The sequence below is a fragment of the Anomalospiza imberbis genome, chromosome 3 (genome assembly GCF_031753505.1).
Source record: "Anomalospiza imberbis isolate Cuckoo-Finch-1a 21T00152 chromosome 3, ASM3175350v1, whole genome shotgun sequence".
NCBI classification, from domain to species: Eukaryota; Metazoa; Chordata; class Aves; order Passeriformes; family Viduidae; genus Anomalospiza; species Anomalospiza imberbis.
Window position 1 is genome coordinate 53,425,533 of NC_089683.1, and position 60,948 is coordinate 53,486,480.

At 41.7% G+C, this 60,948-nt stretch overlaps 1 protein-coding gene across 1 annotated transcript; it reads left to right on the top strand.

The window, feature by feature from the left end:
- Positions 1 to 1,806: 1,806 nt before the first annotated feature.
- On the top strand, positions 1,807 to 60,585 carry RSPO3 (R-spondin 3). The gene is made up of 5 exons (XM_068184396.1): positions 1,807 to 2,551; positions 33,460 to 33,651; positions 35,176 to 35,322; positions 37,716 to 37,913; positions 59,543 to 60,585. Exons 1-5 carry the CDS (start codon positions 2,455 to 2,457, stop codon positions 59,734 to 59,736), a joined length of 828 nt encoding a protein of 275 aa, XP_068040497.1. The 5' UTR covers positions 1,807 to 2,454; the 3' UTR covers positions 59,737 to 60,585.
- The last annotated feature ends 363 nt before the right edge of the window (positions 60,586 to 60,948 follow it).

Sequence of the window (60,948 nt, forward strand, 5' to 3'; positions counted from 1 at the left end):
TGGCGTCTTCTCACACTGCCGCTTTTTGGATCCTGTCTTGAGTCAAGGCACAGCTTTTGTTTTCTCCTCGGTCTGTGTCTCTGCCCCTCTTCCACAGCAAATAAACCACCTCTCCCCCCCACTGCTGGTCACTCATGCATACCCTGCCCTACTGCTTGGCCCTCGGTTGGTGCACGCTCCACAAGTCGGTTTTGCTGAGGCTCTTGGGTGATCCATGCAGTACCCAGGGCTGTCTCCCAACACATCTGTGCCATGCATCTCTGCTGGGGCAGGGACACAGCGAAGGGAAGAGGCCAGAGAGACACTGAGCAGCGTTTCTCAGTTGTGCTTTGTCAGAGCAAGGAGAGGGAGTGCACTCCCCATTTGTTTAATGTTTTCCTTATGTTTCTCGTAGAGCGTTTATTTTTTGACATGCTTTCTCTGCCCACTGGTGCTAACGCTGCTCGAGTGAGTTGGCTGGCAAGCTGCAGGTTGGCTCGCATACATGTCCCATCCTTTCTCCACTGCCTTGTCTATTTATGCCACTCGCCTGGCTTGCTCAGCTATTTATACACACTAGCACACAAGAAGTTTCAATCTCCAACGAAACAAAACATCGAGACAAATGCACTTTCTACATGTCGGGGTAGCCCCTAGTTTTGTCTGCTGAATGATTTTTATTTTATGCCTCTCTGGCAATCCCACCCCATCCGGCTCAAGTATCCTGGATTAGAAAGACTTTCCCCAGAGTCCTTTTCAAAGGGAGCCTCCCACAGACCTTTAAATCCCCCACATTTTATGGTGCCGATATTTAACAGCTCTGAGGGGGACAGCGGGGGGAGTGGGGAAAACAGTTACAAATAAGAGTGGCCGCTCCTCACACCATTGAGGTTCTTGATGTGATCATAGCCGGTTTACGCGGCTCACTCGCTCATCCCAGCGATAGGCACTGAGATAAGAAAGCAAGCGAGAGAGGGCTCAGTGAAGTCACCAGTTTTACCTTGAATCAACCTCACCACCCCCTTTGTAGCCTTCCCCTTCGCCCCAAAAGGAAGCCTTTGCCAGAGAAAAGAAACGCGATACCCTTCTGTCAAACAGGCGGCCTCGCTTCGCCGAGGTGCAGCTGAGCTGCGCCTTTGCTGCCGGCGCTCTGCTGAGGGTCCCGGCGGCACGGGCGAGAGGCTGCTGTGTTCACCGCCGGCTCACGGCTCCGCTCCACCCCAGCCCGGGGCCAGCCCCGTGTGTCGCCTGCCGCCAGCCGGCCGTGGGGACGGTCCCCGGCCCCGGCAGGACATGCGGGTTTGCTCTGTTCCTTCCCACCGAAGAAGCCACCCCGGAAAACCCCTGCCCAGTGGGGAAAGGCCACAACGGAGAAAATCTCGAGAGGCTGGAGACCCCTCAGCGCCTCACTCCCATCTCCCCACCTCCATTGCTAGCCGGGATGTAAGGGGCAAATTCGGGGAAGAGAGGGTGCCGCGCCGTGTCCCCCTCCGCAGGGAAGGGGCTGAGCACCCCGCCCCGTCCCCCCGGCGAGTAGGGGCGCGCCTCCCCACGGAGGGGCCGGGGCGCGGGGGGCAGCGGCATCTCCGCGGTGACCCCGACAAGGCCGGCGGCGGAGGGGAGGCGAGCGGAGACCTGCGGGACGGGGCTGCCAGCGAGGCTGCAGAACCCTACCGCCCGCGGGCCCCGCTGCCGGAGGATGCGCGGGCGCCGTTTCCCCGAGGGGGCTCGGTCGGGAGAGGGGAGCCTCCTCCCGCCGTGCCGGGGAGCTGGGGCTCCCCTCCTCCCGGTGCGCCCCGCCCCGGGGCCTCTCCCCCGGGGCCCCGCTCCGGAGCAGCTCCCGCATGAAGCCCGGGGGCTCCTGGTCGGCGGGCGGGAGAGCCGGGGGGGCCCGGCCCACCTGCGCCCGGCGGCTGGCGGTGCCCGCGGCGCAGAGCGCGGCTGCTCCGGATCGGCGGCGGCGGGGCTGGGTCCTCCCTCTGCCCCCCCGCCGCTCCCGCCCTCGCACACTCCTCTCCCACCGCCATCCATCCATCCGTCCTGTCGGCACCTCGCCCGCCCGGCGCACACACGGGCGCGCACAGCCGCACGCACCCCGGCACCCTCACAACATGCTGCCGGCCACCGGCCCGGCATGGACCCCGGCGGCGGCTGCTCGGCTCCTCTCCGCTGCTGACTGCCCTCTGAGGTTTGCGGCAGGTAGCGGGGCAGACTGCTGGAAAGTGCAATAGGAAAAGCGAAGGGGAAAAAAAAAAAAAAAAAAAAAAAAAAAAAAAAAAAAAGGGAAGAAAAAAAAAAAAGAGAAAAAAACCCGGCAAAATACATCAAGCCGGCCAAGCCCAGCTTTGGATCTCAGTGCAGGTATTTCTGCTGCTGTGTTCATCCCTTGCCGCCTACGACCCCGGTTTATTATTTCTTTTTTTAAGGAAAGAAAAAAAGGACGAAAAGGAGAAGTCGAACTCTCAAAGGGTTACTATGCAATTGCGACTGATTTCTTGGTTTTTTATCACTTTGAACTTTATGGAATACATTGGCAGCCAGCACGCCTCCAGGGTACGGCGACAGGGAAGAAGTAAGTGCGAAGAGATTTATACTTTGATAACTTCTGGTTCCTCTCGTTGTGCTGTTCACCTGTCCGGGGGGTTCCGTGCCCCCGGTGCCCGGGCGAGTGCGCTGGGACCTAAATCCCGCGTCAGCGGCGCGGCCGAGCGGATTTGCAGGCAGTTTCATTCAACTGGAGGGATGAAAGCGATTTTTGACCTCTCTCTGCTCTTCTTTCTCACCTCACCGGGATGAGCAGCGCGGGCTCTAGGAAGACCTGCGTCTGATGCTTTACATTTTAATGTCTGGTGAAAGGGAACGTCCTTTCTTAGGTCTTCCCTCTTTCTGAAGGGAAAGGGCGATGACACGACAGGTAACTTTTTGCCAGTATGCCCTAAGCGCCTTTCTCCATCCCAGTCAAGAAGCCCCCTTGCCAAGAACGGGCAGTACAGATAATCGCTATACATAGAACCTGGCGCCTAGCAATGCGGAGGGGGGCTGGGGGTGTCGTGCCTCTGTCCGGCCCGTTGGCTTTCATCCTCCGCTGGTCACTAGTCATCCATTGCCACCGTCCTGGGACTGTGGCCCCTGAATTTTTAAATATTTTAATTTTAAAATTTTAATCCCATGGGATGAGGCGAGTCCATCCCTTCTGATTTAACCGGCCCTGGTCATTCTCCGCCCGGGTCCGGGGCAGAGGCAGGAGGCAGGCGGGGGACCGGGGGAAGAGGTGCAGTACCCAGGGTGCTGGCAGAAGCTCCCTGCCCCCCGTGAGGGTTAGAGAGGAGAGCCCCCCGTCATCGGGGAAAGGAGAAAGAACAAGGAGGCAGCAGCGAGTCGCCCCCTTGGGAAGTCGCTGTCCAGGTCGCGGGGCGCTGCCACGGTCAGGCAGTCTCTGGCTCCGGCGTGGGGGTGAGGCGTGGGCTCGAATCCGCGGTGACACGTCCGGCAGTGCCGCGGGTCGGAGCTCTGCCGTGACCCTGCCGCAAGGAGCCGTGGATGAGGCGGGATGCGGCAGCAGAGGCCACCGGGACGAGCCCCCGACCCGGCCTGGCCACCCCGCCTGAATCGGACCCGCCGCTGTTTCAGGGGAGGAGGCATTTTCTGCGCACCTACCGCAGAGGGGCTGCTCATGCCTGCCCGCTCTCCCTGACAGCTGCAGACACCGAGGAAATGTCATAAAACACAGCATCCTGCATTTCATCAGCAAGAAGTAACTGAGTTACTTCCTCAGGGAGGGGAGGTACTGTTATTTTAATTTTCTCCTGCTCAGCCTTCGCTCCCTTGCCCTGCTTGGCACGGCTGGCCCTTGAAAGCCTCCTTTGTATGGTTTGCCTCCTGTAAACAAGTTTTGATTCACCTAAAGTGCCCCTAAAGCGGAGCTGAGGACGAGAGAGACCGGGGCTCCAGTCCTCCGATCCCCACGGCCTCACAGCGAGGGAGCACTAAGGGCTAAGTAAAACATGTCAGGGCATCCGGTTTATTATCCTTGGCAAGGGAGGGCTCCGCAGCCTCCATCACCTCCCACCCACTCTTTTAACCCCTGGCAACCTCGGGCCTGCAGGCTGTTGCTGCCCCCCACCCCCAGCAGTAGGGGTACCCCGACGGGCGCGGCAGGGGTTCAGCCCCGGGCTGGGGGCACGGCAGGGCTCGGGGGTAGGACGCCCCCGCGGGGCGAGGGTCGCGGAGCGGGGCCCCCTCCTCCCGGACTCGCTCCGGCACCTGGTGCGCGGCGCGCCGGGCCAGCGCCGGGCCGGCGGCGACCTCTGCTGTCCCCTGCCGCGGCGGGCAGCCCGCGGCCGCAGGTGCTCGGCTCCCGCCGCACGGCACGGCTCGGCACGGCCCGGGAGCTGCCCCGCTTTCGGCAGCAGAAGGCAGGTCTGCCTCCCGCCCCCGGCCGCTCGCAGTGCCGGGCGCAGGGCAGCCGCCGCTTCCGAGCGGCGGGGCAGATGCGCTGTACTCTTCCAGGAGAGCGCCGTCCCACCTCGCTCGTCCTCAGACAACCTGCATAGCGGGGTAACTTTCGGGAAAGAGAGGTGGAAGTGTTGGGCGCGAATAATTAGGTGGTTGGTACACGGTGGAGAAGGTACCGAGCACTTGCTCAAAGTTTTATGGTTAAAATGGAAGAGTTGAGATAAATTCAGAGCAGAACAAGTGGCTGGAAAACCACGGTTAGAAGGTCAGAATGGGAATCTGGCTCGTTATTTTGGCAGTGAAGGCAAAAAGCCTTTCAGAGCACCTCACCTGCACATGCTATATATACATCGTCTACTGGCCGAGGTCTTCAAATCCAGCTGGTTGTAAAACATGATTTGGTATAAATAGTGGTTACTTAGCTTGAATGGAAAAAAATAGAGAGTGAGTGTTTATGAAAGTTATTATAAGAGTGGTTATGATCACTTGCACTAATCACTTTGGTTTTAAAAAGCTATGAATCGCTGTTAGTGAATAATGCAACTTTATTTTGATTATAGTGCGCAGATAAAGATGACACCTGTCAAATTACTCTACTATGTGGAAGACTTTTCCTAGATTTCTGTTTCTTTTGCTCAGATAGTCTCCTTTAATCACAAATCACAAGCACATTTCTAGAGAAATGCTTTTAAATTTCTCTTTAACCTACTTATTTTTAAAAATAGTACAAATAACTTCCCATCAAGCAGTCAGTGAACACATGTTACTTTGTTTTGGTTATTATCAGACTCCTCCATTCCATGTATTATATTGTAGACCTACATATTTTAACGTAAAGAAATTATAAAATCTTAACTGGCTAATTCAGAATATGCTATGCCAGAGTACCAGCTGCTATAAATTGAAGTTTCTTTGTTAAATTACCCCATCAGAAGGATCTGCTCCTGGAGCATTACTTATTTTGTACCTATTGCCAAAGTAATCCTTCCTATGAGAAATGTCTAGTTTGTAATCCTTTTGCTCTCCAAACTCCCACTGAATTTTCTAGTTAGGGAATCTTGAATTTCTGTCCCATGATCAGTAGTAAAGATATATTTGGCTGTGGAGAGATAAAACTCCTCTGAAGTCAGCAACAAAGTGCAGACAGATGATTGGGTCCAGAATTAGACATAGACCAAAATCAATAAAAGTTTAAAAGCAAACATACCACTAGCAGAAAAATTTGTGGTTTTATTCTGATAAGAGCAATCAAGATTAACAAAGTTGCTTGTTTTAGTCTTACAAGACAGAGTAATATGCAGCTAGACTAGCGTACCAATATAGACTAGCGTACCAATAAATAAGAATTTCTGTGTACTGGCCAGTGATTGCAGTTTGCTTAGAAATAAAAAAAAGAGGATCAAGTCTATAGTTCAAAAAATATTTTGTCTCTGCAGGCTACTACCAACTCCCAAAACTTAGTACTGATAGTTATGCACATCTCTCACTGACCTTCTAGTAGACAGAAATGAAGTATTATTTGCTACGGGTCTGTGAGTGACCGACAGACCATTTGCCATGACCCTGTGGACTAGAAGTGAGCCATGGACTAAATTTGGAAATCTAGAATAAGCAAAGTGATAGAAAATTCTGTATTTCTACTATACTCCTACATTTGTGAGTAAAATAATCTGTATGACTTTATGGAAATGTAACTTGGATGTAGAGCTCCCATGATTATTGGTAGCCCATCAAATTGCCTCCTGCCTTTCACTACAACAGCATGTCCAGGATACCCAGTGCTCGCTCTATTCCTTCCTTCCTTCCTTCCTTCCTTCCTGCCTGCCTGCCTTCCTGCCTTCCATTGCAGCTCTGTCCATTCCTCTGCTGATGCGGGACTGCAGGTCTTCCAGCATCTGCCTCTGGTCACAATTACTAGTGGAGGGCTCCAGTCTGCAAACACTCTGCATCTCTGGCTTGATTTGCATTCAACTACTTACAGACTCAAAATTAAGGAGATGTTTAACAGCCCATTTGTATAGATAGCTATATAAATTTAAAAAAAAAAAAACAAAAAAAAAAAAAAAAAAAACGGAAAATATTGACAAAACACCAACTGGTAAAAATATTTCTTCAGTCTTGAGCAGGGTGTAATTCACATGGAGGTAGAATGTCAGCACGAAAAAAGGAATTACATTATTGGTTAAAATAACACTTAATTGTAGAAGCAATTCTTTTAATAGTTCACCACCTATATATATATTATTGATATCTACATGTATATTCAGGGTTGGCATATCACAGATGGCAGTACTACAGAGTTGGTATGTACTATAAATGTTGTGACCAATTTTTAAAAAGAGAAATAATTTTGTATCTCAGTGCAGCAGTTTTAAGCAGAAGTTAGCCAGGCAAGCAGCCATCAAACAGCCCCCCTTGGGCAGGATTGAATTACTGTTAGTTCTCTTTCAAAGTGTTTGTATGCTGCTGATAATTTTTTCTGTGATGTCTTCATATTAGCACTGTGAGGGTAAATACTTTTCTGGTGACAAGTGCATCCTTTTTTTTTTTTTTTTTAATGAAACTATATTTCTCATTTTTTGGGTGAGAATCTGTCCATTTAAAAGTAGAGAGTAAAATTCCTATTGCAGTCATTGGAAGCAGAAGCTGTTCCATCGTGTTGTAAACTGTGAACATATCTCACTGTAGTGATATCTTAAAAAATTAAATATCAGGAAATCACTACCAGTCGCTGAAAGCTTTAGAAGTGTGATAGGGATAGACTGCTAGTGTTGTTATTTAAAAAAAAAATAACTCTGTATGTATGTAAAATCTGTTCCTGATCATACCAGCATATGTAGAATGATAAGTGTTGTTATCCCAGGAGACTAGAGGACATTACTGACCAGTTCCCATCTCATACCTGACATCTGAAAGAGTGATAATTTCAATTTTTTTCCTATGACCTGCTGAAGACATTTCTTATACTGTATAAAATTCACGTTAGTCTTTAAATAAACGTTACCACAACTTCTCAAAGACATTGATGTAGGATGGTATACCTGAAAATACATGAAAAGTCCTATTTGTCTCTGCAGATAGAATAAAATATTGCTCTTATTAGCAAGAAGGTTTTAGAGCTTGAACCTGCCTCCTTTATTTTCAGTGGAGAAAGTCCTATGGACTATGCTGGAGCTGGAGTGAGCTTTTTTCTGCAAGACCTCAGGATACCTTTTGAGTTTGGAAGAAATCCCATACTAAAATACTTGCAAAATTGCATGATTCAAATATAGACAGCCCCTAAAGAGGATAAAATAATGCCTCTTACCTTTCAAAACTATGATACTTAAGCTGCTTGGGAGGCAGTCTCTTTCTTAATCATATGAAAAGTACAACTATTTTACTACTTCCACCTATTGAGTCAACTGAATCCAAATTAGTTAACTGAGACTAATTTCTTCTTTTGACTTTGCCCTTAATGTACCAAGCCTTTGCCAATCCCCATTCTACTGTTTCTTCTTGCTATAAATTTTTCACTGGAGACTATGGAAGTTACACCTGATAAAATCTGAGCTAGAACTCAAAAATCAGACTTACTCATTTTCTCTTGCTTAGCATGCTCGTTTTGCTCTCTGGTTTGCTAAGCAAGTGTGCTGGCTGAACCACTGCACTTTATCGCTAACATTAACAAGGTGTTTGTCATTTCATACTCAATCATTTGTAGACAGTGACTACTAGCAATACTCCTCCTTTAAAAATATGGATGTTCTTAAGAACGATTTTCTCCCTAGAGTGAATTGTCCCTTTTGCTCGAAATTAAATTAGAATTGTGAAAACTTGGTGGAGAAGATATAAAAGCTAATAAGAAAATATTTTTGCCTCACTTCTAATTTTGGAGTCTGAACTACTCAAAATCACTTTGCCAATTTTTTTACCGAAATAATTCTGAACAAAGCAATCTTATCAGATGACAAAAGGAAGCTGAAACTATGTACGTTTTTACACAAAAGTCTGTCTGTCTGCTATTGCCACAAACAATGCTTCAGAAAATAGTAGTCAGAGAACATTTATTCATGCAAAACGTGCTATGGCTCTCAAAAAAAAAAAAAGATGAGAGCTCCAACTCTTTTATAAATAATTGAATAACTGAGTATTTGGTGACAGCAGAATCATTAAAATTAGATGTTTTGTCATAATAAAATCTCACAGATTTTATTAATGAGTACTTTAACATTTTTTTGTTGCTAGTACCGAGCAGTGTGATGAGCAATGCTACTTAAGGAATGATTGTACTACGTCTGTACGACAGCTGACTAATAAGCATTTCTGTGTGTTTCAGTTTCTAGATTATGAGCTATCGACCTTGCATTTTAAAATGTTAGTGTTACTAACTCCTGTAAACAAACATAACAGCCACTGAAGTAAAGGAGCCACAAAACACATCTTGCTCCAGTGCTCCTAGGCAAGAACTCACCTATGGGAACCAGAATTGAACTGGGAGAGCCTTTGGCTGTGGCAGCGGCACTGAGCTCCTGCCAGCTTGAAGCAGCACCCCAACCTTGCACTGGTATTTTGGCTCCACACAACAGAATAACTGGGAGGAAGAACATAAAGGAATGCTTATAGTAGTACTTTTAAATAAAAGTAAAACTCCAAACCACAGGTTTAAACCAAGTTCTTGTAGTGCTGATATAAACTTTATCCTTTCAAGCTTCTTAATGTGTGTCAGTATTACATCCTTACAGGCTTAGTGTTTAAAATTACAAGATCCTAGATGGGATTTCAGGCATTTAATATTTTCTGCAGGGTAAAGAAGATTTTGGGGCACTGTAAAATGAAACAGGAGGTCATTGATAGATGTTGGGATAGTAACGATCTGTGATTCCTGTGGCTTCCTGTAAAGGGCCAGGGCAAACACAGAAAAGCTTACATACAAGAACTGGACATAAGGTGCCTAAGGACAGGATTTAAATATGAGTCCCTCACCTTCAAATAATGCTTAATTTCTACCTTACCCTTGACACATGGACATTTCTCAGATGCTCTGTCATTTCTAATGTGATGTTTCATCTTACTGACATTGAGCATCTGTCTGAGCTCAGGTCCTTTCATGCAGAGACTTTGAGATTTTCTCTTAAACAAACCCTTATTAAAAAAATGCAATGAATAAATAGCGACAAATAATAAATATATAAATGCAAAATTCCTCTACGCGGAGCACACAATATTGTAGATGATTGCTTACTGACATTGGAATAAAGATACATGCATTCCTGCTCCATACCCAGACCTCAAGCCCTTGTCTTGCCTGTGCAAACTAAAATTGGTGCAAGCAGCAACCTGAGATTACATGCAAATCCAGGTGAAAAAACATCATTTCATTAGAGCATTTCAATACAGATAGGCTAGAGTCATGCTATATGAAATAATTAATTTAGCTTAGGTTTTCAGTTCCTGGCCAAATGTTTTAGCAGGTAAGCTTTTGGATACATTAAGGGGCAGCAAGGATGCTGCTCCTTTCTTGGTATGTTTCAGAGGAAAAGAGTGAATTCTCCTTTCTTTTGTTAAAGAATGTACTGGTTTGCAGTGTGGTGTAGTAGTGCCAGGGCACCTAAATTCCCTGGACATTCAGGATTAGATACAGTTTCTGACCTCATATTTTCAGACCAGGTTAAGGCTCCTTTGTTCAGCGTGCTGGATTTTTTCCCTTTTGTAGGCACCCGGCTCTTCTCTCCTATTAGAAGGCAACTGAAATACCTTGCTCAGAGCTGCCAGCTGTACTTTGATGGAAGTGTCAATGGAGTCCAGCACGACACAAAGCAGGGATGTTTCAAACAGCATAAATTCTCTACCAGGCACCAGTTTATCCACCCCACTTCTCCCTAAATAACTCGCTGGGTATATAGCTTCACTGGTGATAGCATTTTCATGGGAAGTCACAGCAGAGGTAGGGCTTGAAATAGTTTAACTCAATTTCCCTACAGGGTGAGGCTGTGTTTCAAGAGGAAGGAAGACAAGGTTCTCATGTAAACCAGAATCGTAGGAGCAACCAGCTGGTGGTACAAGATTTCCATTGCATTCCTTGAAAAAACTTTTACAAACATCCACATGAACCAGAGCTACTAAAACCCGACACTTCAATATGTTTACAAAGTTTATGTATGTTATCAGCACATGCAATACTCCCATTAGGATTTATTACAGGTTTCTTTAGCAACAACATTTTTTATCATAACAGCTCAACTGGTCAGAGAGAGGAAAACAGCCAGTTTCTCCAGAGTGAGCCTCCCACACACACTTGCCCAGCATTATTGAGTTGCTTATTCATGAAGATTACACAAACCAGTGTCGGCAAGTGTTTCATAACCTTGTTTCCTTTTCCTAGAATGTTCATTATTAATTTCACTTTTTCTATGCCATTGAATAATGAGTTGCTGGTGTTATATTACTTGATGTGACTGCTGAGGGAAGAGCTAGCCCCCTCAAATAGAAAAGTGGGAGCAAAGGCTATTTATTCAACATGGGAGTCAGAAGATGTGAAGTGCAAGTATTTCGCAAACACACAGGGATGGATGAAGATTCCAGAAAGTTTTAGTATAACACAGAACCAAAAATAATCAGCTGAAATGAGACCTTCTTGTGCTGGGCATGCAGGCCACAGATGTTTAATAGCAAGATCCTGAAGGCCTGGAAGGCAAATAAATGACACGATTTTGTGTTTTGCAAAAGAAAAAAAAACAAAACCCACAACAGTTTCTGTTTTGCTGTCCAAAATGAAATCACACATTTGTCTCTTGTGTTTATGTTTTATGAAGAGTTGGGCAATTGACAAGTTTCAGAGTTGAGGGCGTATTAAAAGGGAAAGTAGAATTCTTTATGAGAGTCGAATTTATAACTTGTGCTATGTCCGAGACAAGTATTTTTAATATCAAGGCCCCAACTTTAGGAATGAAAATATTTAAATGTGATTTTTAAGCTACCAACTGAGAAGAAGTTTCAGATGTATAAAAAATCTGTCAGTAGGATTCAACGTCAGGTGAATGTCAGCAAAAGGACATCCTCATTGCTGCTTAGGTCATACATTATTTCTGAAGGATAGACCAAAGTCATTTTGAGGAACAGATAAACATAAAAAATAAGTTCCCCCAGACAGACTGTGGACATACATATTGTACCTGCTAATACTCTGCTAAACACAAGTCTTCCCAAGCTTTATGAAGGCTAGAAGCACTGAGTGGGGAGTGATCAGAGGGGGGGCATCTTACTACTCTTTGCCAGGATCTGGCTGGCCACAAAGGAAACTGTGAACTGTACCAGTTCAAGATTAGGACAGGCGGCTATTCACCTCTTTCTGAAATTACATCATTTCCAGCTACCCAGTGAGCAGAGAAGTTCATTTCTCCTCCAGGATAAATCACACCTGAGTCCGGATAAAATAGATTAATTGAAAGAGTAGCCTTCACCTGCATTTCCATACTTTCTTGATTATGTGAGAGAGGAGGATTCTAACCATAGCTACCACTAAAAGACAACCAAGCGTTATGAAGTCAATCCATAATCCTTTTTGAAGCCTTGAATAATTTCTTGAAAAATAAGTTATTCATCTATGAACTTGTTGGTTGAGCCTTCTAGTCTGGTTCCTTGACTGGCTGTGGTTACTTCTGGGAACAGGAAAAAGGGCCTGTGTTTTTCATCTGGAAGCATGCAGAGACCTTGGACACATCTTGTTCAAAAGAGATCAGTCACAGAAATTGCAGTACTGCATATAAGAGAGTTTATTCAGAAGTAGAATCTTCCATCTCATCTTCCTTAACTCCTACAGAAACATTCTCTGGCTTATATAGTTATTTCCCTGGAAAACCCTGACCCCACAGCTGTTGTCCTAGAATTGGAAAAATTCATCTTTATGCATTGTCATCTCTCCCTTCTCCCTTACACATTAATATCTAGGTCTGTATATATGCATTCCTGTACATACACAAAAGTTCACATCAACACAAGCAAGAATTAAAGTATTTTCACTTTGAGATTGTATTAAAATATAGGTGAAATTCATGCTGATAACCTCAGATAGAAGTTTTTGACTCCATGTGAAGTCATTTGGTTTGTCTGAAAACTCCATCTCTTCTCCCACTGTTCTTATAATTTGTTTGGTCATGGAAAACAAAATAATTAGTTTTATGTGGGTTAAACCAAATGCTAAATTAAAGAACAACAAAAAAATTGCCTGGGAAGCTTGGTAGGGGACCCTCTTTTTTTTTTTTTTTTTTTCTGATGAGCTCATCATGTTTAAAACTGTACCGGAAAGTTATATGGACCCTTCCCTTTTTGGTTATGAAATATTTCTTACTTTTCAAATTACCTGTATCACTAGGCTGGGAATTTTACTTAGCCACTTGGAAGGAAGACGATGCACCAGAAGGAAGACGATGCTCCAGAGGTTATGCTGTGGGCAGGGAAAATTGGTGGTTCCAGTGAAAAGGGTCTTTCCTTGCCACTGTGACAATGCAGCAGAACTGCTGCTAATGTTCCTGGGGTTGGCCATGCATATGGGTGCACTTCTGCAACTGCATTTGTGCACGTGCATGGAAAGACAATATTCCTGTCTTTTATCAGCAAACAGATGTCACAATCATAAGGCACATGCCATACTAACCCAAGGTTTTCAATTAGAGCCTCTGCATTGTTTTTAATGGGAGATGATTTAGGCAGAATAAACATGTCACAAAGGTTAAGGGACTGATTCTGCTTCTAATTACAACTCATGTCAGGTAGCAAGTATCTCACAGAGCCCTGCCAGCATAAAATTTGTATGTGCACTGAATCCAGCCTAAATGTTTATACAGGCTACAAAATAAACATGATAAATGGGAGGTTTTTGTTGCCAGTCACCAAGAAAAGGAGTAGAAATGCAGTCTGTAATTAATTTTGTGAGTTGCTGGTACAGAACATGCGGGTATTCTGTCTTTTGTCAGAGAATCAATGCAATTTGCCACTTAAAAATGTAGGAGAAATATTTTATGGCTTTCTCCATGCTGTACCTATTCACCCTGCCCAACACTGTGTATTCCTGAGCATTTTCCTTTTTTGCCTTCCCTCTCTTCCTACAGATATTGAACCTGAGCACTATCTTTTGAAGTAGTTCCTGAAGAAATTCACAAAATGAGAACATGCACTGGAACAGACTAGCTAAATAAGTGAGCACAGTAATAGACACAAAATGTTGCATTTTCTGAAGTGGCAAGTGGTAGAGGAAGTAATAAGTCTAGATCAGCTCCATTAGCCTGCCAGATTTAATACATGTATGATCCATGTCTTTCTCATAGTCCATTCAACGCATGAACTCAGCCCAAGCCTACTGGAAATGAGAACTAGCAGGTGAATGCATGGAGCCAGAACAGACATCAGAATTTACATGCAATGATGCATACAACATACAGAATGTACAATAATGTGCCTTTTGTCAAATCAATTTTTAAAATATTTATTTTCTCATAGTCTTAGAAATTTCTATTTTTCCTGAGTGTCACCCCAAAGAAACATGTTTTTAGTGTTCTCTTGTCCTCATTCCCTTGTTTTTCTCTACAACCAAGTTTCTTCCTCGACGTAGCTTTTCCCTTTAGATTATAAATTTTTGCAACTTGCATTGCTGAGACCAGGGTTTTGGGGAGAAATGGTGGAAAGTGAAAGGATGCCCTTTAGCTGTGGTGTGATGACTTGATGATAGCAGTGGGTTTCTTGGTGACAGAAAAGAATCAATGAACAACTTCTTTGATTTACGGTGACAGATTGTAAAAACAAGCCATGAATCTCTGCATATACAGAAAGATGTGAATCCTTGGAGCCTATGTCAGATATAAGGAATGATGGGAAGGTTTGCATAGAGAAAGAATGTAGCCCTGAGGTCTATCAAATGCAAGAATAGGAAGTGTGAAGTTTGTAAAGTGGTGAACTATTCTGAATGTGTCAGCTGACATCAAACATGTCTATGGCTGTTTGACCAAGCACAGATACCAAACTATCCATGCAGTTTGTCTACTGCTCTCCCCTTCAGGCACCAGCAGAAAAAATGCACTGTTTGCAAAAATATTGAAGGTGAGGAAGGCCCCCTCCACAATGCTGTTTTTTTCCCCACCACTCTATCAGGGATGGTCAAGATGTGTGGCAGAGCAATTGGCCTCAACTTAGTACAACTTACAAATAGGAGTTTGTTCAGAAGTAGAATCATCCTCCTCAGCTGCATTGCTGCAGGCAGGATGGGCAACAGAGTTCCTCAGCTGAACTGCAACGTGCAGCTCTGCTCATTGCACTCTATAAGCAATTCCCAGCTCTTGTAAATCACAATGGTCCCAACTTTCCCTACGTCAAGCCCTTTCTCCAACATATTTAATTCCTCAAAGCTCTGCACATCTCTATTCTCTCTTGTGACAGGAGTTAAATAATGTCCACAAATGGAAATATCTACTTCTCCTCTTGGCTTGCTATGGAGCCATAATCCCCCTCCCCCAAAATATTCAGTCTAAGTGGATTTACAGAGTTAGTCTGAAAGTTTCTGAATTAGAAATCCTCTGGTTCACAGCAGAGTGTAAGCATTGCTATCTCTACAGGCAGGCCAGTGCTTCTTGCTTCTCTTTAAGATGGACTCCCTCCGATGATGCAGGAGCAGAGGAGGTACCACACCCTGTCCAGCCATCAGCCTCGTGCTCAGACAGCTCTCTCAGCTGCCAGTTCTTCTTTAAAGTTTTATAATGAAACAGTTTCAAACAAACATCAGATGAAAGTAATTTTGAGTCTAAAGCAAGCATGGCCAGGTTTGCATTGGTGATTTATTGGTGCAAGTCATCAGCTCCTATTACCTTTTTCTTGAGCCATGCAATTCTCTGGCTTCTAGACATTTCTAGGGCCTGATTCTTTGCCTATTGAAGTTAATGGGAGGTTTTGCCACTGATTTCAATAGGAGGCCTCTAACTTTCCAACCTTTCCAACCTGCCTATAGAGTTTTGAAGTGTTTCCAGGTTTCCATCATAGTCTGCGGTTCCCCTCTTTAAGTCAATTGGACATTAACAGATTGCCTGGGTCCACACCTCTGGATAGAGAAAAGCTCCAGATCTGATTCAGCGCTCACTCACACACCAGCTTTATACCCCAGTGGAGTTCCTCCTGATTTATATTGGCAGGAGAGTGAGGTCCAATGTTACTTATGCCTGGGTCATTGCCAGCAGAACACGGAGAGAATTCAAGTCACTTGTTATCCCCTTCCCCACACCTCTCAATCACAGCGTAAATGTATGTACATATATGTAGATATATTAGAATCATCTGGACTCTTTTAAGTTATTTGCCATTGAAACTGACTTCAAATTCAAGTTTTAAAGTTGAAATAACAAAGAAGGAAAAAAGAGTCAGAAGGGAGCCAGCTGCAAGGGTACTCACAATTTTCATCAGTCTACAGGACACTCCTAATAACATATTTTACTACTTTGTAGTGAACTTTCTTTGCTTCTGCCATAAATATATTCCCTATGCTGTAAATGAATAGCTTGCAAGCTCAGTAAAGTTAATATAGAAGAATAAATCTTAACTACCTAATGTCAGGTCAGAAATATAAATCTTATCTTATATGCCAGGTCAGAAGGAAAGAATACTTTTCTCTGAAAATAGCAAATACTTTCCAGTGCAGTCGGAACTTATTTTTCTCTTTAAAAAAATGTGCTGCCCCTAATAAGATGGGTTGAACAGTCTCTTTTTAGAATCTCCAAAAGAAAAATAAACACATAGAGCAGAGTTAATTTATAAAATGCTCCAAAGTTTATCTTGGCAGAACAGTTGTAGGCAGTGAGAGTTCTCTCCCTCTCACACATGCATTCATACACACACACACACACACACACACACACACATACAGACACGCACACATCTCAAAATTAGGACAGGGCTTTACAATAGCAAATGCTACAGAAAACTTATATATCTGGGTAAATTCATAGATTCTTGTTCATGCAAGGCTCTCATTTTCAAGTCAATGGAAATTTTTCCAAAGAAAGACAACAATCCTTGGTGCCTTTTTGTGTAAGTACAGACCTGCTGTGTCACAGTGGGGGATAGCGAGACACACAAGTGCCTCGTGTCTCAGGCCCCTCTCCCATGTACCAGCTTTTCTGCCAGCTGCAAAGCAGTGATGAAGCCATTGTCCCCTCCTTCTGCCTGCCCAAGATCCCACTTGTTAGACACAGCTGGACAGCCTGGTGGGTGATCTGCTAGCCAGCAGCTGCTGGCACATAGGTCCCTCCCAGTAGCCACAGGCTCCTACTGTTGCCTATCCTCTTGTTCCTCCTCCACACCTGCTTCTCACCACGCACCCTGTTCTCACCAGAGCCAAGGTAATTTCAGAGCCTGAGATGAGGCCTGCCAAGGGCTTTCTTTCAGCCTCAGAGTATTAACTTTATTTATTTTAAAGTCCATATCAACCTATATCAGGGAGCCACAACAACAGGGAAATATTGCAGATTCCAGTTCTACCAGCCAAGAGATTGCCCAAGAGAACAGCAGGTGCTGTGCTGACACCCCCAAACAATTTGGAGCTCCTCCACCTCTTGCAGCAGCCACTGGCCTTTCTCACAGCTTATTTACTTCAGTGTCTGCAAAGCAAACAGTCATTTCCCCCACGATAAACAAGAATAGAGGCAGTTTTACATGAACAAACCACCCTACTTGCTACTGGGGGGTGCACGATCCTCTGGACCATTTTGGTCAGTGCCACCAAGCTACTCAATGCAGAACCTGTAAGTCCTCTCCTCTCCTCTCCTCTCCTCTCCTCTCCTCTCCTCTCCTCTCCTCTCCTCTCCTCTCCTCTCCTCTCCTCTCCTCTCCTCTCCTCTCCTCTCCTCTCCTCTCCTCTCCTCTCCTCTCCTCTCCTCTCCTCTCCTCTCCTCTCCTCTCCTCTCCTCTCCTCTCCTCTCCTCTCCTCTCCTCTCCTCTCCTCTCCTCTCCTCTCCTCTCCTCTCCTCTCCTCTCCTCTCCTCTCCTCTCCTCTCTTCTTTTCTTTCCTTTTTGGCTGCTGGGAAGCTGCCAATAATGTCCAGCATTTGGTCTGACAACTGTTCTATTGTAAATATTTAGAAGAATCCATTAGAGATTAAACAAAGTGTAAGTAACTGCTCCTAAATGATAGCTCTTATTAATGTTTGCAGCTATAGACTCTTTACAAATGCATATGAAAGTCCTACTTCTAGGCTGCTTGTAAGAAAGGGCAAGACAGAAGGCAGCAGCCAGAACACAGTGTAATTTGAGCGTCAGTGTGTTATCATTACAAATATCAGCACAGAGACAGCATTCTGTATAGTGTATACCATGCCTGCAAATCTTCCAGACAGCAACAAGCAGAGTGTGCTACCCTGACCAATGTATTTTAAATGATCCGTATAAAGCCACAAGAGTACTCAGAGTCTCTGTTAAGACATGTTTGCTCTTCTCTGGTCTGCCCCAAAAATATAACGTCCCCTCAAAAAAAAAAACCAAAAAACAACCTACAAAACAAAACAAAACCAAATAAACAAACAAAAAACCCCCAAAACTCCCCAAACCACCAAGTCCCCTTCCACCTCAAAGTGTATCAAGAATTGTCATGTGCTACAGGGGAAAAGATAAGCACTGGTCTGGTGGATTTTTTAATCTCTTATTGTATTCCAAAATTATCCTGTTTGTGCAGTATCTTAAATGTTCCCTGTGCAGTAGGATATTAGGGGCTGAGAAAGGATGAACACTCACACTGTTCTGGATCTTATGATGAAATACTTAAGAAGTAATTCTAGCAGAGGTCTCTTTCCAGTGGACATAATTTTGAGAATAAAAAATGCTGCTTTTGCAACCAACTGAGATTAATGAAGAAGTATAAACACATCTACATGTTAGCCCACTTGTTTGCTTAAAGAAATAAATTTTATTCTAGGAACACAGTGAACAGCAGATATATGTCTATGCAAGGGCATACTATAGCAGACTTTTCTATCATACAGATTTTTAAAATTTTAATGACTCTATTTATTGCCAGTGATCAGTGAGTAGAGTGTGCTAGTTCCAATACAGAAGGGGTAAAAATTTGATACAACATTTGACTCCAGTGTCCACCTTGAACAGGTTAAGTCCTGCAGGAAAAAGGCCTGGAGCTTATCCGGAACACTTATGATGCTTTCCCAGGGTGGAAATGTCTGGTACTCACAAATAATGCATGTAAGGCAGACCTCTTAGCATCGCATCTAGTTTTTGAAGCTACTAGCCTCCTTCCCATTTCTTATACCCTTACCTTAAATAAAATGTCTGGATAATGTGTCCGGGTTATCCTAGACATCAATCTGTGCTCATTCTTTCAACTCAGTTTCATAGTCATATCCAGCCTTTCACAATTCCTCATGATTTTCTATAAGTGACTTTAGATCTTAGCTGGAGAAATCAATAAAAGGAACCTGGACAGCTGGGAGGGTTGGGCATGAGCTACTGAGCAGGAATGTGCTTACTTGGTGGCTACTCCTATCTCTGATCATGGTGACTTACAGAGTTGGTGGCTTCTGTGTCACAGCAGGGAAGAAGTTAGCATGTAAGGCAATTTATTTTCTTCTGTACCTCCATGTGTGCATATATAGGAGTTTCAGAAGGCCAAGCAGACCCATGCTCTAGAAAAGCTGAAGGGGGGAAGATTCAGTGGTGTCTTCAAGAAACAGGAACATTCGTAAGCTAGTGGATTAGACAAGTGGCTAAGACAAAACTAGAGAAAATGATATGAAATTAAAAGGATACTTTCTTGATATTCTCCCATTCTCCATCCTGCACAAATACATAATGGTAAAATCAACAAGTCTCCTACCATCTGTTTGCTTACGCTGATGCCTCATTCAGCAGATATGCTACATAGAAACCTTACTAGACATAAAATTCCAATTTTCTTCATAAGGCAACAATGTGGAGTTTGTAATAAGGAAATTAAAGTTTATTTAATTTCTGAAATCTCCTGTGAAAAAACTAGTTCTCAAATCAAAAGGAAAACATTGGATCATCACCTTATATTAGAAACATGGCACTTTTATTTGCTTTTATCTACTATTATTTTGTTGTCTTTTTTAAAAAAATGTTAGAATTAGATTGATAAGCATAACACAACCCACTGTGAGTAAGAAAACTGTGATATTGCTGATACCATCATAATGCAAAATACTAACAAAATGCTATCTTGCCAGCAGGTGCCACTAGACAGGGGCACAACAGCAAGGGATGTAATAAGGTACTCAGCATAAACTGTTGGATCCACTCAATGATTCCTTTCCCAGGCACAATAATTTATGGCTGAGCTACAGCATGCTTTTTAACAGATATCTCACCTCTGATTTGAAACATACATGTGACTGAGATTATACTGCCTCCCTGAGACTGCTGCAATGATTTTACCTACCAAGGCTTTCTGAATTTTGTTTTAATTAATGCAGTCTCACTGATGCCTATTTCCAACCATTGATTGGGTATATCTTTACTTCCAGTGGTAGATATCATTATAGCATAGGTATTTTAGGGGCAATGCTTTGTTTCAGACTGCCTTTTTTTTTTTTTTTACTGCCTAAACAAAGAACTGCTGTTGTGAAGTGTGCACAGACAAGGCTGATTTTGGAGAAAACAGTCCCCTAAGCTAGTTGCAGATTTTAGTCTGCTTTTTTTAATCCCTAAGAGCAGGCTTGACTGAGGCCTTAGCATGTCTGAGCTCAGCCCTGTTCTATGCCAGTGAAAGCCTTTTGGTGACAAATATTCATGTACTTGTTCTTTGCTTACAAAATTGTTATGGGAGAATTGGGGCAGGGTCTAACACAGTGCTGTCCCTATGTTGTGACCAAGAAACTGTTCCTGCTGGAAGTGAAGACATGATGACTTCCCAATTTCCCTCATTGCCGTGCCCTGCCTGCCACCAGCAGCTCTCAAGCCTTATGAAGCAACAAAACCCTTCAAAGCTTAGAGATCTTCATAGGTGGAAAAGTAGCAGTGAGGTGATGCATTGTCCCTTCTTAATCCCTGGTACTGAACTATTGCTTTAGCATGGGCTTTGGGATGGCCGTGCCGCCTCCTTGCAATACAAAGCAGAGTAAGACCAATGGCAACCAATCTGGATTTGTTGGCAAGAGTCACAGCTTCAACACAAGACGTTCCCCAAATGTCTCAGTTCAGACTGGTTATAGCAGCCAACAGACAGGCAGTGAATTTCCCATTCTTCTCCAAACATGTGTTGTTAAAGGTAATATGGCCCCTAAAGCATTTACTTACAGCATGGAGCTGCATCTCATTTGACTGCTGTAAAGTGCTTTGAGGACCACAGGGTGAAAAGTCCTACAGAACTGCACATATATTTGGAGTCTTACTGATGCTGTTGCTATGTGATTATGTAATTTTCTCAGGGGTTTTAAGGATGGTTGAAATCGCAATAGTTTGCATTAATTATACTTATTCCCTTTTTCCCATGTACATGATAAACTTAGTAAATGTTTTCCCTGATCATTTGGCCTCCTTTTTATTTAGCTTGCCTTTGAACACCTCTTTCTAATTTTCTGTGAGAACACCGTTGTGGTACTGGCTTTTTTCCATATGGAGTGTTACATATGATGTTGGTATGGAAAGTATTATAAGGCAAACAGCAGATTTAAGCTGAAAAAGATACTTTAGAGATTAATGAACAGGCTTTGACTCTCTCCATTTATAGGACACTGGTTTGAGTCTTACTGAAATCAAAGCAATCTGTTTGCCTTCCTGTGAGGATATAGCTTAGCAGCCCCTTATAAAACTACTTAGTAATCTAAAAGTTGAACACTTTTATATTAAAAAAGCACTGAAATTATTATCTTTGTTGAATCTCTTGCTGAGACACAAAGGAACACGACTGCTGACTCCAAGCACTGTAGGAATCTTACTCCCAAATATAATGGCAATGATTTAAAATGCATGAACATTAATTTTAAAAAGTTAATAAAGTATTGCTAGAATTCTTTCATAAGTCTTTTGAATTCACATAGCTATGCTTTTCTCTGCAGTATTAGGGAAGAGAATTTTTTTCCAATCTTCTAAAAATAAGGAGAAATGAATAATGGTTTTGCTCTCTGAGGCACCATGAAAACATGGTTGTTATGTTGAAAATTTTAAATTTTTTTTTACCAATACAAAATTACCCAAAACTATTGAGAAGCTAAAAATTAGAAATGTTTAAGTTTGAATTAGTTAATGACTGAGAAGTTCAAGGCATTATTTTCAAAGTTAGTATGTTAGGAGTTAGTCTTTTGCCTACGATAAGTGTCTGCTCCAAGCACAAGAGCCTCCATTCAAGAATGAGTCCTTAATTTTAATCAGGTATTCAAGTCTAACTGAAGTCAAGGGGTCTGTAACATATGCATGTAGGTAAGCATATGCTGATGTACTTTTTTAAATGGGGAGGAATTTAATCATGGGCTTACATGGTAATTGAATGGGGTTCTTTTCCCAATTTGGTCTGGGTAGGCAGAAAGTAGCATAAAAGGGATCAAGAAACATAAAGTTTGTTAACTTAGTGCTCAGTGTAGAGGAGAAAAAGAGCCTTTTATTTCCCTGAAATTTCTGACCTTTTTTGTTATTTTTCTTCTCCCTGTTGCTCTTTGCTCACCAACCACAGCTCTCGTTTGCTGTGGAGAATTCCCAAAGGGAACATTCCTCGCTGGAGTAACTTACCCAGCTCTTTTTCTTAATTTATAGTGAGTACAGCACCCCTTGCAGAATCCGTAGCAGACCCTTTGGCTGCAAGCCAGTGCTAATAGCATGTTTTCCAATAATCTAATCTCGTCAGTCACAGAGCAGAAATCAGAAAGTTAAAAGAATTGGCTTCTCAACTTGTCTCAGTCTGCCTTTGAAATCTGTGCATGGAAATGTTGTGTGAATAACTACAATAAATTGTTACCACACTTGCACCCATGACTCAATACTTGTGCCCATAACAATCTGATGTATATGAGAGAACCCTCTATAAAGCAAGGTTTAATGTGGTGCCAGAAACAGACTCTCGCATGAAGGCTTGCTTGAAGCTTGCAAAGAAGCCAGAAGTTTCAGCCAAAGCTGAGGACATATTGTAAATATCCATGAATTAAACACCTCACAATCCTAAGAGATAAGTATCATTTCTCCTTTGCAGATGAAAAAATTGAAGCTCAAAGATGATAAAGCCAAAATTTCCAAGTTTGGCTCTAGAAGTGTAATAGTAATTCTTTGATTGGACTCCTGAATAAATAGCTTCAATTTCAGACCTCTGACCACTGCATCTTCTGCAGCCATTCTGAAAATGAGGGTATATACACAGGAATGAAGCAGGAGATTAGTTGTCTCACTGGAGGCCCTGGATTTGAAAATGTAGATTCTGGTACTTTACAATGCTAGAAAGGGACCTTAACCAGCCAACTTTATCAACCTTTAAACCTAAGAACCCCTAACTTTCTTCAAAGGCACATAACTCAGCAGTATTCTTAGGGAAAGACAAAGTAACCAGATGCTGAAAGTTAACCTATACCTTTTACCTTTTCCCACATGGGTTCTTTTTCATGTGTGCTGGACTGCGTATATTTTTGCTTTGGAGGTGTAGTACTGACATAATCACAATATTTTTTGCTGATTTCTAGTATCATGCAGAGCTCTGGTGGTCTACTGATTACAAGCTGATAACTAGGTCCATTATTCTACCTCAGACCTGGATCCCTTCATGGATAATTTCGATTGCTGCCACCAGGAGCATATGCTTTTTGGGCACTTGGGGTAGCAGTTTGCTCTGTGAGACAAATGGCTTGACTTTCTTCGTGCAAGTCCAGGAGGTCAAAAAGCCAGTCAAGGGGGATATTTTCCTTCTAGGGCACAGTTCAGTCTTTCGTTTCACTTATTCCAATTTGGCAACCGCTTGTGTAATTTTTTAGCTCAGTTTTTCTGCAGCAGCCCAGCATTATGAGTGGTGTTGTTGCGGTCATCTCACATCCGAGCCCTGTCTCATGACAGCCCAACGTGGTGGCAAGCCACTAGCCACCAGATGAGTTGCCAAATATTCATCATGTTGGATACTTTAAAAATAACCGCTGTGATTTCATGTTTTTCTAATATCATGGGGATGTTGAGTTTTCACTGAAGCCTAACTAATTGTTGGTAAAACTTAAATTAGGCAGTTCTATTTGCAATAATGGGTTCTATTTCTATCATTCATTCTGCATCAGCTTGACTTAATTCAGTTACAGCTTGACAGAACAGAATGGAACAGTCCTCTCTTCCTCATTACTGGAGTTATTAGAAAAATATTCTTCAACAGAGCATGCTGCCAAGTGCTAAGGATATTTTGCAAGCTGGTTAAGGCATCCTGCACCTGAAAAAGCAGCTCTCTTAGGCCACAAAATAGTAAATGGATAATTTTCTTGTGTGAGAGCTTTGTTAGGAAGATGTGTCTTACAAATTTGTACTTGAACGTGCAGAGCAAGATTAAACATGCATCCTCAGGATGCTGCTCTGAGCCAGCCTAAATGATGTGACTCTTACCATTGTTAGCAATGAAATACTTCAAGAAAAGTATATTTTTACGACCACTTCTTCAATTGTGCATAAAATGTGTCAGATGTCACTTTCGATGTACATCAGTGATATTACACAATATATTAGACAAATAAAAAAGTCATCCTTTAAATTTATAGTTCATAGTTTGCCCATTAATCTTTCCAAATGTGAGGGGTTTTTTCCATTTAGGCTAGAGACAAATTTTAAAGATAAATTAGACTTTTTTTCATATCTTTTTGCTATTGTACACAAACATTAAAATGGCTTCAAAACCATTGACTTTTCAGCTCTTACTATAAAATGTTTAATAAGACTCATAACACTAACCCAAAGTTTCCCAGCTATTTAATTGCGATTTTATATATTATTATTGGGCTATCAGGTTTTGTTTTTCTTTACCTATTATTGTCAATAGGTGGCCTCAGTTTATTTTTTTTACTGTAGAATTCCTTTTTGCTTTTAAATTGAAATTCTGTATCTTATAATCTTTTATCACCTTTACAATGTTGCTATTGCTATTTAAAATTAGAGCCACTCAGACAATTATTAATTGAATAAAATTCCATGAGAATATGACACTCTTCAAAAATAGAAATATTTGTCAAATATTTTGACAAGATTTGATGTGTCAGTGTTATATTGTTAATTGGGTTTGGGATAACAGACGTACTATTATAGATGTTACATTAATTTAAAAAATAAACAAACCAAAAACCAAAACAAAAAACTAAACAGAAATTTTAATTAATTTTAATTCATTTTCTCTTCCAATCAACTGACCTGATTGGTGTGCAAGCCCTCAGGGAATTAGTGGTGTACCACCACAAAGAAAATGAACAGTTTCTCTGCTTTAGCACAAAAATGATGATAGCCTTGATTTTGTCACCAGCACCCCAATAATTCAGCTCAAATACTTTGTAGCACAGCTGTAGCTCAACAGTAAACTGCCTGCTGTGTGTCACTGCAGTGATGTCAGATGCATTATGGTTTTGGAGAAGTGAACGATGCTCGGTGTGAGCGCTAAATTTCTTTCATGTGGGTCAGTGTGTGCGGCAGTGAAGCTGGTTGGGAGGGAAAGTCTCAGACTTCAAAGGGAGGGCAGCATGCAGAAGGGGTGATAAAGCAAGCCCTAACTACGTGCCATTCATAGTTACTTCACTAGAAAATCCAGGCACACAGAGCTGTTGAACTGAGTCAGTTTCTCAGGATTCGAATGCCTATTTAAATCTCACTAATCCTATTACTTAATTCCAGTCTAAACAGGCCATCCAATCACACTGCCCTCTAAAAATCAGATAACTATGCTCCAAACCATGGACTATGCTAATGTTGATTAACAAATTATCATCACCCTGTTTTCTTCACAGAAGTTTTACCATTGACTTTAGGGGCCCAGGACGTTTGTCAGTGAGTCCAAGCTGACTGGTGATGATGACTCTTGTCTGTTTTCCACCAGAGTTTAATCTGATTTCACATCATACTGTTCATGTTTTGCAGTCATAAACGTTTGACTTCTTTCTCTTTTAGACTAGCATGAGTCCCAGTGACATAAGGGAAAGGTGAAAACAGTTGGATCACCATTTGCTGAGTGTCACTACACAGCACTATTTTAATCATTAATTTCAACTTGGAATTCTGAACAGTATTTTGTGTCACTGGCAGATGTACGGTCCAGTTATCCTGGAGAAGTTAGCCTTTTTCCTTCATGAAAATGTGAGATCAGAGTTTTTCCTTGTTACAAGTTGTAGAACACAATTTTTAGAGAATTTCTAGCACTGTGATACTCCTTAATACCTATACTATGATGTGAAATCTTGATGTAAGTCTTGAATTTAAAGAGACATGTTCCATTTCAATATTTGCAGGCGTCAGTCCAGAACAGTTCCACTGCAAGCAACATATTTGGGGCTTCCAGTTAGCTTCAGTATGGTATAAATTTAATCATTACACAGAAAGAAATCATTTCATTTGGTACAAACTTTTGATCAGTTCCACTTAGGAAAATACATTAAATCAAGAGGATATTAAGTAATTGACCAAAGGCACATCTGAGCATCGCCAAGGCAGTGGGCTGGCTTGCTGTCTGGCTTATTAATTTTTAATGCTGTAAACATGGTAGTAGAAAATCATAGTTTCGACATGGGATTACAGGCTTTTGCTGTCTAAACCCTTCTCCCTAGTCCCCAGCATGGAAAGTAAAATCTGTTACATCCTGCTGTTCTTTCTGTGGTTTCTGAAACAAAACTTTGAGAGAAAGTATCTGGTCTCAAAAGACTCTGGGAAACGAGAAACTTGCAAATGCTACTGTAGTTGTGTAATGTTGACAGTATGAGCTGAGTGATCCTTATACAGATTGGAAATACACGAACATCTGTGTAATATGCAACAAAGTCTCCAGTATGTTAAGAGAACAAAACAGTAGAAGCAAATGGGGTGTGGTGGTTACAGCCTCTGCTGCCACTGGGATAGCCTAAGCATTCACAGCCTTTGTTAGAAACACAAAAATGGGAGATGGAAAGTTACCATCAAGCAGAAAGACCACACGTTTCAAAGAATGAGCCTTTACATTTTTGCTTCTTTACTCAGTAGAAGCTTGCATCTCTTGTAGGAAAGAGAATGGAGAGTCAGGGAAGTCACAGTGATGTTGACAACTTTGTTTTTAGAGCTCTGTGTCCATATGAACAGTATAAAATCAGCTGGGGATCTTCATGACAGCAACTTGCAGGGCTAGAGTATTAAAATACTGTCTATATGTACATAAAATATAATCTCTTTCCAAAAGTCACACCTTCTTTTTAATCTGAGCACAGATGCTTTATTTACAAGTAGCTGAATCTGACAACTATCAAAACACAGCTGGTTATAGAATTATTAGGTTACTACAATTACTAGGTTACTACTTTTAATAGATCACATACTCACCCTTCTAGAACAGCTTTTTTTTATCTAGACAATAAGACAGAGATTATGTAATTGAGTTTACATTTTAGAAAAAATTCATAACGTATAGTCTTGACTACAGCTGACTCTAAAAGTAATATCTGTAGTTGCTTACAGGATTTAGAACTTGATGTGAGAAAGTATTACCTTCACCATCACCATCACTATCAGGTTGTTTAAGGTAATTTTCTCAGAGATCCTGTTTGGTTCCTACACTAAACTTCCTGGATCCTTGAAGGTTGGTGGTACTCCATAGTATGTGGGAAAAAAAAGTGCCAATTTCCCTTCTCTTTCCATGAAAATAATTTAAGAATTTTTCAGTTTATTTACAAAACTCTCTGGAATGACAAGGAGCCATTTGTGGTTGTTGTGGCTGATTTCTGTTGTGCTGGAGATGCTAGGAGACTGCATAAAACTCTGCACCCCTGGTGAGATTTTTCAGCCTGTTGATGCTCTTTCTAACCGAATTCAGGAGAAATGTGTTCTGGCTGCCAGTATACTTAATTTTCAGGATCACTCTGCCAGACATGTGTTTAATAATGATGAGGCAATCCCCAGTGAGGTCTTGGCCATTTGGGCCAAGGGCCTCCTTGCTCATAGACACCACTACAAAACAGTTATGGATACTCCCTGAGACTGTGGAACAGTCCCATACTCATGTTTCTGTTGCTTTTCAGAACTCTTGACATTTGGTGAGTAAAATAGATTGATTTCTTTCCCTCAGAAGTGAAGTGCCTCTTGAAGAGAAAAATATTGTCAAGCCAGGGGGATGTTTGGCAATTTTTTTTTGTTTCGCATAAGATCTTTTCCCTTCAAAACACTCGGGAAAACACTCGGGAATCCTCTTTGCTACGCGTTTTATATCAGAAGGCAGCAATACTCTGAAGTAGAATAGAAGTCAGGCAAATCTCTGGAGGAGTTACCACCCTCTCAGAAAGAAGTCCTAAAATATTTGTGAAGATCAAATCACAAAGAGAAGCAGAAGACATTAAGCCTTAACAGTTGACTTTTAGACTAATTTTTCCTCTTTGCCTCTTTTGCGGGTGTCTCAGATTCCTGTAGATCCAGAGGAGGCTGAACAGCGAGTCCACATTCCTCAGCTATCACCACCGATTCTGTTGCATCCCAGAAAAATTATTGCCAATCCAGCGTAGTAATTGCCATGTACAGGATTATCTTCCCCAGCTGCTCCCCTATCACTGCACATCCAGTCCCTTGCCTCCCTGCAGGTGATTTAAGGCCCAATGATCAAGTAGAGCTTAGCCTGCAAGACTGAACTCAGGTTTCACCTTGGCCCAGGCTGGCAATCTATTTAGCACTGATAATACAAATTTATCAAGCCCATGCATACTGGCTCTTCCAGGGCTGTCCTACCACTCCTGGGCTTTGTCCTTGCTCAGCACTGCCTGTTGCCTACACGACAGTTCAGCTTTTTTGCCCCACCATTGTGCGTCCCACCTCTAGTGCATTTCCACACAAAGAGACACTGTCCAAGAAAGAGTCTGAGGAAATACGCTGTGGTTTGCAAACTGAATTCCTTAATGACTTTCTCATTAGAAGAGCTGACTGCCAAATGCTGTTTGCGCTTGCCTAAAGGACGGTCTGCATGATTAAGAGTAGCTCTGCTTTACATGAAGTATTGTTTACAGGCCACCACCACAGGCAGCTGCTTCTCACTAGGTAAGGAAAAGAGAAAGGGACGCGAATGAGCACCCAGAGCAATTGAATGACACAAGAACCCATGGGATTTCCCATCCCAAATCCCCACCAACACAAGGGCTAATGTCCTTGTAGGTGCTGCATGGTGGTAAAAGCTGAGGTGGGGTCTGGCTCTCCCAGCAAGGGGCAGCCCAGCTGGGAAGGCTGAATTCCAGAGCAGCTCTGCTGTGAAAATATTTCCTGTGAGAACACGCAAGCCTGAGAAATCAGGAGCAGCAGCAGGGATGGATTACATTTGCCCAGCACATCCATTTCAAGAGCAAAGCTCTAAAGGGATATCTTGTTGTTGGAGAGCGGTGATGAGACCGTGCACCTCAGCTGTCGCAAATGGGCAAAGAATATTCTTCTACCCTGTGCTTTCCCCTGGCTGTCAGAACATATGCCCAGCTGGATTTCTCCTGCATTTTCTTATTTCCATTTTTTTTAATCCCATAAATTTTAACCTATACATGGAGTAAAACTGATTGAAAAATGTCATTGCAAAGGTTTAGAATTTATTTGCTGCACGGTCAAAATCTAGCTTCTTGTCCACAAAAGTTCAAATTCAAACTCAGCTCCTTATCCTTAACTTTCTACTTTTAATAAAGACCACGACTCATTGTTTCCAGAGTAGGTCTTTGGAAAATATTCTGAGATTTCATTTGCTAATGAGACTTAAAATTAATATCTGGACAAATGGCTTGCACAAAAAGAGCCCTCTGGGAAAAAAAGAGCTTAAAGCCAGACAGGAGATGAAAATAGTTCAACATTCATTTAGGGTCTTCTCTAATCTCCAGTATTTAGGTTTTACAAAAAGAAAAAAGAAGGGATAGATTTTGGACCTATAGTCAGTCATGAATGTGCAGTTGAGTAGTTTGTATCATTCTGGCTGATGTTTGTGTAAGAGCTGAGAAAGAACTTGTCTGTGGGTCTCTGTGCTCCCACCATTTGCTTCGCTCACTGCTATGTTGCATTTTCCATCCCTGAGAGTCTATTATTTCACTGTGCTCAAAAAGTGTTTGGATCCAAGAGGGTGGAGCACTCAATGGTTAGTAGGGTCATGCATAGAATATTTCATCCCCATTGAGTCAGTTCTGAAAGTTTTTGAGAATATTTTATATTTCATTTTTTTTTTTGTCTTTGTAATGGAGCAGGCTGCACCAAATACCAAGTAGTTTCAAGCAAGTGTATTTAGCAAGAGCATGTCTTGGACATATTTGCAATGCTACACTCCATACCACCTGGTTCTGCAGCCAGTGTCTAACCCACAAGGCCACAGTGCTCGATGCTCTGCCAAGGCACTGAATCTCTCTTCATCCCTCTTACCACATCTATAATTTGTGGCTAACAGGAGTGGTCTGTGCTCTCCTCATGCTTTATCACCTGCTTTTTCACTTCAAAGTTTTTGTTAAGGTGGATATACATTACTTACCCATTTCTACTCTTTACCTTAGTATAGAAATTCAAAGCAATGCTTACACCTGTTGTACCATGACTGGATTTCACTAGATGGGGTTTATGTTTCCAGCTTCCTGGGGCACATCTCTTAAACTCTGATCTCAGTGTCTGATACAGGGGGAAAAAAGAGATAAAACTTCTGGTTGCTTCCTTGGGGTTATGGTTGCAGTTAGTGAAGCACTTGAGATCTGCAGGTACTAACAATTTGTTGCAATGAGAGAGGAAGAGTAAGGGCCAGTTTTGTACCCAGAAGATAAAATGGATTCTGGAATCCCTCCAATCCCACCCAGCCTTTGTAGCAGGGGAAGGACTGGCCCATACATTGCAAGGATATGGCAAGCATCTGGATCTGAACCAGAAAGGGAGGAGGCTGAGGGGTAACAAGAGCAAGATCTCCAGCTGGAGCTTGGAGATGCCTATTTTCAAGCACATTATCTCATTCTCAAGGCACAAATATTTTTGCTCCACAATTTCTTTTCTTCCATGTTCAATGAAAAAGCCCAGTGCTTTCAAAGAATGCCAGTTTCTGGAGCATGTGGCTTGTCTCTCCCTGCTTTGATTCTTGCCTAGGTCAGAATAAGGGTCTACCCTTATTGCAAGACAAATGAAAAACTATTTTATTACACAGATACAAGACTCAAAAAAAAAAGTCAGATGTAGTAAGAGACAATCAAAAAGTATATATCTTTAATAGTTTTTAAGAGAAAAAACATGTGCTTCATGTAAAATGTTAATTCTGACTTTTCAGTGATATTTTTCTTTAGGAAATTCCAAGAACTGGAGCTTATTTTGCTTCACACATTTAGTTATAACATGACATGAAATCAGTGGAGCTCGACTTTCATATTTTGTCGTATTCCTTGCTCCATAGCACTAGCAATAACATTCTTCATTTGGAACTATGCTTTCCTTTGTTGCTGTGTTATTTGTATGAGATGTTTCTGGAATGCATGCAAAGAGGCAGAAATTGTGAAAATGGCTAGGAGTAAATTTTATTTTATACTTAGTATTTCTGGAGTTAAAGGGGAGATGGAAATTGGCCATGTAATGGATCTTAGCTATAGAGAATTATCATATTTCAATAGTAAAGTATTGCCTGTCTCAGCTCACACACACATCTTGACCTCAGAGCAGTTGCACATAATGTTTTCTCTGTCAAGAGAATCTATTAATAATGATGTGTCACAGGTGCTCACACATAATATGTTTCCCGTCAAAAATGATCATCCATATTTTACACAGCAGCTTTGATGACAAATATTTTGTACTTCAGCTGCTTTTTCATCCAACTGTCAGACTTAATGAAGGAAAGTCACAGATAGTTTTTAAATAATGTCAGCTTCTTAGATCACGTTACTGCATCTGCCTTTTAAAGTAGTTTCATACAAGGACCACAAGACAGAGGAGAGAGAGACAAGGATTTACTTCATTTTCATTTACTTAACTTTAAAAATAAAAAAAATTCCCAGGCTCTTAATTTCAAAATCAATACGCTCTGTGCCTTTGGAAAGTTTTCAGAAAAAAAAAGTGTTACATTTATTAAGTACTCTGTATTTTGAGAGTCTAGTGAAAGCAACAATGATAACTGAATTGGGGTTGCAACTTCTCACTTCTGAATGTCATTTATTCTCATAGTGGTGTCATGTCCTCATTGTAAACACAATTTCCTCTAGGTTATGCTACAAAATGAGTGTCTCAGTGTGCACAGAGAATTGAGTTCTTGTATTCTTACTGAAATTGTGCACAGCAAGGCCAAAGTTTGTACATCTCATGTATGTCCAGCCCTACTGAGAGAAATAACCCTCATTCCTTATTTTATTAATGAAAGAGGAAGAGCGAACTTGAATTCTTCAGATCGCAGGACTTGTCACTGAAACCTCAGAGCACAGCAAAGTGCTTTTCCCATTCATGGGACATGTCATTTCTGCTGAGAGTGTAAGTGAACAAAACACAGAGGTGTTCCTGAACTTCCCTGCCAGGCAGCCCTGCCCTGAGCAGCAGGCAGTGGTGCCTCTCAACATGCAAGCCATAGATTCACATGGAGTCCTGGTCTGCCTCCATGGGCTCCACAGAAAGGAGTTGAAAAAGACAAGTTAATCGTGTGTGCAAGCTATTTAGCAGTATCTGCAGATCAAAATAAAATCAAACACTAAAATAGGCAATCACACCATGCATGTGCATATATATAAAATTATCACCGCCTGAGGAGAAGGCAGAACAGGAAGCCAATAGTATTTAAAAATACAAGGTACACATGTAAATGAGGACTATATTTCTTCTATATAAGAAATATAACTAGATGTGTTAGGCTGAGAGATTAAAGTTTGCACTTTAAAAATGTCCATTTTTTCATTCAAGACAAGGCCAAAAAAAGAGGGGACACAGGGTCTAGTGTTACTTGATGCTCCATTATTTTTTTTAATTTCAGTTTATTTAAGAAAGCAAGCAAGAAGGAATTAAAAGTAGGTAACAACTTCTAAAGTACAGGAGGATGCAAAGCTTTATTCTCTACCACTGAGAAGTAAAACACTTCATTGTATCACACAGCAGATTAATGTCTGCTACTGAAAAGATAATCTGCAACAGCATCCTCTTTCCTGCTATCCCCAAGCCCCTAATGAAGTTAGGCAGTGAGCGTAATAAATTTCGCTTTCCTTGTCTGAAGAATTAGAACAATTCAATTGAAAGGCAAATATAATCCTACCTATGCAACATGCTGAGACTGGAGCAGAGTAAATGCCACAGTTAAGTCTAAACATCAGGTTGCAATTGTTAGAGATTAAAAACATGCCAGAGAGAACATTCCAGGGAAAGAAGGAGGGTGAGAAGGATGGCTCTCCTGTGTCTTTTTTTTAAGGCAAAGTATCATCAGATCTTACGAGAGCATATTCCTGCACAGCAGAACTCAAATAAAATGGCATTTAGTCAATGAAGGAAATTATACACTAGATCAATTTTTAATCATCCAACTAGGAAAAGTAAGAATAAGTGAACATGAATTTATCTGCTGAGCCAAGTGCACACAAGGCAGAAAAAGCCCCTGAAAATAAGGAAAAGAAAAAATGAATGTTCTCTAGAATGCTGCTGTTCCATACAGTTTATTTCAAAGATAATTTACTGCTGGCTATTTCTGCAAGATGTGAAAATGTCAGCTGAGCTTCTCATTTTTATGCAGATGAAATAATGTCTGAAATGACAAGTCAGGTCATAAGAGACACAAGAAAAAATGAAGCAATCTTTAAGAGCTGTCAGAGAGATGGATGGTCCACCTTTCCAAGTGCAGAGGAACCATTATTTCATGGTCTTGTTTAATGTATTGTTTTCTCACAGTTTGTTTTGTTGTTTTTTTTTTTTTTTTAATTATTTTCTTCTCAGTGCATCCTAACGTGAGCCAGGGTTGCCAAGGAGGGTGTGCTACATGCTCTGACTACAACGGATGCCTGTCATGTAAGCCCAGGCTATTCTTTGTTCTGGAGAGGATTGGCATGAAACAGATTGGAGTATGTCTTTCCTCGTGTCCAAGTGGATACTATGGGACACGGTATCCCGACATTAATAAGTGTGCAAGTAAGTGCTGGGGAAAGGGGAAGCACGTGGATTTGTTTGTTCTCTCTTGAATGCTGTGTGTCCTTAGGAGTCAAGTCAACAGAGGAGACTGACAGGCCATGTCCTTATTTGCTCAGTTCTTTGCAGTAGTGCAGTAAATATTAACCCAAGAAAGAAGTTAAAGACCACAAAATGGCCTAAAGCTCAGGGATCCTGGCTCTGCATGAATGACCCGCCTAGAACCCAGGTGATGGCCTCCTCCTCCTCTACATCCCCATGTGAAGGGGAAGCACTGATGGGCACCAGGCACTGCCCTCCAAAAGCAAGAGAATGCCGGCAGCTCTGAAGAGAGAGAGGAGACTTAGGAATGCTGAATCTTGGTGGCTGGAGCTGTTTAACCCACTGCCCTTACTTGCCTGACCCCTGTGACAAGGAAATAAGGTGGCAGGTGGCATTCTTCGGAGATGTGGTTTGCCCTGGTCTCTTTATATTGTCTCATGCTCACTGTAGTCCTCTGAACGCCTGTAGAAGCTGGTCCGGCTTCAGCTGGCCAGGTTTCAGCCTGATTTGGGGGAATTTACCAGTTTGTGTTGTCTCTGGGCTGAGGGACAGAGAAGCCAACTCTATACTACTCAGTATTTTGACCCCACTATGGATTTTTGAACTATAACTGAACTGGAAAAGACCACATTATCCTCCTCACTCTTCTTTTTGTTGTTGAAATCACTATTTTTAATCCCACAGGTTCTATAAAAACATAAGATCGATGGCCAAGAAACTCTCCCAGTTTTTACCTGGTAATAAATGTTATTTAATGAATGGACCCCATAGTAAAGTCTTACAGAGTAACTTGACACTGCAAAGTATTTGCTCACTTTTTAGCAGTGTGTGGCCTTGCATATCAAACATGAGCCGTGTCATACATAAGGTTTTATACATTTCTCTTAAAAATTTCAGAGAACTGGGAAATATATCAGCAATGCCAATTTGGGTAGTCATATAGAGAATGCATTAAATACTACAGAACATCTGATTGAACATCAGGGAACCATTTAAAGAAAAAAAAAAAAAAAAAGATATGTTGATCAAAACCACTCCAAAGCAGATTCTAAATTCTGGCATATTTTTTTTTCTCACAGATGAATTTTTTTTATCTCCTGGAGATAGGAGATAGGAGTGTGGAGCTGACCCAGCACTTGTGTCCCATGGGGTTAATTAGTACCTATGTGGTGCCAGGGTAGGGCAGAAGCAGCAGTGTTATTCTTATGTGCTCTGCTCTGCCTGCCATTTGCATAGGTCTCCAAGAAGATTATCAGTGTGAGGCTATTCAGCATCAGGCCAGTCTTTCTAAATTCTCTCCCATGCCAGGGTCACATGTGGCGGGCCTCACCATGTGTACTGGCCAGGAAGAAGACCTAACATAATGTTCTTCCTTTGAGGATTGTCTGACATTGCTGTAATTGTGTGAGTCTGGTGTATGTGAGAGACCCCATGGCAGTTCATAGCAAAGAGCAACAATGTTGTTGTTTACTGTTTGCATTTCAGAATGTAAAGCTGACTGTGATACCTGCTTCACCAGAAACTTCTGCACAAAGTGTAAAAGTGGGTTTTACTTATACAGTGGAAAGTGCCTTGAAAAGTGCCCTGATGGGCTGGAAGCCAACAATCACACGATGGAGTGCACCAGCATCGGTGAGTCTGCTCCCCATGTCCTGCCTCGTTTTCTCAGAGGGGATGTGGGATCCAAGGAAGGCATAATCAGTTACAACACCAGGGAAATGAAAATGTTCTTCATAACAAGATGCATTCCCCAGCACAAAATACTCAGGTATTTCCCAAGTCTGCCACTTCACAAGAGGCACAAACTTGGTTGTGTCCCACCAACACAACCTTGATGCTGATGGCAATTCTGCCAGAGGATTGCCCTGTTTGGTCTGCTCTGAGCAAGACATACATCTCTTGCTTGGTTATAGTGTTATGCAGTGCCACTAATATCAAAATTTCAAAAACCCTGAGTCAGATCCCACATGTAGTTTAAAAAAGATAAAAATACTAATGGCTTTACTTTAGCTCCCTTTTACCACCTGAGCCTTCAAAGCATGTATGCAACAACATTTTGAAGCTTACCTTTTCAAAGGGGAAGGCTAGAAACTAACACATTAAGGAAACATCCCACCAAAAAACTTCCAATCTCCAAAATGGTATATGTGCACAATCACCTGACTTCAGAAAATGAGGATTAAAATGAAACACTAAATAGGGTGTCAGTGACACTGAAGGAGTGAGATTGATGTCATTGTGACTCACTGGCTGTGGAGAAGAGACCTGCTTTTGTATCTTGAGCCACTGATTCAAAAGCTCCAATTATTCACGCAAGGGCAATTTTGGAGGTCACCACTCCTAACTGTCTGCTCCATCCCTCGCCCATCCCTCCAAATGAAAGAAGAACAAGTGATATGCTTGCCTGTGAACAGCTGCAGTTATCATCCCCCTCCACAGGTACACTCAAGCTGTGGCAGGGTTCAGCTTATTATAGTACACTGGCTGTGAATTGTGGTGACTGAGGGCTGTGAGCTGTAGGGCAAGCTGTAACCTCTTCAGCCACCAGCACCCATGGATCACTTAGGCACAGTCTGGCAGTGATGGAAATCTTCTCCACAGTATCATGCACATAGCTCTCTCTGGCATCAAGTATTTTGGAGGGGAAGTAATGCAGGAATAAAAATAATGTGCAGTAGTTTGGCATTTTCCTTCTCAAATATATATTAGTTCAGGTGGTAGTGTAGGCTTTTATGGTTTCATTTTCAAGCAAAGACTTTCATCTTTGAAAAATTCAAGGGATCATTTTTGTTTCTTGATGGCTGTTTTCAACTGCTGTAGACTCAGCTGCTTTAACAATGAGTCAGCCTCAGAGAGGAAAAGCCATTTAAAGCTATGGAGTAAAAACAGAACCTTTTTGTGCACATGAAAGCCAATTATTTTAGCAGAAGAGCTCCAGTGTAACATGAAAAAAAAATTACACATATGACAATCCACTGGAGGAAGGTTCAGAGATTGCTTAAAGTCTGCTATATTTCTAGGTTTCAGAAAATTTAGAATTAAATTCTGAATCTGGAAAAATGTTGACTTGTTAATTCCTCCTTACCCTCCTTATAGAGGAGCTGGAAGTCTTTCCTTCTTCAGTGGTGACTTATAATCTTAAGCATGGATTTGGACTCAAAGTAAACATATATATATATATATATATATATATACACATATATATATACATATATATATATACACTATCTTTTTTAAAGAGAAAGATAGTGAGATGGCATAAGAGAAGGATAGCTATTAAAAGTATATTTTTAGCCTTCCAAGTTTGCTCCCATTTTTTGTTTACACTCTATGGACAAGTGTGAAATGACACACCTTCTGACTTCCAAACAGTACAGGATGCACATTCACATCACTCTGGTTTAGAAAGGGTAACCTGCACCATTCTGAAAAGCTTGAAGCCTCACACTGACCCAAATTCTCCTCTGCTTTGCCTGTTACTAGCTTGTATATGCTACAGATCATGACTCTTTAGATGGCCAAAGACACTTGATTTCCAATGTAACATCTTTTGATATCAGTTGGTCCTTTATAACATCAATTTCTAAATTTCCACCTTTGAGACAAGCTGCAGCAGCTTGACCCAATGGCTTTCACTCACCTTTGACACAGACATGACCAAAGTTTATTCCACCAAAGCTAAAAGGATTTACATCTCCATCAAACCAAAGCAAAGTCAGAACAAACCCCAGTAACTGATTCCATTGAGACCAGTTGCGTTGCTATTGCCTTGTGTCAGGAATTTGCCTTGTGTGTACAAAACAGTGAGCAGAAAATAGTAACTGTCGTAATTATTTGACATTATTTTGTGCTGTATATTATTAACAGTCCAATTTCTGTCAATTCATTGCTGCAACTCACTACTGATTAATTCCATTAGTTTTTGCCACCTTTTGGCTGATGCAGAATGAAAATAATGTACCATATGTATTCTGTATACAAAAATATATATTGGTCAGGCTAAGTTTGTTCTATGTTTATTGCAGTGCACTGTGAAACTAGTGAGTGGAGTCCATGGAGCCCTTGCATGAAGAAAGGAAAAACTTGTGGTTTCAAAAGAGGAAATGAAGTAAGGGTCAAAGAGATCATACAGCATCCATCAGCAAGGGGAAATCCTTGCCCAGCTATAACTGAGAGCAGAAAATGTATTGTACAAAGAAAGAGATGTCAGAAGGAAGGAAAAGGTACCAAGTTATCATCATCATAATATGCGATTGATATTGTGTTTGTCTAATAATTCACACCTGAATTCTTAGGTCTCAATTTCAGGTTTCACCAAAGCTGCCACTGATGTGGTGGTTTTTGGGCTGGAGAGAATCATGCCTTTGCCTGCAGTAAATAAAATCCTAACACTGCTCAAAAAATGTGCTTTGTGTGATCTAGAGAGAACAGGGTGGGCTGGAAGGGAAGGCATTTTGTCTCTCAATTCTGTCTGCTGAAAGAGTTGCCAAGATGAAAAGTTGCATTGTAGTGCTCAGTACAAACAGATCCATCATAAAACATGTCATGGTGGGTGTTGTCTGTTGGGTATCATGCAGTCAAGTTTCGTGCTTCAACAGAGGGATTCCTTCAAATTAATTCCTATTTCATGCTTCCTTACAAGATTTTAACTCTTGTAAATGCAGTACTGTGGCCTTTCTCCTAGCCTGAACTCTTTTTTACTAGCTCTGGCTGAACAACACAACCTGATCCTGCCATCTGCATCTGGGTCATTGAGTCCCAGCATGGGAGAATGATCACAGCGTTGCATGGCAGAAAGGGAAACTCCACTTGGTTTCACCCGAGAAGCAAGATTGCCAGCAGAACTGTCCCTCCATGCAAGGCAGCTTGTTGGACTTATTCCCCAGCATGGCAGTGAGGGAATGGTCTCACATGTGTTAAGACTGGGAAATGCTTAAGAAGTCTATAAAATAATAATTTAACAAATTCCAAGCAGTAGATACTGTTGTTTGATTATTCTCCCCTTCTTGCAGAGGGGAAGTTACTTGATCTGTCTTCAATGAAGTTACTCTGGAGGAACTATGGACTATTTCCTTTTCTCCATTCTTCCCATTTTCTCTGTCCCTCCCATTTCCACATCTCATCTACTTCTCTCTTTCCTCCCACCCCTTCTGAGGGTGAGTAGAAGGGGTGGAGCAGCTTCCCCTCCATGTGAACATCTCTGAGGCAGCAGTAGCTGCTGGTACCAAGTAATAACCCCCCGTTCCACTGTTAAATGATGGCCAGGGTTGCTGCAGAAGACTTAGGGAAACACTCAAGGGGCTTGGATCTTGTAACCCTTTTGAAGGTTATCTCATTCCCTGGGGATGTACCTCATGGGAAGGGCAGTCATGTTACTAGGGAGAGTCCAAATGAGGGCCACAAAGATGTTAAAGGGCCTTGAGGGGAAGCCTTATGGGGAGCAGCTGAGGTCACTTGGTCTGCTCAGCCTGAAGAGGAGGAGATTGAGGGGAGATCCCCTTGCTGTCTGCAACTTCCTCGTGAAGGAAAGAGATGGGGCAGACACTGATCTCTTCTCTGTGCTGACCAGTGACAGGCCCAAAGGGAATGGCCTGAAGTTGTGTCAGGAGAGGTTTAGATTGGATATCAGGAAAAGGTTCTTCACCCAGAGGGTGACTGGACACTGGAACAGGCTCCCCAGAGAAGTGGTCACAGCAAAAAGCCTGTCAGAGTTCATGAAGCATTTGGGCAATGCTCTCAAGCACATGGTGTGATTGTTGGGTGTCCTGCTCAAGGCCAGGAGTTGGACTTGATGATCTTTGACAGTCCCTTTCAACTCAGCATATTCTCTGATTCTGTGATTCTGTAGTTAGAAGGACAATCTTATGGACCAGATAGCTACAGGTGACTCCTCCTCACCCAAGAACTGGGTAGGTCTACTGATCTATAGATGTCCATAGATGATCCATAGATGATCCATAGATGTCGCCTCCTTCTCCTTGTGTCAGACATTGCCTTGAAGAGGTAGGGAGCTGTACCTGTGTCAAGCTCACAATCAAGACAACCTATTTACTGATTCCCTTTAGAAACTCTACAGATTTCTATGTTCAAAATGCCCATGCTTGCTTCTGTTTCTACACAGTGGCACAACTTGAAACAGCCTCTCATTAGCCCACTGAAACTGGGGAAAGAGTCCATTTTTTTTTTCCTTACCAAAGCCTAATCTTGAGAAAGATAAAAATACAGGACTGAACTGTAATTCTGAATTATGAAACTGGGATTTTTTTGAGGCGATGATATTATGTGTTTGCTTATAGCAGTTTGGCAAACACTTCAGATTGGACAAGACATTTCTCTTTGAGAAATGCCTGCTGTTCCTGTGTAATAAGAACTTTAGAAGAAACTATTCACGTATTTTGCTATCCATTCTTATTTTATGGGATTTGAGCCAAACCCTACTTGAAAAATACTGTGCACCACAAGAATTTGTTCGCAATCATGAATCTTTTTCTTTCCTTCTTTTCTGCAATATGCATAAAAGTGGGGTTTTTTTTTCCTTTGAGCAAGTCACACTCTATATTCTAGCCTGCTTTGTGCTCAGTCAATAATTCCTTCAAATGAGGAACCTGTGTTCACACTCTCTCTGTGCACTTGGGATTTGTATGCCTGTGTAGGAGACCCCATTTTTTTTTTTTTTCTTCTGACATTTACCTTCTCAGTATTCACAGAAGTCTTTTCCATTCACATTCATTGCTTCAGGGAGATGAACTTTTTATTTTTAAGAAAGATAATTCTTAATAAAACTGAGGAACATCACATATGAAACATCAGGTTAAAAGAGCTTCAAGGGATGAATTATGGCGACAAGCTAGGAAGGTAAGAATTAAGCTGTAAGTCGTCTTTCTATTCCTACTGAAATGAGGAAATAAAGCTTTCCAATTTAATCTCCAGGCAACATATCTTCCCTACTGCTACTGTCCCTTATTACACAAAAAGAAATTTCTATTCCCCTTTGAACAATAGAATAATTGCCCAAGAAAGCAAGCCAGGCTCTGTTCTTAAGGCTAGCTGTGCCCTGTCAGTGAGTGCAGAAGGAGGTGACAACAGAAACACTTGAAAGGAAAGGGAAAGTCAGTAAGTTTGTATTTGCTGTTGAGAAATATTGAAAAGATTCTTTTGTATTGTACAACTCCCCATGGCCACTCAGGCATTCCTTTAGAGTTGAACTTCCATGGCATTGGCTTTTGAAGTGTTGTAGCAGAGCCGGCAATGACCAGCAGTGCGGCTAATCTTTTCTCCATGACCATGAAGAGAGGGTCAGCTTGGTCACTCTTGGCTGTTTCCATGTTGGATAGATGTCTGTGGCTGAGGGATTTAGGTCAAAGACCACATGATGACGGGGTGCGCTCGTCACAGATGCCTCAATGACTCTGCTGGATACGTTGAGGTCAGTGACAGGATGTTACTCAGTGAAGGCGCTGCTATCGCACAGCAGCAAGGACATGTCTCTGGAACAACTACGGAAAACAAGATAAAGCAGATGAAGAGGGCTTTTTTTCTTTGTTTCCATCTGCTGGTGTGTCATTGAAGCTGATGAGATGTCTTGCAACCCTTTATTTCCCCTTCACTGGCTATGCAATGATGTTTTACTGCGAAAAGATGATAATATTTTCAGAATAGATGCAAACAAAAGGGAATAATGAGGATACAAATAGCTCAATTAGCTTAAAAGGTTCTTTTTACTTATTTTAGCACTTAATTAGTCGATCCCAGTGTGATCTGACATGGTAATTCCCATATGTTTCACATACAGGCTCATTTTGCAGTTCAGTCCCATCCAAACCTCAGTGTAATTTATTTCATCATTCTCCTCTTTTAATCCCGTGATGTTGTGTTCTTTTTAGTCTGCATGACTATATGATATTAAGTTCCAGATTTTTCTTCTTCCTTTCTTTCCCTCACACTTTGTGTTTTGTTCACCCACTGCAGTGTGCTGTAACTTTTACCTTCCCACACGTAACACGTTCTTGGCTCCTACCCTTCATTGAAAGATAAAAATTGAAACATGCATTTCCTGTAGCCGTGTCCATTAATGGCAAATGGCAAATAGATGTACTGGAAAAGTAAAACTTCTGGAGCTCCTCAAAAACTGCAAATTATCCATCAATATTATTTCTTTGCCTTAATAAATGTGCTCTGGCCTAACACAAGTCCCTTTGGACTACTGTCTGCAGATGTATGAGATTGACTTATACTGGAAGAAAGACAAATATTCTGAAATTCCGATATTCTGCATACAAAAGTATTTGTGGGAAAGAATTGCATGTTTTCATGACTAATTCTGCCAAGGAGAGAATATTCACCATATGACTTTCTGTTGAGGCCCAGCTAAACCCCCCCAGTGATCAGACAATTTCAAGTACTTTCAGAGAATATGTTTTCATCAGTTTGAAGATAATAAAAGAACTCACCAAAATTAGTATTAGGTATGAACACAGAAGACACCTTAGAAATCTAGGTATTATGCAAGCCAATAGATAGATGACATTGGTTACACAGCCGCATTATTGTAAGCAAATAAATACCTTTCAATTGTTTCTCATTCTAATATTGAATTTTTGCACACTGGTGGTGTTTAGATGTTCAGAGGACAGAAGTAATATTAATTTAACTGTGTCCCATTCTGTGCCAATACAATCCAAAGAAAGTTCCTGTTCCTGATAGGCAAAATTTCAAGCATTAGATATGAAGACATGGGAGGGTGAATATAGAATAGAATGTTTCTTTTTCACTGTGCAATATAGCAGTTGTCACCTTGTACAGTCTGAAAGCAGGATACAGTTATGAGAGGAAGAGGGATAATTTTAGTCAAAATTCAAAAGACTGCAACCCTCTGGAGTTGAGGTAACTTGCCAGTTAATGGTTTAAGCTTTAAGGAGAATAGAGACACTATGCTATGATTTTTTTAAAGTTTACAGCAGGAATAAGAGAGAGAGAAATGCCTTTGAGGTGAGGGAACTAAGGGAACAAGATTTGTTGCTAAGGAATTTTAATGAGGAAGTGCAGAAATTTTGGGTAAATAAATGAAAATAATAACTTCTATACTGTACGACATACATGTGAATTAAAATTGCAGGTTCCATTGTGTAGCCTAGAGAACTGAGACTCAGCTCATTTCTGTTGTTTCATTGTACTAGTTCTTCCACCTTTTATATGTCCACATAATGCCTCCAAACATATTAATCAGATAATGTCTGAAGAAGTCTTCAATTGGCTATGGTCTGAGGAGGGACTCCAAGCAGGACGAGTGCATTTCAGGGGAACCATAGGTCAGCCACAGTAAAACAAAAATTGGATTTGAAAAATACTCATGTTCAATACTAATTTTACATAGTCGTGGCAAAATCAGGTCAGAGCAGTGTTTTGTTGTGTTGATAAATGTGTAGCAATGATTGTACATCTACTTATTCAAATGAATAGTCTACCCCTATACATTCTATACTCCAAATATAAAAGTCTCTTCCCAAGGCAGTGGAGGTCCACACGACTTCAGTAATTACTCAGAGTACTATTTTTAAGCAAATATTTTTCTGATTAAAAAAAAAAATTACTACAATTCTAAATATTTAGGGTATTGACTACTTTTACTTAATCACATTTAAGTCCTAAGCATGGCTATGTGGGAAAGTAAGATATTCCTATCACAGTCCATTCCACAAGTCACATCCTTTCACTCATATATAGCTCAGTGGCATTTAAAACAAGAGGGCTGGAGCATGTGAGCCAGGGAGACGTCCCAGTACACAGTTTGCTCATGTAACTGTGAGAGATGGGGTGTCCTGTGTGAAGGTCACTAGTGTGGTTATGGTTAATGACCTTACTCCACGGCAGGTCACAGGGCTTCTGAAACCTCAAAATGAACACGAAGCTAATTACTGCATCCCTGTGTTTACATATTGCATATGCCAATGGGTCCTAACTCTGGCCTTTGCGAGCCTGAGTTACTATAATTGAGGAATCTGTCTTGTGAAGAGTTTGGTTGTTTATTTTCCATTTGTTGCTGCCAAGAGGGCTTCTCATTTCCTTTCCTTGCAAGGGTTTTGACTCTTTAACTTTAGCACATTTCCAGCCCCCAATAGTAGGGCTGCTAAGACCGGGAATCCACCAACTGCGACACGAAGGGAAATGGTATCCTGGGGATACCCCAAGTGATGCAGAGCACGGCCAGCACCCAGCTCCCACTGCCACTGGCTGGCAAACATGGGCACAACCTAGAGAAGAGATCTGGGTGAATAGGCTTTAGAGGGAAAAATAAGGCCAGAATGAGTCAAAATTATTTGTGAATCCAAAATAGCTAATAGTAGAGGATATACTGACTAGAAATCAAGGGCTGAAAAGGCTGGAAAAAACTATTTTTAACCTTATAGCATTTTCAAGATTTGATCATAGGCAGTTTTGAAATTTCTACTAAGTTACTACCTGCAAACTGAAACATTAAAATCTGAACTAATTATTAGTAATGTTTAATTTCACGACGAGTTATTTTGCTTGTGCTACTGTGAACATTAAATTCTCATCAAACCTCCCAGTTCTGACAAACACACATGAACCACACAGGTTGGTAGTACGTCCATGCTGTGTGCCTCTGTATATATGGTACTCCACATGAATGCACACCCTCTGTACACATGCACCATGCCAAGGCTGTGATCTCTGAATAATATGCATCTTGATGAACAGTCAGGTGAAAATAGTTGTGCCCTCAGATATCAAAATTAATTTAAGCCCTACAGGGTGCCGGGCTGACACTGTCTCTGTGCTCCTTGGAAGACGTTCTCGTGTTCTCCTTTCCTGCTGCTAGATCCTCTCTTGCCACCTTCTGCCTCCTCCCTGTCCTGGGGAGCCTGGGAGCAGCAGGGAGGTGACTCAGATGCCCTGAGCTCCTCTGGAGCATGCTATAAAAATGTGCTGGACATGCTGTTGATAAAAAGCATCAAAGTCCTCATATTAACAGGAATAGGTTCAAAGCTGAGACAGAAGTATGTGGTCAATTGTTCTTGTAAGGGAAGTGAATCAGAAAAAAGCTGATTGCATTCTTTTATTAAAATGTGAACAATGTGAGAGCTGTCCTCCTCAGATCACTAAACCAAATAAGGAATAGAAATCAGCTCTTTTTCTCTTCTGATCTTCCCTTTTGGTGCCTCCTTGTGCTCCAGAATTGTCTAGCTGACTATATTTTAGATGCCTTAGCTTTGTAGGAAAAGCCAAAGGGAATACAAGCCCCTTAAGAACCCTTCCTGCTCCCCCTTGCAAAGTATCCATCAGGTATTCATTCAGCACTAAATTTCTAGCACCTGCCTAAACTCTTCCATCTTGAATAAAAATGTTTGGGATTGAAAGCTCCAGCTTCAGAAAGTGAAATCTGCATCTGTGTCTATTCTGTGAAAGAAAAGAAGGTAGAGGTCTTCTTCTTGCCCACAAAGTCCAGGTCCACTTTCTGCCTTGCCACCAAACCAGCTGGGGCTATTCCCTCCATAGCAGATATGACTGGGGAAGAGGGCAGGTCAAACAGAGTCCTTAAACAAACTCCCAGTTATGTTATGCAGACATGCAGGAGTCAGCCTCGTCTCTGATCTTCCTCCCTGGCACAGCTGGGAACAATTGTGGCACAAATTATTCATAGCACCTTCACCTTCAGCTAATTCCCATCATTTCAGGGAGAGGCACACAGGAAACTGTGACCACTCTGCCCTCTCAGTGCCACAGGGCACAAACAATGTGCAAAAGAGCAGCATGTCATTCTCTCCTATGCCTCATCCCTTCCTTCCTCTGCCAGAACATCCTCGTATACCCATCTTTCTCCCCACGCTGGTCTTCTATCACAACTCACAGTTAATGCTTCTAAAGTCCTTCCCCTAGCTCCTAGTATGTAAGGAGCATTTTCTGAGGAAAGGACACGTTTGTCACTGCAGGAAGAGGAAATGAGGTTCTTCCAGGATGTGTGCCACAGTGGGATACCATCACGACTTCTTTCTGTTGATGCTTCAGCAGACCCCACATCGAACTGTTTTCTCACTTTTGGACATTATTGCTACAAAGTAAATGTGAAGGGATGTGGCTGCTGGGAGCAGGGCCTGCCTCGCTCTCACCACCTGGAGACCTAAACCCTTCACTATTTTGACCTGAGTGTCCTGAAAAGAGGAACAAATGCAAGAGAGAAGTTTGATAGGGCATCTATCAAATTTAGTCCAAGAATGCAAAACATTTGGGGTATGTGAACTACAGAGTAAATCAGGCTGTGGATGTTTCAAGTCTAATGGCGACACATCCAGCACTGTTTAATCAGCTAAATCCTGGGCTATGGAACACTTCCATGTATAGCAATGCTGTTATAACAGTGCAGTCATGGGCAGCATGGCACTCATTCATTATTGTGTTACAGCTGCCCTCATTTTAAAGGGCCTGATCCAAGACCCACTGAAATCCCATTGACTTCAGAGTATTGTGGATCTAACCATAAAACAGGGATTTTCAGCATTCCTTTGTAACAAAGTGAAAACAAAGGAGCACTTTTTTGGCCGCTGCTTCTCCTCATCTCTCTGGATATTTGCCTTTCTTCCCCACCCAGGCAGCTCTGTTTGTTTTTCCCCACCCAGATCTCTGCATCTCCAGTCTCATTGTCACTCCTCAGCTCACTCTCCCTGCCAGCTCTGACACCTGATGTAGCCTTTGGTCTGCTTCAGCTGCCACCTCCCAGCTCTCTTTCACCTTCATCACTTTGAAAAGTGTAGGAAGTTAAGTTACGAAGTTAAGCACTTACTGCCATAACCTTGTGTTGTAAAGGTCCAAGAAAGTTTCAGAACATTCCCAATGAGTTGATAAGATCCAATGTTATTCTCAGAGATCCTAAAGATTGGGAGAGAGGTTGTGGGAATCTCTATGGAAGATTTTTAAGGAGGTTAGATAAACAATCATCAGAGCCAGCCTAAGTATAGTAGCTCAGATCCACAGACTAGTAAGGGACTAGATAATTCCTTGATAAGCATTTATAAAATGGTGGCAAATTTTCCACAAATCTTTTTCTTGCCTGCTGCTTTCTGCAAAACTCCTACAGAAAGACAGCATACTGCCTATTTACAGAGCACAAATCCAAGTATCTCTATCCACTGACATCAGTATAAGGCCTCCCGCTGTCATTTTCCAAACTCAGACTTTTATTTGGGCCTGAGTCAAAGAACTGAAATCAACTTTTCATTCTTTTCGTCCAGTTTAGTTATTTGCATTGCAGAGATATCTGTTTATGTTTCTCTTTGCATTCACCAGCTTTGAATGATTGTTACAGGAAGATGAAAGGGCTGGATTTTCTTGCTAATTTACCAGAGATATAAGGTAGGAACTCTCTGCCAATGAAAATGTGTCTATTTTAAGAGAAGATGCAGATATGGTCCATGAGGGGAATATTGCTGTATGATTAGGCCTGAAAAAAAAATGACAGATGTAAACAAATATTATTTTTTCAGTAATTTTTGTTGAAGCAATTTTGCAGTGACAAAAAATTAATGGAAAAAAAAATCCAACATTCTTAATTTTAAAATGTGGTGGCCATGCAAGATTCAGAAAAAGCATTTTCTAAATTTTCTATTTTTAGTTCCTTAAAATTCAAAGTGGTAGCAAAACAATTAACTGGTGTTCCATGAGTGAAATGTATACAGCTAACATTAAGGTCAGAATTTGACAATTAACTGTGGGGGCTTTATATTGTTGTTTTGTTTTACAAGCAAAATGACCCAGTAATGAAATTTCTCAATTCTAATCTAATCCTCCCCAATATCTACAGCAAACAGTAGCCTCAGTGTAAAGATTTACAACTACAGTTATGTCTCTGCTTTGTTCTTGAGCGTGTATTTACTTCTGCCCATTTGCTTTCTGAAATTCTCTCTCATTTGTCATCTGAAGAACTCCATTTAAAAGGAAAACAGGCTTCAGACATGAAACACAGCTACATTCCTGAAACATGAGATGAAAAACCTTTAATTCATGCAACCTTTCATTTACAGTAATGTTTAATGGATGGGCTGGTTTCATTATGGACAATGCCTCTCCCTGTCATTAGCCTGCAGAAAGGGCTAAAACTCTTAAGCATTTAAAAAGGGAGCTCCATTTCAGGCACTGTATTCCCTCCTCCCCTCCCTCCCCCACTCCCCATCACCCCTTGTGACTGCCCTTTTTCTAAGTGAATAATCTAAATGCTCCACTTTGAAAATTGCACTTATTGCTGGCTTCAAGCTTTGAAGAACCCTTCTGAGCACTTTTTATACAAACCCTAACAAGGTCAAAGTTGGAAAAATCTCAGCTGGTGGACTTGGATCCCATGAGCTAGCGACCATTTATAATTAATATTAATGAATGGCAGATGACAGATGTTTATTGCCTAAGCAGAAATGTGCATTGCTAAACTAGAAGTATTTAGTTTAAATCCAGAGGAACTGACTATATTTCTTGTATGGATGTGGGGTGGTGGTGGGGAATTCCAGTGGGTGATCCAGCCCTTGCTACCTTTAAGCTTGAGCATGGAAACAATAATTCTTTAAAAAGGAATCCTGAGCACTCTATTTGAAGTACGACATTTGGTCCTTCAAAACATTAACTGAAGTAAGGAGAATTCTCTGCGCAATTGGCAGCTCTGATTTGCAGCAGTAGTGGGTTTTATCCATAGAGTCTAAAGCACCAAAATTAAGGAACTCTTACCTCTGTTTTACACTTTCGGAACCCAAGAAAGCAATTTAAAGATGGTATTATAAAGAAAAAAAGTCTTTGTCACTAAGACAAAGGATTGCATTCCCAGACACAGTATATTTTTTGTTGCTGGATTTTTTTTCCATAGTGGTCTTAAATTAAACTGAAGCTATGATGCATAAATCTCTCAAGTTTAAATGTGACATAATGGAAGATGCAACATGGAGATGGAAAAGTCTTGTCTCTGTGAATACCTGTGAACACTTAAGGCTGATGGAATCTCTGGTTTTTATCTGAAAGAAACTTTTTTGCAGCACATAAATTAACTTCATTGACTTAGAGACATCTTGAGTAACATTTTCAAAAGTACAACAGCAATTTTAAATAACTTCTTAGAGTTTCTGGTTGAGGTTGGAGTAGGAGTCTATTTTTTCTGAATCCCTTAGACAAAACATCCTGCTCCTTATAGTATCTTGCTACAGTATGTGTGCACCAATTATTTTCTGGTTTCTTACTCCTGAGACTTTTACACTGTCTGTAAACTGTTTCCAAGTATGCCATTCCAGACCCTTGCAAAATATTATTTGGTTTAGTGGCTACAGGATTGGTATCAGGTCTTATAAGAGAGTGCCAAAGGAGTTGCTAACAAAATAAGGTGGTGCTTAAATCTGTAGAAATAGTGAGCAATTTCTGCTTTTGGCTGAAGCAGAATTTCTTGGAGCAGACAAGAAAATTATTAGTTACTCAATTTGAAAGAGAAGCATGAACCTATTTGGTGACTACAATACAGTGGTCTTCTTCACCTGGAGGCAGGAGGCAGCTGGAGAGAGAGGCTGCCGATCCCCACAATGCCAATTTTTCCCAGAGAGGCTAGAGAGGATCCTGACTTTGTGCAATACAACACTGTACTGAAAATATCACTTGCTGAACTTCTGCATCAGGTTCCTTAGAACTTTTCTTGCATTCCAGCAGTTCAGCTCCTATAACTAGCCCTGCTGTACAGACTGCACACACACCACAGGAACACTTAGGGGTGTTACCATTTTACCAGCACTGCTGTAACACTCTTAAGAAACCTGCCAAGTCAACAAATAAAACATGCAAGTTGTGTTGAATGGCCATTGTGCACTGCTGGCAGGATCTGTGTGAGACAGGACACGGGGCAGATCTCCTGGTGGAGGTGGATCAGGGGCTCCAGACCGTCCTTAGCACTTGGGGGTGCTCTGTCATGAGAGGCTGCATTCTCATCTCAGTGGGGGCTGCATCTTCTCCAGCCTTTGGGCTACAGGGGCTTGCCTGCATCCATCTCAAGAGCATGGCAGCCAGTTTGTGAAGTATCCTAATTGAAGTGGGCTCCAGTGATGCACTGTCACATGGCAAAATCATTCTTCACATTCCACTTCCAGCTACTCATAAAGTTGGCTGCTCACTTCAGTGTGCAAAGTTGTGTTACTACAAAAAGCTCTAAATGCAAAGTTCATCCTCAGAGGAATTTAAAAAGAATAAACTTATCACATTCTTGGGGAAGAAAAAAAAAATAAAAGAAGGCAAGACAGCCTGGATAAAATTCACATGGACAACTCCTATCTGTGATTCATGTTAAACTGAAGAATCACGGGCAATGTTAAAATATTTGCATTCAAGTTCCTTTCATGTATATCCATCATGAACCCCACTTAGAAATAATTTTAAAATATTTTATAGGCGTTGATTTTCCAAACAAATGGAAAATACCAGATCACCAAAGTCATCACATTTCCCAGAAACTTGTTGATTTCAATGAAGTCCCAGTCAGAAGTAGGCAGGCTTTTGAAACAACCTTGCCTTTGTGTTAGGTTTCTGCCTAGTATCCTTTCAGCTTGTCCATTGGGTTGGCCTCTGGCAGCCCACTCAGCAGGCTGACAAAGACTCAACAGCCTGAAAACCTGAGATCCCTTTGGCAACTTGGTCTAAGATTCCTAGGCTTCACTGGGCTAAATTCTGAATCCTTCTGGCATATAAATTCCCTGAGCCTTTTTCAGAGGCAGCCCAAGAGTCTTGGTGATCCAAATATCCTTTTCCATAAGCTTCTCTCCAGCTGGTAAACTGCCAGGTATTCTCTCAATAGGTAAGAAAAATCCTTCAGAAATGTATGGAGATGGACAAAGTCAAATCTCATGTCACCCTTTTGGAGTCTCTGATACATATGAAATTTAGAAGCCTGACTTGTCATCTTACTCAATATGAAAATGTATTTGGAAATATTTGCACTACTTAGAGAGGGGAGAATCAATGCTTTGGCCATCTGGAATAGTACACACACACTGTAGACACAAAACAGAAAGAGACAGCCAATTTTCAACACCTAGATTTGAAAAGTATCCTTGAAAGCAAATTCTGCCTTCAATTATACCAAACACCAACCTTGGTGACCTCTGTGTGTTTGAGCAAGTACAACACAGAGGTCAGAATCGGGCCTCTGGTGAATTTTGGTAAAAACAGCCTGCTTCTGTGCTGATGGCTTTGCTGAGAGAACTCATCAGGAGCTGCTGTCCCCTTATGTTACCTGCTGCTGACAGGCTGATCCAGCTCTTCAGCTGGCCTGGGTGCACAGGGACTCCTGTCTACCTGTCAGCACAGGTGTCACCCCAGGCAGAAATGCAAACAAACGATGCTCGGAGTGGAGGGGACAAGTGAACCGTGCCGAGAGGGGCCAGAGGGGCATCCTGTTGACTATTCATCTTCCTTTACTTTCCTGGCATATCAGAAAACTTACAAAAATGTAAGGAGGGGATTCCAGGAGGGGATATAGGTGCACCTACACCAGCAAATGAAATGGTGGAAGATGCCCAGGCTCCCTGGTCCTGGTATATAGTACCAGGGCAGGAACTGCTGGCCTGATTCAAGTGTTGGAATCAGCACTTGCAAAATGCCTCCAGGATCTGTACCCAATCACCAGTATAGCCCAGCTCTGAGCCATGGTCGATAATGGAAAAAGGCATTCCTCAGGATGCACCCAGACATTGGGGTCATATAAGTATCATCTGAATTACCAGGTTCCATTGAGGGAATGGGTTTAAGTAAAACCAAGAAAAACATCTTTTCTCACTCATCCCTCCCTTCAGAGCACAATGAGCACAAATTTGAGTACTAAAGAAACAAGATTCTTTGGGGGTTTTCTCCATTTTGCTATTGTACTAGAAAGAGTTTAAATGTTTGCTGAGGCACTAGCATCTGTCTCTTATCATGTATAACTTTTCTTGATTATTTCTAGAGTGGCAGACTAAACATGCAGCTCTGACATAATGCAGCATCACATTTTTATTTCTGGTTTGTTCAAAAGACTGCACCAGCTGAAATAAGTCTCTTAAAAGGACTATATTTATGACCTCGATCCAAGCTAACGGGAGGGTCTGGATTATTGGTGACTAAAAGGAAAACAGGCTATTAGAGATTTTCCCAATATCCTGATGCTCTAACAAGAGGTAAGGGCTTTTGGTACCAATCACTATTATTCCCAATCTTTGTACTGGTTCCTGATTCTCCTAGTCTAAAAAGAGGCCCATCAAGGGGATTTGGACTTATGGACTTTTTCGCCTCTTTTAGGAGAGCTGTAAAAACCCAATGCCATTCAGAAGTCACCATTAAAAGTCTCAGAAGAAGAAAATGCCATTTTCCTAAATACCAGCATGGTCTAGGTCATTTCCTGTCCTAAGGAATGGGGAGTGATTTTCTGGTCTGTTAAATTGCCATTACTTTCCTGTCTTTGGAAGCTGTGTTCAGACTTTATAAGCTGCAGGTTCTTATAAGATGAAAACTGTTGTGTAATTACAAAATTGGTGTTGTTAGCATGTTAATCCTGATTAAAACAAGGCTGCTAGCAAATTCCCTTAGTCCCAACAGACAAGCATGAAGGGAATAAATCCCCACAAGCACTTGTTTGAAAAGGCAGCAGTAAATGTCTCCACAAACAGCAAACAGAACTCATTATAGGAATTCTCCTTCTCTGGCTGCTTCTTTGACTGGAGGATATTCTATTTTCAGCCATTGGCAATATCTTTTCTATGGCACGGGGTAGGTACATCCAACCAGCTTCTATTGCAAGAGGTCATCACAAGCCAGGGACTTTCCATACACCTTGCTTATGAGCTCATGAGTGTAGAAGGGTCATCTCCCAACCACCCACAAAGAAATTATATCTCCTGACTTTGCATACACCTAACAGGATACAACTTTCTCCTTATCTCCTACAGCAGTGAAAAACCTGACATCTCCTGTCTTGGTGTAACTAATCTGGTCAGCCTCCTCCCACTCCTTTCTGCCTGCTTTATGCCAATGGCTATGGAGCAGGCCTGAGCTATTTCTGTATTTGGAAACAACATTCTCATTCCCACTAATGTGCCTGTTCCAGTGCTGTTCTTGCAAGGACAATCTAGCGCACACAATGTAAATAACATTTTTCAAGTGAATGCAATCCAGTAGTCCAGATCCTATTTTCAGAGGCAAACGAACCTTAAGGATCCTCATACAATGACATGTAAAGTCTACATCTAGAGAAGTATTTCCATGCCTAAGGGGAGATAGGACACATAAGAACAAGTTAGTTACCAAGTTCCATAATACATTTGCTCAACCATAAGTATCAATAGCTTTTGAGGTATAGCATCATAATAGAATCACAGGATGGTTTGGATTAGAATGGGCCTTAAAGATCATCCAATTCCTATCCCCTGCCATGGGCCAAGTTTTTTGAAGCTCTACCCAATCTGGTCTTGAACATTTCCAGGAATGGGGCAGCTAAAGATTCTCTGGGCAACGTGTTCTAGAATTTCTTCCTAAGATCTAATCTAAACCTACTCTCCTTCATTTTAAAGACATTTTTCCTTGTCCTGTCACTACCTGCCTTTGTCAAAAGCCCCTTTCCATTTTTCTTGTAGTCTCCCTTTAGGTACTATAAGGCCACAATTAGGTCATACCAAAGCCATCTCTTATCCAGGCTGAACAATCCAAATTCTCTCAGTCTTTTCTCATAGGAGAGGGGCTTCATCCCTCTAATCATCCTGGTGTCCCTCCCCTGGACTTGCTCTAAAAACTCGGTGTCCTTCCTGTGCCTGGGACCCCAGAGCCGGATGCAGTGTTCCAGGCGGGGTCTTACAAGTGAAGAGGGGCAGAAACCCCTCCCTTGCCTTGCTGGTCATGTTGCTTTGGATGCAATTCAGGACATCATTGGCTTTCTGAGGTGCAGGAGCACATTGCTGGGTTATGTCCAGCCTCATCCATCAGCATTCCCAAGTCCTTCTCAACAGGGCTGCTCTCCATCTGTTCACCCCCCAGCCTATACTGACACTGCAAGTTGTCCCAACACAGGTGCAGCACCTTGAACTTGGTCTTGTTAAACCTCATGAGATTCCCAAGGGCCCACTTTTTGAGCTTGTCCAGATATCTTGGATTATCTAAGATCACTACATAGAACTATGGATATGACATGTGCCTTAAGATCAGTATCCATCTGGACTGGTATGGAAACCAGGTAGGCTATCATCATGCATCTCAACAGCAGGAGAACATGGGTTTGGCCAAGTCATTTGCTCCTTGAATGTCTTTGGACCTTAGCTCTGTTAAAATTTTTACCTATATTCTCTTCAGCATTTGGAACAACTTCAGCAGTAAGGCAGGCCAGGAAATGCACTAAGTCATGTAGCATCTAGATTGTTCTGAAGTTGTTGACCCTCACACTGGTTACCTGGAAATCTAGTGATTATAAAATAAGGCCACAATAGCCAAGGGAAAAAAAAAAAAAAAAAGACCGCTGTGAAAAAAGTTACGCAGTTATGCTGTTTAAACTTCAAAAAGACATACCAGATGAATCAGCCACTTGTGGCTTGGGAATGAAAGGAGAAAGTCCATTGCATCACTGGGCAGCCAGGGGTTTGGAGGGATGTTACCTTGGCAAGTAGTGTGAGTACATGCTACAGGCTATGTTCCAGAAAAAAAATGTGTCACTTTTCTTGAAAATGAGAATGATTTGCTCATTTGCATAATATGGCATGACTGTATTGTTGGCAGAGCTAGAGTAAGGGAGTTCAGAGCCTGGGGCATGCTTCTCTTCCTGGTTTCTTTGCTCAGCATGGTTTCTTTGCGTCATGCTGATGTTGTCAAGGCCACATGATGAGGAAAGCGTGACAGACTTTTAGTCTAAGAGGACTAAAAATGCCTCTGAGAAGGGTGTGGACAGGTGGGAAGGAGAGCAACGCAGTGTAGTGGCACTTAACCTTTAGGTTTTGTCCCTGTGCCTCATGAGGTACAGAGGGATTGGGGCACTGGTACTGCAGCACCAGTGCTGACAGTGCTCCAGTAGCCAGGAAAGCACCAAAAGGTCAGAAAAGGCTGTGAGGGGTGTGAAAGAACACGTTACAGCAGCAGCTTGTGGTCTTTTATTGCAGCTCTTCAGCTTATTACTGTGTAGTGGGGAGGATTTGTGGTCCGTGGTGACAGTCACAGTAGAAGCAGTGGGACCCTTCTAAAGAGGGGTCTGTTATATCAGTGCCTGCAATCCCAACAAGAACATTTCCGTGACCCTCTTGCTCCTTTTGCTCTCCCATGGTAAATGTCTTCATGGGAGTGATGAAAGAAATACAGTCATCACAAACGTGTGATGCCAGTTTCTCATCCCTCTGGGATTTCCATGAAGCCTACCCTGTAATACTTCCCCCCCCACACATCAAAGTGAAATAGTTTGACAATCGGATTTTATGTCTTCCTATGGTGTTTTGGGATTTCAGCACCCAAGTCTCCTGTAGTAATTACAGCTGAACACAATAGGTGGGACTAAGTGACAATGCTTAAAGCATAAGAAATCTGTCACCTGTGGTAGTTAATCCATGTCAGCCACGATTTTCTAAGTAACTGTCTGTCATACAGTGCTTTTGAATACCCAGGCCTCCAAAGTCATGGCCAATGCATCCTCCCTCTAATCCATAAAATACAGCTGCAGATCTAGTGGAAATACCACATCTGATGAGATAATGCAAAGGCTTCTCTGAAATACCCTGGCTTGTTTAAATAGATGTATTCAGACATGGATTGCATAAATACAGACACAGGAATTTCTTTGACCCGGGGCTATAAAATATATTAGCAAGAACTCAGCACCTTGAATCTGATTAGACATGTAATTATATTGTTATCTAAACTAATTTTATGTCTGCATTTAATTTGAACTACTGCACTTCTCAAAATTATATCAAGTCACTAGATTTTCATCAATATAGGAATTTGCTATTATTAGAAGCAGCAAGGTATGTCCTGTGTACCAGAAAACTCACGGTGCCTGCAGATCAATTCTTTCAGTACAGTTGTCTGTACAAAGCTTCAGTTTGAACAAAGAAGCTATTTTAACACCAATTAATTATTGTAATATATATTGCAAGTATTATACATTCATAATACAATAGTTGAAATATATCAGAGACGTATTAGATTCTCATGAATACTTCTCTGATATTATATATATTCTCTTCATAAGCAAAACACTCTACTGGAAAATGGAAAATGTTTCATCTCCTGTCTGAAAATACTTTTTTTTCTTTTTTTTTTTTTTTTTTTTTTTTTTTAATTTCGAACGGTTGTATTGAATCTTTAAGAAGAAATAAACGTTAGTAACGTTAGTGCATCATAGTAAGAATTCCGTGGCTCATCGGGAAAGTTCACCCGCAGGCAAAATAAAGCAAAGACAGACGGTACAGCGGCAGGAAGGGCACGGGCGGGGACTTTAGGACACGACCGGAGGGGACAGGGAAGGGAACCTGCGGCTGCGGGAGCCGCCCCCGCCCCGCGCCCGGCCTGGCGCGGAACCGCGGCGCCCCCGCGCGGGCGGCACAGGCACTGCAGCACAGCCCGGGGAACCCGCAGCGACACGCACCGAGAGAGAGACACACATGTGCATTAAATGGTGCAGGCTTCAGCCCGGGAGAACTTTCTAACAAGAACATTATTCGTAAATGAAATTGAAATTCCGGGAGAATATATTCCTCCGGGTCATGTTATTGCACCGTTTACTTCTTCTCTAAGTTCCAGGGTTAATAATGGCCTTGCCCTGTCATCTTCTTCAAGGGCGAAGTAGGTCATAGAAATATAGAATTATTTGGGTTGGAAAGGGCCTTAAACATCATCTAGTTCCAGCACACCTGCCATGGGCAGGAACACCTTCCACAAGACCAGGTTGCTCCAAGCCCCATCCAAACTGGCCACAAACACTTCTAGGGACAGGGCATCCACAGCTTCTCCGGACAACTTGTTTCAGTATCTCACCACCCTCACAATGAAGAATTTCCTCCTAACATCTAACCTAAATCTCTTCTCTTTTGGTTTAAATCTCTCCCCCTTACCTATCACTATCTGTCCCTATAAAGAACCATTCTTCATCTTTTTTTATCAGCTCTCCTTAAGTACTGAAAGGCCAACTCTTATTCAGAGATGAACTTGTAAACATAATGGCCCATGTAATTTTTGCACTTTTCATTTCACAGATAGATAAATGCCCAAATTTTCAATGAATTTCCATGATACCTGGTACCCAGTTCAATGTGCTGCTATGAAGTGAGTTTCAGCAAGTGGAAGAAAGAAGAAAAATATTCAGGAAAAAATCTGAAGGAATTTGAGAGAGAAAGATTTGAGAGAGAAAGATTTGAGAGAAGGAATATGAAGAGGGAGGGTGATGTACACAAAAATGGGGCTCCAGCTACATCCCAATGCTAGCAGAGAACTGCTGGTAAAATCTTCTCTTGGGTCTAAACTGAAACACAGACTGGATGTTACTATGAGTAACATTACACTGTCACATAAAAATTCTCATTTTAAAAAATAGTAGTGAAAGGAACTAAAGAGCCAGCAAAGATGGCTATATTCTTCTTCTATGCTATATTGCTTTACCATAACATTGTAGGTCTAGAGGTCAGATCTTTTCACAAATGGCAGCAGAATGGAGGTGGTAACATTAAACCATGTACAAAACTGCACATAGGACTAGCTATCCTCAGAGTAGAAGATAATTACAACTCAGTTTTAAGTATTTTCCAGAGATAGTTTTCCTTGTCATTTGTAAAGATACCAGTTTGATAAAAACAGAAAGAGTAAAGCTGTGCCTAGATAAGTCTCTTGCTACACAAAGATATCTTATTCGTAGTATACCCACACACATGTAAATACATATATCCTGGTCCATGACTGAATGGGAAACCATTACATGTCATTCCAACACTCTTAAAGAACTGTGTCTGGGGAGTTACAGCTGAATAATTTTGGCTAATCACCAAGTGAGTAATGTCAAACACTGAATGTCTGGATAGTTTCCATTCAAATAACATTTCATCTTGGGCCAATAGTATTTACAAACCACTGGAATTAAATCCCATACTGTCATTTATCCATTAGTAAGAGACAGCATTACAGCTGGGTAAAATGCAGCCTTACTTCTGCATAGAGGTCTCCCAGTTCTCCCAGTGGTAGTAGCTCTTTCTGAGCCTCCCACACCAGTTCTGCAGTCTCCCCTGCTCACCTCTGTGCATCCTGGATGGCATTTACAAATTCAGAGGGGGATTCAGCAGGTATGTGGGTGTATATTCAGGTAATCTCTGACTGGTTCCCTGAAATGTAAGGTGCCATTTATATTTAAAGTTTTACTGTTTCAGAAACAACAAATGACAAAGGCAGATATTGGTCGCTATTTAACTTAACGTGTGTATCTAAATCTTCCCTTGCTCTCCAGTCCCAGGCAGTGGTGGTAAAGAATGGAGAAGCTGTAAAATTTTCCCATAGAGCTACACAACAAGAAGAAGACAGAACATATTTTCACATCTTGGTCTTGTTCCTTGCTTTCTGCATTCTCTTCACCTCTTCTAAATCTCCCTCCCTTTATCTGACCTGCACCCCGAACCTCCTTGGATGGTTATCTGTTCTCAGAACAAAGCCACTTCCCTGCAGCTACTCCCTCATTGTGACATACTCCCACAGAGCTCAGTGAGGCATCAAAAACCACTGTCTTTGGTTTTGAGGCAGGAATGGGCAAAATTAATAAAAATCTAGCACCCTCAACAGCAAGAGCTACTGCCGGGTTTATGTAACTCCCCCTACACTGGTGTAGGAAAGCCTGAATTATCTCTGTTAAAATTTTAAAACAAAAACTATTCTCTCTGTAACAAAGAAGGATAGATTACTTTCACTGGTATCATTATTGAGATATCATAAAAGAGAGTTTAGCCAGATGTTTTTCAATACTTGTCCAGAAATTTCTCCATGTAAGAAAGCATAGGGGTCAGTATGACACTATCAGGAAAGTCTCCAGAGAGGTTGCCTTTGAAAATATCATTGGGATTCATCTAACAACAGGTGAATTTCAGCTGCATAGCTCAGTAGTTCCACTCACACACAAAATCTAATCTGTTTTAGGCTTGTGTGTACTTACACATTCAAGCCAATATCATTCCTGCAGTGGTTTGTAAAGCTAAGAAACAGAATCATAGAATCACAGAAATGTTTTGGTTGGAAGGGATCTTTGAAGATCACCTCTGCCATGGGTAGTGACATCTTTCACTAGATCCGAGTTGCTCAGAGCCCAGTCCAACCTGACCTTGAGCAGTTCCAGTGATGTGGTATCCACAGCTTCTGTGGGCAGCCTGTTCCAGTGCCACACCACACTCAGCATAAAATATTTCTTCCATACCTTCAAGCAAAAATGCACTCTATTATATCATCTCCACAGCCAATATACAAAGTTTTAATGTTCCTAAGGGGACAGGATGCTTTATTGGAGAGGTCTGTAGCAGCAACAAATTCCTCAACATCTCACCTTATTTAAAGCCATAAAGTAGTTGTATACCTAATTTTGCGACAATGCTCTAGAGTTTGATTTGAGACACATTTTAGTCTGAAGACCATCACACATCTGTGATGGAGCAGACACTTTGCCATGGGATTCATGTTGCAATACCAAGAATCCCCTGGGATGTGGGTGTGGTGATTGGACATCTCCAAATACCAGTGTCCAGCCCTTAATGGGAGGTGCTAAACCAGGGCTGGCTTCGCAGGTTATGGCAAAGTGAGGGACTCATAAATTTCAGTAGTCCGAGCAAGTCTTCTAATGTACCATCGTTTCTTTCAGGGAAAAAAAATAGGGAGGAGAAAAGAAAAAAATCCAACAAAGATGAAAGCAAGGAGACAAGACAGGAAAACAAAGGGCGAGCAGCCCGAAGACAAAACCGAGAACAGAGGGAAAACAACAACAAAACGCAGCCGAAGAAAAGGAAAGCCCCAAACAAAGAACAGGACCTGGCACCCATTGACACTGCACATTAATGGCCCTCCATGATTGTTTAAGTCTTATGATGCTGCTATCTCTACCAGATCGCCCTGACAGGTGTTCCAACCATTCAGGCTGCAAATGGACAATGCTACCAGTTATTATTAAACTTTAAACAACATTCCAAATACTTCCTATATTCTCCAAGCAACCATAGTTTATTAAAGAGATTGACATGAGCCAAGGAAAAAAAATCTAAAGATGGGATCCTTTAAAACTGTTATATTATATGCTTCCATGCATCTGTAAAAGGCAATTAAGAAATTTTGTATATAATAATAATAGGGTATAAAATATAGCAATATAATAATGAATGACTTCCAGATGAACAATGTTCTTTTTCTTTGTAAAATATTTTTCAAGTTATTGTTTAAGTATGAGGCAAGAGATATGTCTAAGTCAAAGATGAAAATCATATCCCTTCATATATTGTACATAATTAAGAGAAGGAGGAAAACATTTCTGAAGAGCCAGTAGGAGCCCAAGGTTTTACAACCTCTGGTGGAGCAGGATGGGATTGCCCTGTGTTTTCCTGGTCCATGCTCCAGACATGGGTGAGAAACATCAGGAGAAAGCCAGCAGGGCTTCAGCTGCTGAGGAATAAGAAGCAGAAGCGTCTGCAGCTTTGAAGACTGGATCCCTGAGGTAGAAGCAAAAAGAGCTGAGCTCGAATAACACTCTTATCTGTGGACAACACAATGTTTTCTGGTCTATACAGTGGTATCGTGTGCTGTTTTATGCTTTTTATACCTATGTGTAACTTAAGTCTACATTTCAAATCTTCTGGTGAATGACAAATCGTATTTGTAGGAGACAACGTTGAGTTAATAAAAACCAGAAAAATAGATCATGTAAGTATGTGTTTTTCACAGTGATGGAGTCAGTTTTTCTGCTGGGGAAGGGAATAATTTCATAGCTTCACAGACAGAAGAGGACACAACTTACACCCACACTGTGCATCTAGCAAAAGAGTACCCACCAAAATAAATTTACAAATGTATACAAATTGCAAACTTCTGTCCAATTTTACTTAAAATCCTATTCTGGTTCTTCTCTCTGACACAGCAGAAGTGAAAATCTCCACTGCTCAGAGGACAAACCAAATTCTGTGTTACCAATCTGGGTATATTAGAGGCTAGAGCAGCCCATTAGTGAAACACAGGTTATGCAACACACTGAGTTGCTGCTTAGAAATGGACTTACCCTTT

Coding starts and splice junctions, on each gene's coding strand:
- RSPO3 (XM_068184396.1), top strand. CDS start 2,455: ATGCAATTGCGACTGATTTCTTGGTTTTTTATCACTTTGAACTTTATG. Junction 2,552..33,459: donor GGTACGGCGACAGGGAAGAA/GTAAGTGCGAAG, acceptor TTTTCTTCTCAG/TGCATCCTAACGTGAGCCAG. Junction 33,652..35,175: donor CGACATTAATAAGTGTGCAA/GTAAGTGCTGGG, acceptor TTTGCATTTCAG/AATGTAAAGCTGACTGTGAT.